This window comes from Glycine soja, chromosome 11 (assembly GCF_004193775.1).
Source record: "Glycine soja cultivar W05 chromosome 11, ASM419377v2, whole genome shotgun sequence".
Taxonomy (NCBI): domain Eukaryota; kingdom Viridiplantae; phylum Streptophyta; class Magnoliopsida; order Fabales; family Fabaceae; genus Glycine; species Glycine soja.
The window spans coordinates 6,090,316-6,146,621 of NC_041012.1; the positions used below are offsets into that span (position 1 = coordinate 6,090,316).

At 32.2% G+C, this 56,306-nt stretch overlaps 6 protein-coding genes and 1 pseudogene across 7 annotated transcripts; 4 read left to right on the top strand and 3 right to left on the bottom strand.

The window, feature by feature from the left end:
- Window positions 1–7,955: 7,955 nt before the first annotated feature.
- On the top strand, window positions 7,956–15,521 carry LOC114372894 (aconitate hydratase 1-like). Its single transcript, XM_028330457.1, has 20 exons — window positions 7,956–8,116; window positions 8,240–8,347; window positions 8,555–8,715; window positions 8,825–8,917; window positions 9,019–9,204; window positions 9,380–9,541; window positions 9,762–9,906; window positions 10,008–10,150; window positions 10,216–10,272; window positions 10,346–10,425; window positions 10,924–10,999; window positions 11,597–11,782; window positions 12,236–12,303; window positions 12,408–12,526; window positions 12,617–12,738; window positions 12,826–12,924; window positions 13,663–14,142; window positions 14,550–14,648; window positions 14,742–14,984; window positions 15,099–15,521. Exons 1-20 carry the CDS (start codon window positions 8,113–8,115, stop codon window positions 15,171–15,173), a joined length of 2,706 nt encoding a protein of 901 aa, XP_028186258.1. The 5' UTR covers window positions 7,956–8,112; the 3' UTR covers window positions 15,174–15,521.
- A 1,537-nt stretch (window positions 15,522–17,058) lies between these two features.
- On the bottom strand, window positions 17,059–20,241 carry LOC114377607 (probable prolyl 4-hydroxylase 10). The gene is made up of 8 exons (XM_028336204.1): window positions 19,947–20,241; window positions 19,781–19,865; window positions 19,046–19,143; window positions 18,846–18,943; window positions 18,370–18,499; window positions 18,044–18,231; window positions 17,852–17,941; window positions 17,059–17,353 (listed from the first exon to the last, which is right to left on the bottom strand). Exons 1-7 carry the CDS (start codon window positions 20,144–20,146, stop codon window positions 17,868–17,870), a joined length of 873 nt encoding a protein of 290 aa, XP_028192005.1. The 5' UTR covers window positions 20,147–20,241; the 3' UTR covers window positions 17,059–17,353; window positions 17,852–17,867.
- Window positions 20,242–28,410: 8,169 nt separating this feature from the next.
- On the bottom strand, window positions 28,411–30,540 carry LOC114377274 (annotated as a pseudogene). Its single transcript, XR_003659057.1, has 3 exons — window positions 30,039–30,540; window positions 29,603–29,757; window positions 28,411–28,844 (listed from the first exon to the last, which is right to left on the bottom strand). The product of XR_003659057.1 is annotated as an uncharacterized LOC114377274 (transcript).
- A 1,698-nt stretch (window positions 30,541–32,238) lies between these two features.
- On the top strand, window positions 32,239–35,656 carry LOC114374032 (L-ascorbate peroxidase 5, peroxisomal-like). The gene is made up of 9 exons (XM_028331617.1): window positions 32,239–32,399; window positions 32,916–33,046; window positions 33,175–33,234; window positions 33,371–33,432; window positions 33,770–33,821; window positions 34,632–34,738; window positions 34,825–34,907; window positions 34,989–35,086; window positions 35,319–35,656. Exons 1-9 carry the CDS (start codon window positions 32,284–32,286, stop codon window positions 35,528–35,530), a joined length of 921 nt encoding a protein of 306 aa, XP_028187418.1. The 5' UTR covers window positions 32,239–32,283; the 3' UTR covers window positions 35,531–35,656.
- Window positions 35,657–36,845: 1,189 nt separating this feature from the next.
- LOC114374033 (peptide methionine sulfoxide reductase MsrB) lies at window positions 36,846–37,552 on the bottom strand. The gene has a single exon (XM_028331618.1). The coding sequence runs from the start codon at window positions 37,444–37,446 to the stop codon at window positions 37,069–37,071; it is 378 nt and encodes a 125-aa protein (XP_028187419.1). The 5' UTR covers window positions 37,447–37,552; the 3' UTR covers window positions 36,846–37,068.
- A 5,789-nt stretch (window positions 37,553–43,341) lies between these two features.
- Window positions 43,342–51,968, top strand: LOC114374109 (DNA-directed RNA polymerase II subunit 1). The gene is made up of 15 exons (XM_028331711.1): window positions 43,342–43,635; window positions 43,785–44,048; window positions 44,305–44,604; window positions 44,699–44,857; window positions 45,002–45,163; window positions 45,288–45,508; window positions 45,593–45,734; window positions 45,818–46,153; window positions 46,254–46,540; window positions 47,027–47,285; window positions 47,377–50,417; window positions 50,682–50,753; window positions 50,922–50,975; window positions 51,077–51,180; window positions 51,602–51,968. Exons 1-14 carry the CDS (start codon window positions 43,552–43,554, stop codon window positions 51,177–51,179), a joined length of 5,484 nt encoding a protein of 1,827 aa, XP_028187512.1. The 5' UTR covers window positions 43,342–43,551; the 3' UTR covers window position 51,180; window positions 51,602–51,968.
- Window positions 51,969–53,300: 1,332 nt separating this feature from the next.
- Window positions 53,301–54,030, top strand: LOC114375575 (uncharacterized protein At1g76070-like). The gene has a single exon (XM_028333400.1). It carries the CDS (start codon window positions 53,437–53,439, stop codon window positions 53,893–53,895), a length of 459 nt encoding a protein of 152 aa, XP_028189201.1. The 5' UTR covers window positions 53,301–53,436; the 3' UTR covers window positions 53,896–54,030.
- The last annotated feature ends 2,276 nt before the right edge of the window (window positions 54,031–56,306 follow it).

Sequence of the window (56,306 nt, forward strand, 5' to 3'; positions counted from 1 at the left end):
AAATTTCAAGTAACTGTTGGATTCCTTGGAATAAAACTTAGCTTATAGTATGATTTTTAGCGAGTCAAACAACATTTGTAAACCTATATACTAACAAATGCAGGGACGATTCTGGGGGTGACAATCTCTCTCTCTTGTTGTTAACAATGGATATGCAAACTTTATTTCTCTGGCTATTTTTATATAAATAAATATACAATTTTAAAATTATTAATATAAATTATATATGTTAAAATTTATTTATTTTTGTCTCTTACAAATTGACATGTCCTGATAAATGATAAAATTTATTATTATTACATTGTTGTTATTGTTGTCTATTATCAAATTAGGACAAGTTTAGTTAATTAATCGTTTAAAAGAATTTTTGGATGTTAAATATATTTTTAGAATGTTAGTTTAATTTGGTTATTTTAAAAGTATATTTGTATGTTAAAATTTTGGCTGAAAATGCAATTTAATATACATTAGACTTGAATATCACTTTTATAAACTGAAGTTTTCTCAAACTTAATTTTACAATTTTTAATCTAGATATACACTTAGATTCACCTTGATTTCACTGTTTCAGTACATTGCTAATGGTAATTAATTAATTAAAGTGGTTTATACCGTGTAAACATAATTTTACACTCTCATCCAATTATAAATTATAATTTAAATTATTTTAAGATAATTATTTTAAAAATCAATAATCATTTTGCACAATAAATTATGATTGAATGAATATGTAAAATTTTGTAGACAATGTATAACTTTTTTTTTCTTTAAATTTTCCTTTAACTATAAAAATGTTACATTATATTTATTTTATTTCTGATTTCTATGATTTGTGTAAAAAATAGTTTTTTCTATTATTTTTAATATTTTATATTCAAATATTTGAAAAGAAAAAATTGTGTGACATCCCCCATAATTAAATAAATGAAAAAATATTTTTCTAAGAAAAATGAGTGCTTACAGTACTTATCAGTTGTGATGTCAGATTGTCAGTGCTGTGTTGTTAAGTTTCAAATGTGAATGAAACTTGGATGCAACCGCCACATAAAAACAAATAAATAAAGTACAAATTATATAAGTAAAAAGGACTTGTAAATCTGATGTTGAAATATTTTGATTTAGTATATAATATTAAATTCATTGTCTTTTTCATTTACCTTCATACTTCTTCTGTTTCAAAATATAAGTAGTTTAAAATTGTAATATAGGTATTAAAAAAATAATTAATTTATTAAATTTCATAAAATAATATAAATAATTTTTTTAATATATCATTTTATCTCTAATTAAATAGTATTCTTACTCATTTATTCTCACTACAACGCATAATTCTAATTAATAATAACAAATTCATATATATATAAACTTGATGGATCAAAATCTTTTCACTTCACCCAACTCTATTGTATCATTTGTTACTTGCCGAAAAAAATAAGAGATTTTTAGAATTAATCAATAATATAAATACATAAATAAATATTAGTGATTTAGGAAAAATAGTTCATGAGAATTAAAAAAAATTATATTAATGCATAAAATATTGATTGAGAATAATTTTAAAAAATATTTAATATAATATTGATTTTGTAAAACGACTTGTATTTTAGAATAATTTTTTTAAAAAAATGACTTATATTTTAAAACGGATGGAGTATGACTTTGCATTTTGCATTTTGCATCACACCTGACTAAAACATAACTCTTCTCTTATTTAGAAGAAAAAAAGAGTCAAGATTTCAGCAACATTAATTTCACTGATTAAAACAAGGCAGCTTTTCTAACACATGCAGTTAATTAATTCCTTGGGAGAATCTATCTCCAATTTGCCAAATATCTTGTCATTTAAGCTTGTTGGTTAAGGCATTAAAGTCTAAAACAACTACACCTAATGCTAGATGCGAAGGTTTTCTATATACTAATGCGTTATTTTGATATTTTCCTAAACGAACACGACTAGAATAATGGGAAGTTGCAACGTCAATTTATACACATTGCCTATTCCCGTAAACTTAGGTTGCCAATTTCTATATTTTGACAATAATGTATATGGATGAGATTGCACAAAGCAACAAATACTTTGATTAGTTCGGGAGGCTCCCAGAAGAACATCAATTAGAACTTAGGAAGTAAAATATAAAATTTGTTTTCTCGAGCTAATTGACCAAGCATGCAGGCATATATATCTACTGCTTTCTAGACTGCTGGTGTCATCAAATCTAATGTTTGTCTATGGTGCAATCCTTTTCTTTCCACTGCACATTGACCTTCAAACTCAGTTATTAGATTCTATGGCGCATTAGGTCAACTAAGAGGGCTTCAAGAACAATAACCCAGCTGCAGGGAGTATCTTTTTTGTGACCATCATTTCAACTTTCTCAAGTGTTCTTATAAATTATCTCACATGTAGGGGCACATGATGTTATCAACTTTGCAAATAATGTAAGACGTGTCAAATAAGTATATGAAACTAATCAAAGGCAATGCCAGCTTAACTTAAAGTCCTCGCTTTAATTAGGTCTTAAAATATATTTTATTTACTATTATAATTATAATTATAATTTTTTCAAAACAAATTAAAAAATTGATTTTTATTTGGTAAATAATATTTAAATATTTTTCTTAAGAAAATATCCCTCGTATATAGTACGTACGTACGTAGTATTTGATTCACTTTAATTGAAGCTTCTCTATTAGTTTCTGTTTGAAATAACTTCACAAACGCGAGGACGTTAAAATATATGCTGCAGAAGCAATTGTAGGCGGACTCTTATAAATTTTCTCTAAGCCTGGGATGGAACCGGTTAATTAACTCTCATCATCTCAAATCGTAATTAAATAATTAAGGACGGGTGGGTTTAGGGTAGAAGAAATATTGATGACAAATTTAATTTAAACCTCATTTTCGTTAAGGAGAAAATTAATGTTGTATCGGTTTGAGAAGATACATGCTTGGTTGCTAAATGAAGAATGTGAAGACATGCATTGTGCAATTTGTGCGTATATCATGGCGTCAGGGAGGTAGGGTGGAGGCAATAATTTGGCAAGAGCTGCCAAAGCGAATTAAATAAGCAAAACTAAAAATTGGCCATCTCCAAAAAACACCAAAATTCTGAAAATGATATTAAAAAATCTTATTGAAGCGGAAAAGTTGTTCCACGAGAAAATTATATGTGGGTACAAATGTCAAGTCTCACAAGTCACAATGAAATAAGCCAAATAGAATTATAAGATTAGTATAATGGTAAAAGAAGAAAAGAAAACAAAATTTGTGGATTTTATTTTTTCTACTAATAAAATAATTAACAATTAATAACTAACTTTTTTTTAAAAAAAAAAGCGAAATGCCATTAATCATATATGTAAATGATATGTTTGATAAGGAAGAGGATATCGGGTATATGCTGTTTCTCATTATTTTTCAAAGTTGTTTACTTCATCCAATCCTCAAAATATTGATCATGTATCTAGCCTGGTTAAAGGTCGGATGGCTCGCGTGCTTTAAAAGAGATTATTCTCAATTGGGATTCACAAGAGAGGAGGTTTTCCAATCTCTTAAGCAAATGCATCCTACCAAAACAGGTATTCACGGAACCCCTACTTTATTTTACTAAACATTTTTAGGAAGATGCAGCAGAAGGTGCTAGAAATCCCAAATGAGGATGGTGATCCAACGGCTGTCAATGACAACTTGATTGCCTTTTTTTTATATTATTTGTTTACGTTGAGACTTTGACTGCTTTGATACCCAAAACGAAGAAGCCAACGCATCTAGTGAATTCCGGCTCATTAATTAGTTTATGAAAATGAACTGTGCTCTTCAAATTGGTGACAAAGATGATAGCAAATAAATTGAAGAAATTTCTTCCATATATTGTCAGTGAACAATAGGGTGCTTTTGTCATTACTCACAAGCAAATGACTGACAATGTCTTATGTCATCATAGATCATCCTTGGACTGAAAGATGATTATTGTTGTGTGCAATGGAGTTCTTGTCCTCTCCAAATTCAGTCCTTGGTGTTTGCCGATGCCCTAGTCATTAGTTTTGTTCGTAATTAGTTCTTTTTCCTGGTTTTGTTTTGTAGCTTTTTGACAGATAATAAAAACGATGATTATTATTGTTGGCACTCTAAAATTGGGCCGAATTTTTAGGGGCCTGAATTGGTAGCTGAATTGCTAAATTTGGGCCAGTCACATTCATGGCGTGGCTTGATTATTTCATATGAAAATCAGAATTTAAGAGGGTGGAAAAGTAAAGCCTTTCTAATGGTATTCAGCTAAGGCAGTCAATTAGCTAACAATTATAACTCAAATATGAATCATAGAAACAACTTTTAGTTGCTTTTGATACATCTTGATATGAAAATTTGATCAAACATGAATCATGGATGTCAAGCTAAACATGCACTGAGTTATGTGGAAGGTGTTGGAATTAATTTAAAGTTGAATTATTGTTATCGGCTTAAGATCGAGTAGTGATTCTTTAAAAATAAGAACTAGAGAAAGCGGTAGTGTGCTTTTAAAATTTAAAGAGAATGACAACTATATTGGTTGGCACGAGTGTCTTATAGATAATGAGCGCGGGTCAACCAATGTGTTTAAAGGATGAAACATTGAAGCCACTTAAAATTAGTTGAATATAGATGTTTTAATTAAAAAAATTCATCGAAATCAGTCGAAAAGAGATACACCAACAGGTAGAAGTATGTTTACACTTTATAGGCAGTTATCATAATCTATGTCGATGTATTGAAATATAAAATATGTATTAGGAAACTATAGATAAGATCTTTTGCCAAAATCACAATTTAATTACGTTAGTTTTAGTGTGTTTTATTTCTCATTTCCTTACTGCTTTTGTTTATAGTTTTATGATGTTATTTGCTTTTTAGCAAACTTAATTGTTCCAATTAGGAGTGTTGATAGATTGATTTGATTCGGATTTGAAAAAAAAAATTAAATGATTGAATTTAATTAGTTCAATTTAGTTTGAATTTTATGATTTTTTTGTCTAATTTGAACTAAACCAACATGATATTGATTTGGCCTCATTGACAGTTAAACAGGTGAAGTATTTGAACTTCTATATTAAGTGGGAGGGGGGCTAAAAACCTATGTGAACCTTGATGTGTTGTAATAAGTCAAATAAGACCTATTTTTGAAGGCCAATAATGGCTGGCCAAAAGAAAATTCGTACATAGTCAATGAAGTCATAATCAAAACACCAATTGGTGTTTCTCAAGGAAACCATTGCGTGACATGGTTGTGTCCATTTGGAATATTGGAGTGCGTGGTTGCGGAAACCATAATTTGCATGAATATCGTTGATTGCCCGAGAGTTTGATGTGGTAAAACTTAAGATTTTCATATATTCAAAATTTCCAGCAAATGAAGAAGTCTAAGAAGCCACGGAATTCCCTTTCATGGGCAATGTGAAACAAAATTGATTTTGGACCAATGTACCATCGTCACGGATGAGGATCTAAAAAAGAGGAGGGAGACAGATAAAATAATAGAAACTAGAAAATATGTGTCAATTTATCTTATTGGTATAGATTGTGCCGGTTACTACTACTTTTGAGTAGGGATGAAAATGAGCCAAGCCATTTCTCAAGGGCTTTTGGCTCGGCCTATTTAAGGTTCGGTTCGGTTTGACTTGTTTACTATAGAGGTCAAATGCATGGGGAAAATTTTCAAAAAAAAAAAATTCAAGTTAAAAAGATAATGCAACCAGACTAATACTTCTAAAGAAAAAAATGTTTTGTAAAGACATTTTCAGACAATTTAAATATTTTTATTTGGCTATATGAGTATAAATCATCTCTAACTTTTAAATAGGCTTGTAAGCCAAGCCAGACTTTTATGTAAGTCGAGCCTTTAAGAAAAATCTATAACAGGTAATGGACTAAGCTCAAGCCTTGCATATTCAACTCAAGTCAAGCTCAAACCTAATAAAATTTGACTTGACTTGCTGATTTACGGCCATACTTTTGAGCAAAGGAAAAATTGTGAAACATTTGGTGGACATGCCTTTGCCAAGTGGTTTCAGTTGGGTTTAGTTTTACTGGGAGGAGACTTTGGGCCAAGTCCTGAATCGTTTTTGCTAGTAGGCTTTCGTTTGCATCCACCTTTACAAGGAGGATGTGGCTTTGGGCCGAGAGCTAGTACTCCTTTACCTGGGGTGGAACGAAAGATGGTGGAGGATCGAGTCTTTCATAATCTGTTATGTTAGTTCTTTAGAACCATCTCCTGGATACCTCTTACTCATTTAATGGATTCATTGATAATTTCTAGCAAATTAACAAGCAATGTTATATATATGTATATATAGAGAGAGAGGGAGGGAGGGAGGGAGAGAGATGGGGTAAAAAATAACTTAAAAAAGTAAAATACAAGTAAGCTAAAGAAATGAAAAATGAAAATTCATAGCCATATATACCCAGTGTGGATTAATTAAAGAAATTATTAGGAAATAACTTTGTGTTTTGTGAGTTGCATCAAATGGCATGAGCATTAGAGAAAAACTGGCTGGTTGGATAGAACACGTTACTACCGAGTGGCACCAAAGACCAATTAAATATTTGTTTTTATGAGTTGGTTTAATTTAAGTTTGAGAAAAAAATGAAATTTAGTCTGATTATATTTAATTAATTTGGTTTTAATTTTTCAGACAATTTAATTACATCAGTTTGATTAAATTAAATAAATAGTTTGGTTTAGATCTTTAGATTAAATTTTAAACTATTATATATTTTCAATCCTTTTATCTACATAGATTATGGATTATCTTCTTTTTATAAAGTGTCTTGGATAATTAGGGAAAAACGAAAAAAAAATTACAAGTTTGATTCTCTCCTGCTCCTGTCTCTATAAGTTTTTATCTTTAAGTTTTTAATTGTAATATTACAAACTAAAAGAAGTTTTTAATATTCAATCATTTCAAACAATAAAAAGAGTTTAATTTATATACACGATTTATGTAAAACATTTTTACAAGATATCTAATAAGAACTCACTTTATTATCAGAGCATGTGAATGAATGAGAATATGAGATGACACGGTAAAATAATCAACTTCTATTGAATGCATATGTAAAAAAATTTACACTAATAATTCATATAAATTGAATTCATATTTAAATCAATTATAACGATTGCTATTGTTTTTATTAATATATAACTTGTTTTGATTATAAATTTTTTATAGCCAATTTTTTTTATAACTTTACATGAAATGATGAAAGTATGTTCCGTTCGTCTGTTTGTCTAAAATATGACAAATACTAAACTTCATAGGAGAAATGACGAAAGTATAAGACTACTGAAATACTAAAATCTAAAATGTATAATTTTAAAACTAAAAATTTGATTGGGTGATCAATTTAAAAAGATAAGTTTGAGAACTAATTAATTATAAATAACTTGGTTTGAATTTAAAGTGAAATGAACTAATTAAAAAAACATAATCGCTTAGATTATGCAAATACAAAGTTTAGTGCTAAATTGCTAATAATAAAAGAAAAATATTAGTATTATGCATACTCCAAGGATGGCGTGCGATATTTTTCTTTGTATTCATCTTGTAGGATAATAGCTACTACAACAAAACAAGGAATAAGGCAAAGATATTCGCCAAAACAAAAAGGAACAAGATAAAGATGCTTTCTACAAAGGTTGTTTGAGGATATACACTGAATCATGTGATGTGATTTGATGTGATTTCGATAGCACATGATGAAAATTCAAACGGATATTTCAGAATTCAGACTATTAAGCTAACAAAGGTTGAATAATTGCTAAGAAACCAATCCTTATTTTAAAATGAAGGGATCGATTTTCGGAGTAATATGTAAGTATATTTTAAGTTTATTCTGACTTTAATAACTATAGATTTAACTCATTTAAACTTTTTTTTTTCATAAAAAAAAAAGAATTCAGACTGTTAACAAACAAAAGAAAAAGATATTTGAGACGACTGCATCAAAATGGAGACAATTAAATAATTGGAGAACATCGCAATCCCAGCAACATTTCCACTTTCTCACCCACCTACTCTTCTCCTCTCTCTTCTTCTGCTGCTCGATCGATCGATCTCGTCACTCTCTTAGCTACCATGGGTAACACAACACGATCCTATTTCATTCTCACTTCTTACTCTTTTTTTCCTCGGTCAAACACGATTCGATTATCTGTTTTTTTTTTCGTATTTGGTTTTTGAAATGTTTGTTTTGCTGCTGCAGCGACTGAGAATCCTTTCAATAGCATTTTGACGACGCTCGAAAAGCCCGGTGGTGCTGGCGAGTTTGGAAAGTACTTTAGCTTGCCTGCTCTCAACGATCCTAGAATCGGTGAGTCACTGATTTTGGTGTGTGTGTTATTGATTGGTGTTATTTTTCTTTTGTATTTTGCTTGTGTCTGGTGTGATCTGTTGCTGTTATTTCATTGCTATTTTTTCGGGGAATGTAATGTAGCAATTTCAGTGATGATTGATGAGTTAAATTTGAATCTGGGGAGGTTAAGAATTGATGGTGACATTCGTGTGTTTGGCAATACAGATAGACTTCCTTACTCTGTGAGGATACTTTTGGAATCTGCAATCCGGAACTGTGATGAGTTTCAAGTTAAGAGTAACGACGTTGAAAAAATTATTGATTGGGAGAATACCTCTCCGAAGCTGGTGGAGATTCCATTCAAGCCAGCTAGAGTGCTTCTCCAGGTGAGTAACATGAAGATGTTGATGCCTAGCGGTATTGCTTTTGTGAAGTTCTTTGAGTGTTTGCTGTATTTTGTGGTGTTCACTGAGGTTTTTTGAATGTTAATATCAGGATTTTACTGGCGTGCCTGCTGTTGTCGATCTTGCTTGCATGCGAGATGCCATGAACAAACTTGGTGGTGATTCTAATAAAATTAATCCCTTGGTAAGCCCCATTCTTGTGAACATTAATGACTTTGGATTAACATTGATTTTTTTTTTTTTACATTGGGTATGTGTGATGATTTTAAAATTGGTTTCCTTCAGGTACCAGTTGATCTTGTCATTGATCACTCTGTTCAAGTTGATGTGGCAAGATCAGAAAATGCTGTCCAGGCAAATATGGAACTTGAATTCCAAAGAAACAAGGAAAGATTTGGTTTCCTCAAATGGGGTTCTAATGCATTCAATAATATGCTTGTCGTTCCTCCTGGATCAGGGATAGTTCATCAGGTAATTGCATCATTCCATGACCAGTGATACTGAAATGTGTATGCGTGGATATGTAATATTTTATCTAATTCTGTAATATTTAGAATAATTTTATTTTCACATGCAATGAAATTTTTTTTCATCCCGTGATTCAAGTTTGTCTTCTGAATCAAGTTTTGTGATTTTAATTTTGCAGGTTAATTTAGAATACCTTGGTAGAGTTGTGTTCAACACAAATGGTGTGCTTTATCCTGACAGCGTTGTTGGAACTGATTCACACACAACTATGATTGATGGCCTGGGTGTTGCTGGATGGGGAGTTGGTGGAATAGAAGCAGAAGCTGCAATGCTTGGCCAAGTAAAACTAATATGCTAATTTGCATTTGTTATAGAACCCTCTGAGTTACTTTTAAAATTAGAGAATGAAATTAATTTATTCTGAGTATCTCTGAAAAATTCCAATTCTCTCCTTTCTTTTAACAGTATGCGTATTGTTTGTAATAATGTATAGACCTGTGTGGTTTTGACCATTGGAGAAGTTATTGTAAGAAATATTTATTTATCTCATATTTTTGCAGCCCATGAGCATGGTCCTACCGGGTGTCGTTGGGTTCAAATTATTAGGCAAACTACGAGATGGTGTCACAGCTACTGACTTGGTGTTGACTGTTACACAAATGCTAAGAAAGCATGGGGTTGTTGGCAAGTTTGTAGAGTTTTATGGTAAATACTAATTTATGCAAATGATGCAATCATATCTTCTTGTAGCTTCATCTGTCTAGCTGATTAATCTTTACCTGGATAATTGCTTTTTACCAATGCAGGGGAAGGCATGAGTGAACTGTCTTTGGCAGATCGTGCCACCATAGCAAACATGTCTCCTGAGTATGGTGCAACCATGGGCTTCTTTCCTGTGGATCATGTCACTTTGCAATATTTGAGACTGACTGGCAGAAGTGATGAGACTGTAAGTAAACACCTGTGTCATTGTATTTTAGTGTGTCTATATGTGCTGACATGTCTTTCTTACAGGTTTCTATGATAGAATCCTACTTACGAGCAAATAAGATGTTTGTGGATTACAGCGAGGTATGCTATGCATGTATAGTTTTTGGATAGTACTGGAAGGACCTGGTCTGATTGGGATTTTGCTTTTGTACAGCCCCAAGTGGAGAGAGTGTACTCATCGTATTTGGAACTCAATCTTGAGGATGTAGAACCCTGTGTCTCAGGTCCAAAAAGGTAATGAGTTCTTGTGCTTTTAACTTAAAAGCAAGGGTAAACTTTTCTCCCATTCCTTATATTTGGCATTTACTACACATGCCCTCTCTATTAAAAAAATTGTTAGATTACCATTAACTCCTAATTGCTATAAGATCTTACAAATTTGTTGAAAATGTCATTCCTACCCTTATTCTGTGTGTATTCTGACAAAAAAAAAGGAGGGGGGGGGGGGGGACACATTCATTGGCTTGGCAGAATTGATGCTTAAATTTGACTGCATCTGTAAGCTACTCAGTTAACAATTATGTGATGTCTAACAACATTGTGGAGTGTTGTGTTTTTTTTTATTTTAATGAGTTTTTTTTGTTTTTTTTATTTTAAATGAATACAGTGGTGTTTTGTGTAGGGTTTCAAAATGGAGGGTCTATGTAGTAAGCACGAATTAGAAGGGTGGAGGAAATATTTTATTACATTTTCAGTTTTTTAATGCTGTAACCCTTGCTTAAATCTTTTCAGGCCTCATGACCGTGTCCCTTTGAGAGAAATGAAGGTAGACTGGCATGCCTGCCTCAACAATAAAGTTGGATTCAAGGTATGCATATTATTTTTAATGGCTAAATATATAATAGCATAGGTTATCTGTTCCATCTATAGTGTTGAAGTTTTCATATCTCCACTTTTCCAATATGATTTTTCAAAAGGCGTTGCACTCTTAGTAGCAGCATCTGTGTGTGTGTGCACACACATGCCTGCATGTGATTCTAAAGGTCGTAAAATAGTCAGAAAATAAAAATATATGTATGTTATATTTCATTTGAATATTTTATTTTTATAATGAGTGAGCTGCTTATTCAATTAATTCATATGGAAATTAATACAAAATAGTCATATATTTTACTTTTTTATTTTTTAATTTAATAGCTATCTTATGTGAAGTGTGCATGTTTTGGCCCCTTACTTCATGGGTGTTAAAAAAAAAACCTTTAGCGCCTCAAGAATGCCCTTCACCTTTGACTACCTTGGGTGAAATTTGAATTTACATTCCTGCCGATCTTTGACCAGGAAGTCAAATTGTGCGATTGACTATATACTTATACTAGTGATATGCTTTTAGTATTTTGTGGCTTGTGCCATATTACAGCCTTGGTCGTTTTTGTGGTTCAAACTGTATAATATTGCATTGTTACAGGGTTTTGCTGTACCAAAAGAATCTCAGAATAAGGTTGCAGAGTTCACATTCCAAGGGACACCAGCACATCTTAGGCACGGTGATGTTGTTATAGCTGCTATCACCAGTTGTACAAATACTTCAAATCCTAGCGTAATGCTTGGAGCTGCATTGGTTGCAAAGAAAGCATGTGAATTGGGATTGCAGGTCAGTAGATGGCTCTGCATTTTGTACCTTCATCATTATAACTTTATGGTTTTACTCAATTATGATATGCTTGCACAAATTATATGCATAAATCCTACAAGAAGGTTTGCCCCTTGCTATGCTCCAGTGCCATAATTGGGCTATATGATATAGTGTTGACAAGCATGATCTGGGTTTTACATTTGGTGTCTGATTGCATTTATATCTATATAACATTATTGTCTTGGCTAATGTAGCACCTCATACAGCTTTGTATTCTTGTTGCTTTCCCATTTCTGAATAATGTTGAAGTTACACTAGCAATTGTTTTTAGGCTTCCTGTTGTTTTTACAGTCCAGTAGTTAGATACATATTTGATAAAATACATGATGAGATTTATTTTTTTTCCCTTTGCCCAATGTTGTTTGTTGCTAATTGTTTGCAATTGTTTCACAATTTGATATTGAATATTAGGTGAAGCCATGGATTAAAACAAGCCTTGCCCCAGGTTCTGGTGTTGTGACTAAGTATTTGCAGAGGAGGTATTCTTTAGAATATAGTCAAGCGTATAAATCCATAACATGGTGGAATTCATATTTATGTTGCTAAATTGTCTTCATTCCTGAATTGCTCCTGGCGCTTTCAGTGGCTTGCAGAAGTATTTGAATGAGCTAGGGTTTAATATAGTTGGGTATGGATGCACCACATGCATTGGAAATTCAGGGGATATTAATGAAGCTGTTGCATCTGCAATTACTGAAAATGGTACATATCCTTTGGTAAATGGTATTTTTTCTTTGTACTCACTTGTGAATCTCCGAGGTTACCTAAGCATTGGTTTTCTGAATATTCCAGATATAGTAGCTGCAGCTGTACTGTCTGGAAATAGGAACTTTGAGGGCCGAGTTCACCCATTAACAAGAGCTAATTATCTTGCTTCTCCTCCTCTTGTTGTTGCCTATGCCCTTGCTGGCACAGTATGTGATTTGTAAATTGTTTTCAATTTTCTAGTATGCATTTCAAAACTTGCTGTCACCTTCTAATTTGGACACTCTATTCTGTAGGTGGACATTGACTTTGACACTGAACCCATTGGGATAGGGAAGGATGGCACAAAGATCTTCTTCAAGGATATTTGGCCATCCAGTGAAGAAATAGCAAATGTAAGTGGCTCAATGTGTTTAAATATGATTTTTTCATCAACCGTGTATATTAAATTTGAGTCATCACTCTTTAGAGTGTGGACTTCTCTCATTATACTATCCCTTTTAACATGCTACATGACTTCTCCTACATCAATCATCTCATTTTTACCCACTCCAATACTGTTGTTTAAATTTAGTCAATATCAAATTTTCTTGCTGTTAATTTCAAAACTTTCCATATTTGTAGATTTAAAATTTGGCACATCATATCAAATTAATAATTGATTCACACAATTTACTCTTCAATCCTGTATGTCTAGCCTCTTCAAAACTATTCTTATATAACAATAACAATTCCAAAAATGGTATATTTTAATTTAATCCTATATGTTGAGATTTTTCATGATTTATATGGATATTATTCGTGATTTGGGTTTTAACAAGTTAGAATAAGGGATGGGATTCTCCTTGTACAGATTTCTTCTATAAATCAGAGTTGAAAGGGTCAAACAAAAGCAATATTCATACAATTCTGAGTTTCAATTCTATATAACAAAATATCATCTTAACAATGAGGGCATTTCCTATTATATTTTATTCCTTCTTAAGGCATGTAGTTTTATCATTATTTAGTAACAGTGATATTATTCTATAATTTTTACCTAAATTTGAAAATATCTGTGCAATGCCCCAGAAACATTTTAGTTTAAATAAAAATATGTTGCATATAGATTGTTCATATTGTCCAATTTTCAGGTTGTACAATCAAGTGTGCTGCCTGCTATGTTTAGGGACACATATAATGCGATCACCCAAGGGAATCCCATGTGGAATAATTTATCTGTTCCAACTGGCACTCTTTATGCTTGGGACCCTACATCAACTTATATTCATGAGCCACCTTATTTTAGAGATATGAGCATGTCTCCCCCAGGCTCTCATGGAGTGAAAGATGCTTACTGTTTGCTCAACTTTGGAGACAGTATCACAACTGACCACATCTCTCCAGCTGGCAGCATACATAAGGACAGTCCTGCAGCCAGATACCTTATAGAACGTGGGGTTGATAGACGGGACTTCAACTCCTATGGAAGTCGCCGTGGTAATGATGAGGTGATGGCCCGAGGAACTTTTGCCAATATTCGCATTGTCAACAAATTTTTGAATGGAGAAGTTGGACCTAAAACTATTCATATTCCTTCTGGGGAGAAGTTATCAGTCTTTGATGCTGCAGAGGTAATTTTTCTAAACTATGTCATATGTAGGCATATTAGTCAATAGTTTTTGCTTTGCTTCATTTATCTCCTTCACTTACTGTGCAACTGTTTTCTAATTGATTTTCTGGTTGGAAAGATTCTTGATTTTGTGACTGGATCTATAAAAATATGAGCTATATCTGATATTTCATTGTTCAACAGAATCAAATAGGCCAAAATGGAAAAATAGAGAAAAAGTCTCAGTGACTTTGCACACAAATAATTTATGATTCCATATCTTTTTCATCCACCTGTTCCAAAGATTGGTAGTTGGTTTCTTGTCAATCTTGTGTGTTGTCTTATTGTCTGAGGTAGATGGCTAAATGGTCCGTCTGTAAAGCAACTTTCTAATACTTTAACCTTCATTGATTCCTTTTGGTATTGCAGAAATACAAGAGTGAGGGGCATGATATGATTATCTTGGCTGGTGCTGAGTATGGGAGTGGAAGCTCTCGTGATTGGGCTGCAAAGGGGCCAATGCTACTGGTACATTTTATAGGCCATTCTGCTCTGACCTATTTTATTTGTGTATGTTTTGTTGGTTTGTGTAATTCTGGATCCTTTCGTTATTGTTTCTAGGGCGTGAAAGCTGTCATAGCAAAAAGTTTTGAAAGGATTCACCGAAGTAATTTGGTGGGAATGGGTATCATTCCATTGTGTTTTAAGCCCGGGGATGATGCTGATTCTCTTGGATTAACTGGCCAAGAACGTTACACCATTGATCTACCAAGCAATGTGAATGAAATACGACCCGGCCAAGATGTCACAGTGGTGACAGATGCCGGGAAATCATTTGTATCTACACTGAGATTTGATACAGAGGTAATATTTTATCTTCCATCTTTGCTGGTGTTGGTGGTAGTGATGTGTTTGTTGTGCCTTGCTCTTATTCCTTGACATTCTCCTTTTTCCTACTGATCTTTTTGTTCATTACAGGTTGAACTAGCTTACTTCAACCATGGAGGCATCTTACAATATGTCATCAGAAACATGGTCAATGCTAAACATTGAATCAGATATAAACCAAGTTTGCAGGTTGAATTGATAGCACTCACTGGCGCTGATTCTTAACTTTGGTCTTAATAATCTAGTATGGCCTGCTACAAGGAAATCCATTGCTATTCAGCTATTGTATCAATAAACCAAGGAACTAGATGGCTACTACGAGGAAGAGTTATGACTGTCGTTTGTTGAAGAAATGTGATTTTCTTTTTCAAAAATTCTATTGGTCATTGAGGATGAAAATTCCTTGTTACATTTTTACTGGTTTTACAGTTGAGTTTTTAGGAAACATTTACCTTCTATTGCTGCCTCCCGACTCTTGAGAATTAAGGAAATCAGGAACATTTTTTGAAATTATGAGCAATGTGCCGTAAATTTCTTAAGGTAGAAAGAAATGGACGCAGAGAGAAATTTCACCCACTGTTTGTAAGGATGGAAAGAAAATGCGGGAAGAGAAAAATATTTGAAATTTAAATTAAAGAGAATAAAAGGAAAAGTTGAATTTTTATTTTTAAAATTCAAAATTCTCATTTTCCATTTTCTTTAATGAAAAAATAGAAAGTGCTCTTAGTTTGAGTTTGTGAGAGAGAATGGGAGGGAGAGTAAATACGAAATTGGGTCATAAAAAGTTTACTCAATTTAGTCTTAAAAAATACAAATAATCCCTTAAAATTTGTCTTGTTATAACAATAATTTTATATTTATAATCGTGAAATGCTCTTTGGGGATGAAAGTATCTCGAATAATTTATACTTTGGTCTTCTAAAAATGTTGGCGGCTCTTCAAATATTATCATTAGCAGACAAACCTAGATTAAGCTTTTGTAAGGTCTATTTAATTAAGTAGCTACTGCTAGAATAAGATTTGTGTTTTTAAAAAGGTCTATTAGATGACTTATTTATATTTCATATATGCTTAAAATTTTGATACTAATAAAATTTATTAATTATATAAATATTAATTTTATATTTTATATTTAATACAATAATTTCATTAATGGATAAACAGATGTAGAACAGCCATTCCATCGATGGAGTTCGTTCTGTATATACATAATGATAACGATATGTAGTATTCTATATACTTTTAAATTAAAATACAATTGATACAAAGACAGATTACTGAAAAGAAATTAACATTTTAATAATGGTAACAAATGATAAAAAAAAGTTAAAAGTTCTTCCATAAATAAAAAGTCCTAGCATTTTCTTATGTGTCTCCAGTTTTAGGATTGTTTAATTTTAAGTGTATGTCTAATATGCTATTTTTATTTGTTCAATGTTGAAATGTTTTTCTTTGAGCATCATGTACTTTTAACGAATGATCTTTTTGACAAGAAAAAAAATAGTATATGTATTGTTGTGGTAAAAAAATTAAACTATGAACCAATAAAAAAATCATTATCAATATGCGATAATTATTAAGAGAATCAACACATTTACCATTACCATTTATGTCGATTTGTAATAAATAACATTGTAAAAACTAAGATTATGAAAGCAAGCAATTTATTTTTATTCTATAATACAAGTGTGTATTTTCTCCCATACACGAGAGCTTCATAACAAGAGTCAAGAGAGATACACACTCAAAATAATAGATTTATATTTTCCTTAGTACAACACGAAAATAATATTTGTTTGCGATTTTTCATTCAACTTTTGTTTAATGAAATACAAATGCGTGACTTGAGTATTAATTTTTGAGATACATTGTACCAATAATATGGTTATCCAAAAAAAATGCAAGACTTTTGGATTGATTCTTGCGATAACTGTTTCATAATAAATAACACTATTCTTAACTCAATTCTGTAACCAAAATTAAACATTCCACTCAATAATTAATTAAAGACCTCCCTCTCGAATAGGGATTTAGGGGTAACAACACAAGCTCTGAGGAAAAAAAAACTGGTATACTTGTTCCATCTATTGTTTTTCATACATTTTCTTGAACATCCCTATTGTAAATTAACCGGTACATAATTTTTTATTTTTTTTATTATATTCGCTGGTATCATAAATGAAAAGGGTAGGAGAAAAAATGAGTTAGCTTAAAACTGAACATCCAAAATTACAAAATGTCACCGCATGCTGTAAATATTTCCTTCCAGATCTGAAACATTATCACGCAAACTTTTAGCTGAGACTCCAAATGGTACACCCTTGGCATGATGAATTCAGACAAGCCTGATAAAATAAGGCGATCAACAGGAAAGCTTATCAGTGACATTTAGCATATTAAATTTTATCAAAATAAGAGCAAGAACTATTCCAAGCAGGACACACTATCGAGCAGTAAATACAGTTCTGCAATCAATGTAAAATGCACACAGATATCAGTTTCCAATTTTAGCAATCTCAATCCTAAAGAATTGAACAGTTTGCAGAAGATTCTAACAAGCATACGCATATATTTTGGGACTAAAGCTATTATCATAACATCTTAAGCTCCATTGAATTGAATCCAAGGACTTGAGAACTTGGTGAACATGATAGTGCAACACAAATCAACACTAAGGATTACATTTTTATAAAGCTGTATTCGGTGCAAGCAATCTATTAGCTAAGTCTCAGTTAACACAAATGTAAAGCGTTGCCAGATGAGCATGAATGTCTTGCCTTTAACTGTAAAGTGTAAAAGAAAATACTTTTTGACAGCACCACAAGAAAAGGAGAGATACATACCTATAGTAATGTATATTCAAGCTTTGTATTCGCTGACACGCATCCATTTGGTACTTGACCACTTATTACCCTTGATCACTGGACAACCACCTGAAAAATAATCAACAGTTATGTTAATTTTTCTCCTTTACTCTCTACTAAAACTTGTTATGTAGCAGCACCAATATAATAAAAAGATTAAGAGAAACTAGCCATGTAAGCTTGATGGATCTAAAGTTGCATCTGGCTTCATGCTCCAAAAAAGTAGAGCATCTCCCCTCTTCGGCTTAATTGAAAGTCCTTTTTTTCCACACTCAGAAAGCTCATTCCACCATGGCACAGAACTAAAATTCCCTTTGGCAGCTGGGAACACTGTCTCACCCCCTTCTTCAACATCAGTACTGCATAAAATATGAAACAGAGCATGAACTCATATCCAAGAGAATTAGAAAATATGAAAGCAACAGAGCATGAACACCTGTCCTCATATCCAAGAGAATTAGAAGTTAACAACTAAGAGAACACATGATGCTACTTACAGGTACATCAGCACTGTTGCTATACGTTGACCCCCATTCTTAGTGTTAAAATCATCAAGAAAGTAGTCGTAGTGAGGCTCATACTTTTGTCCAACTTCATAGTGCAGAACTTGAAGTCCTTCACCATGCTCTGCATATTGAGACAGTTTATGTAATGCTTTATGAAGTAGATAATGAAAAATATTCTACTATCCTAAAATCAAAGACCAGAAAGCCAGATGGCAAAGGCAACAGAAATTATTCCATTAAAGACACATGCATAACATCATCAACTACTCAAAACTTCTCAATCACAGACAAAATGTTCACCAGAGAAAAGAGATTGTATGTCACACAAATAGAACAGTTAGATACTGTCATCGACTTAAAACCCATAGGTGAAGCAGATAAAAGAAAGAAAGAACCAGCAACAAATCTTTGTTTATTAATAATATTTTAAGTTTGTAGAAACAAGATAAGAGGTGCAAAATACTTACCAACAGGAATAAAACTATAGTGAGCAATTCTTTTCTCAATATCCCTGACAATCTTATCCCGACCTCTGGCCAGAAAAGTTCCAGAGCTTGTACGTACTCTAAATGTTAAAGATTGGAATACATCAAGATAAGATTTACCATTTTGGCAGTTTAAATAACGCAAAACAAATCATTACCAATACCAAAAGACTAGAGAAAACCTGCTGTCTTTACTCTTTCCGGTTTCGCTATCAACAACTGATGACTTATGCATATTTGGCTTTGCTATGTCAATTAGATACTCGCATTCCTCCTTCGTCTAAGCAGATCATTTAGATACACTTTAGTATTTGCAAGGTAGAGACATTATAATAAATCCTAGTATTAAATTATTAAAGCTCCAGAAGAATACGAAGCTTAACCAAGATTTACACATAATGTCATCACATCTCGCTAAAGTCACATTCAAACATTGAAATACACCATTTGAACATTGTGCTAAGCATAATTCAGCTAAGGAAAACTCAGAAAATTATAATGATATCGTAACCTTCAAAATACAAAGATACTGAAAGAAAGTCAACTCATAATCAAGAACTATAAGGAGTTAAAACACCATGAACTTCTGTATCAAGATGAAATCTTAGCACTAAACCCCTATTTCCATTCCTCTTCATGCACAATCGTCTTAAATCTTACCCCAGTTGTCCTTGATCCTTAACATAAGATCCAGCGATATTACCAAACACTTCATACTTTCACAAATTTTTAGTAAGTCGGCAAAATTCCACGTTAGGATGCGATTCCCTTTTAATTTCCCAACATTTTCATAACCCACGAGCTTCGATAAAAGTTGAGAACAGAAATCACACAATCACATAACCACAAAAACCAAGGAAAAATAGTGAATCAAATTTGCAGGCGCGAAGAAGCAATTGCTATAACGCGAAACTAACCAGAAAATTGTGATAGACAAAGGCTCTCGGCTCCCACGACACTACTTCAACCCACTGCTCTCCCCTCACGTCGTCATCGTCGGAACTGAACAAAAGAGAAAACATAAGAAAGCCGAATTAAGCAATAAATAACAGAATAAAATGTATTATGAGGGAGGTGAGGTACGTGTGGATTGTGTTGCGAGCAATGGATGCGAGATCGTTAGGTTTGGGCAAATTTCCACGCGAGGAGCTAGGAATGGAGAGGATGCCGAGAGCCAGGAGAATGAGAACGAGGAAGGTGAAGACCAGGAACAGAGTCAGAATCAGCGTGGAAGACGACGATGACTTGCGAGGTGGAAGACGAGAGTACCTTGGTTTCGCCATTGTTTTGAGCTCAGATCGACGAGATCTGAAATTATTCGATGAGACGTAGATTTGATTTTGATTTTGAACTGTTATTGTTATTTTGATTTTGAACTGTTATTGTTATTATGTCAAAAGTCAATGATGGTATATGTGTGACCATTGAGGAAGGGTTAGAGTCGTAAAAATGGATTCCGGTCCATAGGCTAACCCGGTTCACTGTGTGTTAGAGATGTGTCGAGTTTAATTTAAAAAAGATAGGTATTGATAATTTTTGAGTCCGTCCCACTTGAACCGTAGGTTAGGTGGGCTCAACCACCGTGGATTGGTGGATCAGTCTGTAAACCCACCAAATTTAAATAATATATTATTTTATTTTATTATTATTATAAATTTATAATTGTTAAAAAATTAAACTTTTATTTTGTAACTAGCAACCCAAGTGACAATTCCCATTAAGGCCAAACAATAATAAAGCCCAATTGAATTATCAATGTGTTAATGATCCGCAACGCAATTATGCCTACACCTTTTTTAATTTTTTAAAAAACATAATTTCTTAATATTTTATTGGTATTTAATATTATTTAATATATATATATATATATTAATAAATTTATCTTTTTCTAAATATTTAGTATCATATTAAATATAATTACATTAAAATTGAGTAAAAAAATTAATTATATTTTTAGTTAAGTAGGTATTACCTTCAAACATGTTTAAACCTATTAAAAATTTCCATGATTTGCTGCTTATGTATATAAATTAAAAAGAAAATAGTAAATATAAATTTATAATTATTTAAATTTAAATTCATTAAACTTTTGCATTATAAAATATTTATAAAATAAATTTTTTATTATTTTATAATTTATTATAAATAATTCATTATAAATGAAATTTGTAAGTATTATAAATATCTTTTAAAATTAAACATATTGATGATCAATCTTTTCAATCATAAAATACAATATATCAAATATTATGATTTGTTAAAGTAACTTATTATATATTTTTTTATAACCTGTATATTTCATATTTATTAATATTTAAATAAGTAAAAAGAGTAAAATATAAAATAATTAACTTAACTTTTAAATCATCAAAGATATGAGTATAGTTTTACAACATATAATTATTATTATAATAATTGTTCTTACAATAATCATAACAATAATGTGAGTAAATTTCACATTTATATAATTTCTCATTCACATAATCAATATGAAGTAATGGGTAAAAGCATAACAATAGTTGTTCTTAAAATAATCATAACAATAATGTGTGTTGTTTTATTTATTTGACTTACTAATGATATTGTTTTTTTTGTCTTTGTAGATGAAATTAATGGTGTTGTTCAAAAAGAAGAGGAAGTTGTTATGGATTTCACAGTCCATGTCTCTAATGTTTAATTTCAATAGTTTAGAAGTTTATTTTTGATAATATTTAAATTTCAATTATCTTAATGTTGAATGTTTATTTTGAAGACTTCAATCAGTTTAATATTGAATGTTTGAATTTGATTTAGTTTGATTTTTATATTGGATTTTATTTTAAGTTGTTTGGAATAATTTTATTTTTTTTACAAAAAAAAGTAGAAAAATGAGTCAACCCGCATAACCTATCAATCCGTGATGGACCAGGCCGGGCTGACATTTTGTTAGCCCACACAAAAGTGGGTCAAACTGGACTAATCCACTTTTAGCTCAATCCTTCGCGGGCCAACCCACGTGAATCGGACTTACCCGTTTTGACACAAAGGGAGGAAGAAGATTTGTCTCTTTCTCCGCTTCCTATTTACTGCAGTGCTGCTACCCGTTTTTAATCTACAAAAATATAATATTCATTAATGCGCATTTAATTTTATTTATCGTAAGTAAATTCTAAATTTGGCCTGATATTCAACGTTATTTTCTGTTTCACCTCTCACGTAACACATTTATATATTTTTTCATCCCACGATATGATATTGATACGGACTATGGAATAATTTTTGCCAAGATTGTTCCTATTTGGCACAAGTAATGATCGTGAGTGCAGATAATAAGAATTTCTTTCTCTCAATACAGTTTATTTTGTATTCAAAATTAGGATTTAAATATTGAACTACTAATTAAATGACTCAAGTTGTTAATACTTATGTCAATTATTCGTTTCGTTCTATGTAACAAATTTATATATTGATAGTTGTGAAAAGAAAAAAGTTCACAATTTTATATTCAAAGTTTTACACAAGCCTTTTATTTTTTTTCAATGCAAAATTATTTTCTTATCATTTGTTTCATGGACTAATTAATTATTTTTGAGAATATAAGACAAGAAAAAATTATCCCACTTTTATTATGAGATAATAAACAAATACCTCACTACATATGTATTATCTTAGTAACCATTGTCTCACTGTTCTCTTACTAATCACTACTTCAGTATTCTCTCATAGTTCATTCATGATACATGCTTAATTTTTTTTCAATCCATCAAATTTATTCATGACCAATTAATGTTTCCGCAATTTGATTTACCACCAATTTTATTTACCACCAATTTTATTTCTACATCTTATGATAGTTTTTCATTTTCCTCCTAGGCTCCTCTTTTAATAAAGCTATTGTTGATCACTGGTTTCTAAAAAAGTTATATTTTTTACAACAAAAAGTTTGACACAAGGTGTGGGAAAGGGGGAGGGGGCAAGGAATGTAACATCACTTTTGTAATAAGAATATTTTAGTAATTAATTAATTATAATATATATTTTGATGACAAATTAACTCAACCAAATACATATTTTAATTATTACTGAAAATATAAAAATAATCTCAACCAGTTTTAATAGATAGTTAAACACATTTTTTAATAATACTAGAGAATAACATTCTCATGTTATATTTTTAGGGGGAAAAATATTCTTAAAATGAAAAAAATTATATGTGAAACAAACACCCTTTTAGTTTTATGAATGAGTTTTATGTAATTTTCTTTAAAAAATAAATTAAATATTAGTATGAAATTTATGTAACTTTCATTTATGTTTATATTTGAGAACCCTTAGAACTTTTTTAAGTCGATAAAAAACTCAAGCAACCCTAATGACATCTCTTATGTGTTATTTGACTAGACCTAATAGGGTTATGTCTATTTTATTGAATGTGATTAGACTTAAGGGTTAGAGACATAATCATTTTGAAGAGTCCTCAATTGAATGAATTTTAAGCTCTCAAACTTTGAACCTAAAAGAGTAAGCACTTACTATATTTTGTTAGTTTATCTAGACAATTCATGATTGTAGAAACAAATAACATAGGAAGGGAGTTGAATCGTATTTTTAGAATAATTTTTTTTAAAAAAAAAAAGCATGTTTACCGTCTGATGGAAAAAAACCAAAAACACTTAGAGATTAGACTAAGTCAAACAATGATGATAATAGTTTTCTTTGTGAAACAAAATAGGATATAAAATCAAAATAAATTCTAATTCTTTGTCAGTTAAAGCGAAGGAGAGAAGCACGCAAAAAATTATACTCGTTCGTCTCAAACCCGAGACTATGTCCAATTTTTGACAACCACAAAATCTCTACTAACTTATCAAAGTTACAAGTATTGTTTATTGTCGTTTCTGGTTTTTACACTTGCAAGCTCTATCCTAAGTTTAACTTAAACCTAGTATTTTTTGTGTTGGTTCTAAGAAAATCAACAAGATTTGTTAGAAGTTTGCACACTAACTAAAAATATATGATTGTATTACATATGGATATATCACTCAACAATTTTAATCGTTTCTCTCAATGTATATAAGATATTTTGAGAGTTTTGTATATTTACGAGAGTTTATAGAAAAACTTTATAAGAAAAAATGAAAGAATAAATTCATTAGATTGTTCGTATCTTGTTTCTTTAAAGTTTATTATGTATATATTCTTCATTTTTAGGTATTTGTTGTATTACAACGGTTGGATTTTTCGCTCTAATCTTTGTCTAAAGTCTTGAGTTTATTGGAATATTTAATGTTTGCATTAAATGTATGCCCCTTCTTCATACATGCTAAGAGGATAGTGTGTCTTGTACTTATCAGTAAAGTTACTTGTTTAATCATAACATGCATGCAATAACATAGTGCATCTTTTGATGAGGATCAACGTCTTCTAAATTCTGGACTTTATTTATTCTTCAGAGGACTTTGACAACTTTTAGGAAAATTTTCCTGCATGAAAGAATCTCAAACTCAAAGTATTAATGAAAGTCTTAAATGCACTACTTAAATGGTACATCAAATCATCTTGTAAGTGTTTGCTAAAAACTTCATACTCACACATATCAATTATGATCTAATAGTACATCAAACACAACTTTTATCACTTGTATTTATTTATATTTAATTAAAATAATTAGAAATCTTGATTTGTCTTTAAGACATAAATGCCTTTTGACTTAATAATAATCTCTTAAACAGTTAAGCCTAAAAAGTGTCAATACTTAATGAGTTAGTTTGCTTAAACTTATATGTTAAAAAAACTATTTATTTTAATAAAATAAACAATTTTTTTATTGTGTTTATCTAAACTACTTATGTTTAAAGAATAATAATTTTCTACTTATTTTAAAAAGTAAATCCTATATATTTCTTAAAAAAACACTTGCATAAAAATGCTTATTTTAAAGTTATTTTTAAAAATTTAAATAAACTTCCTCAATTATGTTATTTTATCAAGTGTTGAGCCTAAATGAATAAGTATTTGTTATACTCTGTCGATCTATCCAAACAACTCAATATCTTAAACATGATTTATTACTTTTTCAACGGATTTTCAAACGTTATAGACGAATAAAGTTGATTTTTTCTTCTTCTGAATATCAAGTTGAATTACCAGTAATAGATCGGAGAAGAATAAGTTTTATTTGTTTTACTTTGTTAAAAAGATGTTTTTCTTTAATATTCTACGGAAATATAAATCTTTATTTTTTTAAAATAAAATAATTTTAATGCACGTTACGTTCATAATTGTAATTATTAAAATATTTTCATTTTTCGTAAATAATGTACTTTAATATCCTACTCTTCCGTAAAAAAAAAAATATATCCTTAGAGTCCTTCACTTCTCCTCACGTTCAGAGTAATTAAATAATTTTTAGGTTGACGTTAGCGAGCGCCACTGCAGTCTTTTAAGAACAAAAACAAAAAATCACCACAAAATTAGCTGGCACGGAATCATAAGGTAGACAAGAAAAACAACTTCTCTGACAATTATGCATTTGTGTCAACATATTCTTAAACTTTATGTCTAATTGGATGTGTGTTAATGTTTTCATATTTAAAAAGGCATACAAATTCCACGAATCAAACAAATTGCTTGCATCCAACTCTTGGCTACTTCTAAGAAGCTGACACGGGAACAGAACATTTTGTGATCAATAAAACTTATTAACTTAACCAAAAGTCATATTACAATTTTTGAAGTTCTATGCACTTAGTAGTGTTTCACAATTTCACCTTCGTCACTAAGAACTTGAGACTACTTAGCTCAACCAGAGTTACATGAAAGCGAAGATTTATCTCACCTTCGAAAAACTCTTTCAAATTATGCTAGATAGTTTCCTATTGTTTATTCAGCGTTTGATGAGGGTGTTAATTTTTTTTTCTTCCAAATGAGGGATTAATTCGAATAAGTCTACTCATTTGAGTTTATCTGTTTCTTTTATAATGTATTTTGAGTTGATCTGATGTGGACTGAGTCAAATTTTGATGGATCGCATAACAGATATCGTTGACCCAACTCATTCTTATGCATTAAAAAATATTTTCTATGAATAATTTAAAATGATTGATTACTTTAATTGATAAATGTTGTAAAAAAATAAATAAAAGTCTGATAATTATAGTTAGTGCTTAGAGATGAAAATGGGATGAGGTAAGTTAGAATTTGTACGAGGATCTAAATCTGATTTCTTTTCTAAATTAAACTGTTTATCTAATTTTTTTTTAATACTTAGTCTTACCCTTTTAAATATTTGAATAGTTTTAAAAAGTTCATTTTGTGATAATTTTTAAAATAGATTTATAATTCTTTTAAAATATATTTATAGTCTTAATCTTATATATAAACCATTAACTTCAATTTTTAAATGAGCTAATAATTATATATAATTAAAATTTTGAATAAGCTAATAAATCATGTTTTTTTTTTTGTTGTACAATAACAACAACAAAGTTAGAATTTAGCACCCTTTTTTTATTAGGGAATCTTAGTACCTCGTGTATACTATTGAATGTTGAACCTCTTCACCACTACTAGACCAATCCTATTGAGTTATATAAATTGATACACTTTTTTTTTATAAAAAAAAACTGATTAAAATGAAGCGGATTTTGAGAGATTAAACGTGGACATTTTTATATTTATAATAACTAAAAATATATTTAATCCTAATGGATTTTCTTGTGACTTAAATGTTAAAGTCTGTACTTTTTAATTAATCAACTTTTTAAAACATGAATTTAATTTATTTAATAAATATGATTAACATAAATATAAGATCAGCCATAAAAATCTATTTTCATCCTTAAATATAATGATTCATTGAAGTAATTTTAAGCAAAGGATTTCGTTGAAAGTTAGTATAACTCAGTTTAATTTCGTTGATCTAATCTATATTTTGATGGGTTATTTGAATTAGATTATTAAATTCAATCTATTTTAGCACTTATAATTAATTTTTGGCACTTTGTTCACCCTTTTTAAAAAAAAAGAAAAAACAAAAGTTAATTTCCGGTTGAATCCATGTGAAACTCGAGGGCGATATTCTTACATGTTAAGTGAAAAGATTATTTACTCTACAGTAACTTTATATCAATAAAAACATGCTCACATATTTTTCGTTCCAAAAAAGCCCCACACCTATAAAAATAATATATTTAAGTTTATAATTATTGAATATATTTGTTCATGTCAGAGAACATCACGAAAAAATAATGGAAGACCCTAACTCAGAGTCTTCATTGAAATTTTCTTTTAACTTTGTTTAATCATGAACTTGAGGTTAGTCATGCAACTTGTCACTTATTTATACATGATGTCTCCCAACATCGTTGTCTACGTGTCCTGATTCCATTGACCTTCTTGGACACGCCTTTGTGTGTCCTTAAACTGGTCCCCCTCGTACATAATACAGAACATGTTTGTCGTGCCTCTAACATGTTAGGTTACAGGGGTCATCTGACCTTGTCGTCATGTCTCTGCAATACTTTACTTTACATATCACTTCCTATGTCATTCTTCCCCTTTGGTTGCGGTACTAATCGAGCATTGTGCTACTCTCTTGGTGGTGACCAGAGTCATGACTTAGCTAGCTATCTTGGGTGTCCACGCTTCGGTCGCTTATAAGAGGTAGTCACCCCTATTCCAAAGTTGGCATTTTCGAGACTTTTGTCCGAATAGAGTACAACCCTTTAAGAATTGAACTTAATGACGTAAATGCTTAAGAGTGTGTCATTTCTTAACCATGTATTGACATTTTTGTGACTTGTTAGAATTAATGTCTCATGTAAGAGACATGAAAATTATGTAGGGACTAATAAATAAATAAATAATAATTAAGGACTAAATTGTAATTGGATTAAATAAGAATTTTTTTTAGAGATAACTTCTACTTGATGAGAGTAATGATTATAAAAAGATTAATATCCACTAATGTGAAACAAGGTTCTCTTCCTAATACAAAAATGTTCTCTTTAACCCATAGTTATCACGAACGTAGAGAGACAGAAATAACAGTCAAGAAAATATAATCTTATTTCTCTCATCTTCCAATGAATCAAAGTATACCAGACATAAGTCTCACTACGAAAAAAGGTACGCATTGTTTACCTATTATTTGTGAGAATCATATATTTTAAGATCTTATTGATTTCCTATAATTATTAATCTAAAAAATCGTTAAATTTTATATTACTGTGTGTATGGAGTACAACCCTCCAAGGCCCAAGCATGGAGCCTAATGACATAAATACTTAAGAGTGTGTTGTTCTTTAATCACGTGTGGGTTTTTTAAGACTTATGTTTGCATGGAATATAATCCTCAAAGCATTAAACCTAATGAGGTAAATGTTTAAGAGTGTGTCGTTCCTTAACCATATATGGATATTTTCGAGACTTCTATCTGAATGGAGTACAATATTGTTACTGTTTTTTTTACTCGATAATTCATTTATGTTGTTCCAAGTTGTGGTAGCTTGTGTGCATGGAAGGCATTATATTTGTAAACTAAACCTTTTGTAACAAACATGTAACAAGTTTAATGTTCAGTACTTCAGTAATCCTTTCACTGATAAATAACCTGGAAACGGAACAATAGAATGACACATACAAATTACAAAATACTCGCATGTTATTTAGAATGTCCAGCAATACTTATATAAAAGGACATGGACACGCATTTGAATGACAAATGAAACATTGGACAACCCTCCCCCACAAAAAGAAAAAAAAATGACGAATGAAATGAAAACGTAGGTGAAAACTAGCAGGAATTCAAGTAATTATTAGTAATTAACAAGCAGCAATGGAATGCCTCCTGTGGCTTAAAAGACACCAATAGCAGAAGGATACAAAGGCTTGGGCTGGTAAGAAAGAAAGTTGGGAACATACGTAGTGGTTCGTTTCTTAGGAGGATCCATGGAATCTATGGCTGGTTGATTCAAATACGCATATTTGCTTTTTGTCCACCTGCACATGTCACAATCGATGATGATATTATTTTCCACAACATTAAATAATAATATAAAAAAGATTCCTATGATAAAATTATTTATAAAATGGAAAATAGAAGAAAAAACTTTAAATTTCTATAAATTAAAAAATTTCTATAAATTTAAAACATGATATGTTTTAGAATTAAAGTTATCGTATGCGCATCATTGTTGCTTTTATTTAGAGGAATTTTACCTAAAATGCTATTAATTGTCCGAGTGTATAAAATGACATCAGAAAAGCTTTTTTTAGGGAGGTGTCCCACCAGAGCAAATCCAAGGCGTGAAGCAATTTTTCTAGTCTAGATACATTGTTATTTGTTAGGATTCGTCCCATCTTTCAATTTCCGATTTTGTTTATTTCTTTTCCTCCAATCAGCCATAAATTAGATATGCTAAAATATGCATGAGTTCAAAGTATTAGAAATAGAAGTCAATAAAAAAGATGCCTAGAATTCAATAAAATGCTCAATTATGACTGTGCTTTATTTTTATTTTTTTCATCATAACCCCACACTCCCACATCAGCCACCGAATAAAAATAGCAACTTGCTGCATCTATCTAGAATGGCAATAACCTTCTTGCAGAATAAATAATTTGTTTTACTATAAATATTTTTTATCAACTAGTTTTTTTTTTATATATATATTTCGTGTATTTATACAACTGTAGACTATAGACTATAGATAATAGAGCAGATATTTGGTGCAAGAAAGGAGTAGTAATTTACTAACCAATCCTTGATTCCGATGCGCACTTCTTGGTCCTTAGCAACTGTTTTGCAATAAGCATTTGTCCCTACGATCCACTTCACCGTTTCTTTCTCGGTTTCATCGTAGTCATTATTATCGGTCTTCAGAGACAACTCGAACCTCTCGTACTCTTGCTCCTGTAACACATCAACTTGCCAACTTACTAACAAATAATAATGTACACAGGGTAAACAACTTAATAATCGTGAAAAAACATACATTAACTACGTGATGCAATTCACTGATCAAATAAATAAGCATCATATATGAGGAGCTTAATTAAATACTTTTAATAACGAAAATCTTTATTATGCGAATTATTGAAGTGAAGTTTCAATTTGAATCAGAGAACAAGGTCAAAGGTATTTATTAAAGAGTTGCATCAAAATTTTGTGAGTATTTATGAAACCTAAATTACCGTGAGAGTGCGTGCACGGAGTCTAGCCACAGCCTTGATAGCAGCAAGGAGGTGGTCCTCCTCCACGATCCTCTTTTGCCTCCAAAACTTGGCGATTTCTCGGTTTGTGACACTCTCTTCTGCTCTTGGTCTTGAGAAGACCCTGAATTTTGGAAGTGGAGGAGGTGGTGGTGGTGGTGGTGGTGCTAGTGACCTTGGAACCACTTCTTGCTTCATTATTGTGACTCTGATGAAACTCGATCTGAGCTTTATTCACTTATTGTGACCAGCGTCTTCAGTTTGATCTGTTATATCAAAAAAAGTGGCGATTAATTCCAAGAGCAAGCTAACTCACAATCCAACCTACCTTTCTCCCCACACTACACCGATAGATATAGACTTATTGATTGTGGAATTTCTGAGTCAGACAGAATATTCAATATGCATAGCCCCTCCTATTTGTTGCGTGTGGATAGTGAGAATGGTAGTTGCATCTTATCTTATTATTCTAAATGGACTGACTTAATTGTTTTAAAGTCTTAATTCCTAAGAATAATAATTATAGTACTTACCCTCTTCTCCTCCATGGATTGAATTTCACAGACCTTTCTTTTAATTGTAAAATTGTATAAAAGAATTTCATTTAAAAAAATATTTCTGCGTTGGTAATTAAATAGTAAATACTACTACCTATTTAAGATTTTATATGATAAAAAAGATGTTTTAAAAACAATCCTACTTTTGACTATGGAATTTCGTTAATTTTTTTTGTTTTTTAAGTCTTGAAATATATAGTTAAAGTTAGCTCATATATTTTTTTTCTTTTAATAAAACCGTGTTAGATATGCTCTTATGCATATAAATTCGAGAATTAACCTTTAAATGATCAGTTACACTCGCTACGCACACAAAAACTTATCTTTGGCCAAACAACATGTGCACCGTCTTCCCGATAAATAGTGATTTACAAAGCCTAATTCATGGAAAGGGGGCCGAGCAGGACGCCCCTCATTTTTTTTTTATTAATAACGAATCACGTACGTAAAATATTTTTGTCAACTGTTAATTTAACATTTCAAGTATTTTGTAATTTTTTTAATTATTATATTTACTATTGTTCTTCAACAATAGCATTATAATAAAAGAAATTAAATGAATTGTGTATTATCTCTTATATATATATATATATATATATATATTAAATGAATTGTCTCTATTACATTATTAATTTATTACAAATTTTAGAATAATCTTCGTTACGTCCGTGTTTAACGGAATAGTGAGTCATGACTTCTAATTTTATTTTTTTTTAAGAAACTTCTAATTCTTTTAATCAGTGATAATGATACGTTAATTAAGTAATATAGTCTTAGTCTCAGTTCAGTTGTTTGTATCAACCCTTGAAAAAAAAAAATTGTACCAAACCGCTACCCCACGTCCTCGTGGCCCTTCTCCAAAGCAAAAGGCCGAAATCATAGTATTGTCAAATATTTCAACCACAAAACAACTTGTGGCATTAGACCAAAAAAAAAATCACCGACAAAAACAACTTAATTGTGGCAGTTACGATTGATTTAAGAAGATTAGCTAGGTAGATATATCATATTTCAATATGAATATATTATAAATACATCGCACCGTATAGTATATAGGACTACGAGAAATATTTTATCGGCATACAAAGGATTATTGAATCAATTGCACTCTAGCAGTAAATACAACTTATATAAGTTTAAATATATTTTTTTGTCTGTGTAAATTTTTTTCTTATAATTTTTTTCATTTTAATTCTTACAAAATGTATTATTAGTTCTTGTAAAATATACTTATTTTATTTTTTATTCTTAAAACACTTTAATATAATTTTTTTCACTATTTAAAATACTTTTTATTGTTTAAAACACTTTAAAAAGACAAAACAAACAAATTTATAAGAATTGAAACTATATATATATTCTCATAATAACGCCCCCCTAGTAATTGAAAATCGTAACCGCTGGTCTAGTTAATTTGAAGTGAATCTATCTTCTCCCTCGGATGGAAACACTCGGCAGTAAATAAACAATTAATTCTTTTCCCTTTACGTGCACCAAAGCAATGCAATTAATCCTTTACTTGCAACAGCATCGTTTTATATGTTTCTGGTTTATTTTTATATATATTTCACGGGCATGCAAAAATACGCTCTTAATTGCTCTCCCACACAACACAACCTCAAATTAAACAATTTAAAGTGTTGCATTGCATCATCAAAGTAACTTTGACAATGGTGGAACCTATTGTAGTTGACGAGGAGTATCGCAAGGAAATAGAAATGGCTCGACGAGAACTTGGCGTTTTCATCACCAACAATAAATGCGCCCCTCTCATGCTTCAATTTGCGTACCTCACACTACTTAATTACTGCTTTCATGTCTTTCTAGCTAATTCTCTCCATTGTCTCCGGTGATTCGCATAATTTTAGCGTGTTTGAATGAAATTTCATAGAATTGATTTTTGATTTAAGTGTATGTTTAATTGGACGTTAGGTTATTTAAAATTGTATTGTTTACCTAAATAAACTTTTACATGTTTGATTCTACACAATTTTATTTAAAATCAATTTTACTTACACTTATATTCAAACACACTAATATTGATTTTAAAGTGAAATGGTTTATGGTTGAATGTTTTTATCATTAAAGTAAGTTAATAGAAAAATTCTGTATAAATATTTTTATCTTACATAAAAATGACCTAAAGTTACGTTAAGCCGTCAACTTATCGATCTTAAACCAAGAACCAATTGTGTTGCATACAAATATACAATAAAAAAACATATGAAAAAATTACTTCAAATCTCATCAACTAATATTTTAACGTGAAATCAATCACACAATTAATTAAATTGTGGTACAGGTGGAATGATGCTGCAACCTACGATGCCAAGAGCAGAAGAGGAGGCCCCAACGGTTCTATCAGATTAAGGATTGGACAAGAGTTGAAACACGAAGCAAACAAGGGATTGGAAAATGCAGTTCAATACTGTGGTCAATTTAATTTCTTCTTTTTCCTTTGACTGATCAAATGATCAATATGTACGTTTTTCAGTCTGTTTATTTATTACTTTTTTTTTCTTCGTTTTTATTTTAATGTAATTGGTTTCTTTCCCAAACAGAAATAGTGAAGACCAAACTTAAGCTTAAAAAAGTTTCATATGCGGACCTTTACCAGGTTATTTTAGTTTCTGATCCGCAACTGGTTATATATATATATATAGTGATAATTAAACCACTTAATTAGACAACAGGGGATCCAATCAAATTAAGTTTGATGATATTAACTTGTATACGGTTGGATTTGCATTTCAGCTTGTGGTGCTGTTGCAGTAGAGGTCACTAAGGGTCCAACTATTGACTTTGTTCCCGGCAGAAAGGTGAAACAAAAAGAGATAAAAATAAATAAACAAAAAACAAAAAGGAAGAGAGAAAATAAAGTGTGATGAATAACATGATATGAGATAGGAACAAAAAATGAAATAAAAGAAAGAAAGAGTTACTATTCAGATATGGATATCATTGAAAATATTTATATATGGGGTTGTGTAATTTATATAGAGAGAATTGTACTGATAATTTATCATAAGATTGTTTAACTTTCTTTTACTTTAACAACCCCTTTACATATATTTGTTTGGTTTAGAGCCTCTTAATCACGGTTTTCGGTTTTGATATGTTGCTAATTTACATATACTCTATTATTTTCTTTATTAGGATTCAAATGAGTCTCCACGAACTGAAGGGCGCTTTATAGATGGTGAAGAAGGTAATAAATGTGTTGTGTAGTTGAGTTTCCTGTTTTCTTTAGGTTGGCTTCGCTGTTCAAATGTTATTACCATTTTTTACAACAATTTAATTTAGATTTTGCTAAAAAAATTTAACAATATTAATAAACCATAGCAAATATTAAAAGTACATGTACTAGTTTTTTCAATATTTTTTTATATATAATAAACATTTTTTAATAAATTTTTATTTTTGCATCTTTAAACAGTAAGCAATGGCTAAAAAAATCAATTAAATTCTCCCTACAACTTAATTATAGCATACAATGTAATTTCATTACCTTAAACGTTGTTAACTATTCGTTCCGTTTATGTTTATAGCATACAAAAAGGTGAACAGCACCAATAGGTTGTGATTGTAATTTCTTCTTGGTAAAATGCGTAGTTCATTCCTGCCTTATAATCTTGCTCCTTTGAGACACATTCTTGTAGAATTTCCTTAATTTTTCTAATATAAAGTTTAGAAATCTTTTGTAGAAACCTAGATACTTCACGTTATTTAAGTTAGATTTTGCCTCTCATTTCATAATTTATCGACTTTTCCATATAATTGTCGTGTTATATATCTTATGAATGATGAATGATAATAATTTACTTTGCCCATGCATGCATGCTAAAAGTGTTTGGTTGCGCTCCTCTGTTTATTTGTAATTTGGATTTAGTTTTTAAAAACATTTAATAGACATGGTTTTCTTTCTAACCATTACGTATTCTGTCTGAGATCATATCCAAAGTATTTGTAATCTTGACTTACAATTGTTATGAAATTCTTTCACATGGAAAAAATTCAGATGCCAGGAATTTAAGAAAAATCTTCTCTCGTATGGGTCTGAGTGACGAGCAAGACATTGTGGCTCTATGTGGTGGCCACACTTTGATAAGAACGATGTATCCAAAAGTCCCCATGGTAAGAACGATAAATATATATTTATTATCCTAAAAAAACGATATATAATTTCATATCTATTCACTTTATTTGATAAGGGTGAGACACATAAAGATCGCTCTAAGTTTGAAGAAGGAAAATCGACAAATAAACCTTTGAAGTTTGATAACTCCTATTTTAAGTAAGTTGTTTAATCACACGGTGACAATTGTTTGTTTATTTTAGAAGTATAAAAATTGAAATTTCCCATAACACTAAACAGGGAACTATTGAGTAAGGACGCATCCTTTTCGAGGCTTCCTATGGACTACGCTTTAGTAGAGGATCCAAAATTCCATCACTGTGTTGAACGGTATGCAAGGTAACGACCATCCTATATAGAAGTTTAATGTAGTTAAAATTGATACATTTGGTAAAATTAGTAAATTACATTCATTAGACAAAATCAAAACAGTTCAAATTTCAATCTCGTACATGAATTCAAATTCTGAATCGTTTAACTTTTATTCAATGATTATGATATCTTAACCTGCATCAACTGTGCTCATTTTTCTACAGTATTTAAGTCTCGATCTTAATTTTCAATTGTGATAGGATGAGGAAATTTTTTTCAAAGAATATGCAATCTCACATGGGAAACTCTCTGAGCTAGGCTTCAATCTCAATAATCTAGATCAGCCCAAGGGACCATATGCGAAGCTAAATCAGCACAAAGGACTCATAGGAATAGGTATAGCATCAGTTGTGGTGACCGTCATATTAGGTTATTTACTGAAGAGGAAGAAAAACCAATTGAAAAATTGATCCAAAACTGAACTTGGGGCTTATTTTCTTCACCTTTTAAAAAATGTAGTATATCTAATTTGTAAACTTCAGAAGTTTGCAAATGCTACTTGAGTTTAATGTACATTCTATTCAACTCTCTGTTTTACTCTGTTTTACTTCTGCCATATTCATGCATTCATCCACCAAGCAGCTTTGGATTTGGTAACTTGTGCAAGCAGAGAAGTTTGGTTTAATTATAGTGGTCAATTGAAATAGCTCGTAGTTCAATAACCAATAGAAAAGAATAAGTTAGTAACCAACAAATTTATTGTTGTTTTAGTGTGGCACTGTGGCTAATTAGCTGACTGAACCAAAACAAATTCCAATAAGACATCAAGATGGCTCGGTTTTCTGGAAAATACAAAGGTGCTCTTACTGTAATGCTAAAAATTGGTTCAGTTTTATTCATATGGAGTACTATAATCTGCCAGTACTCTTACTAGAAAACTGATGCAAATAAAGCTCGACATAAAAGAGTTTCACACCTTCAGCCAGAAACACCACAACAGCAGATAGTTCTAAAGATAAATATGAAATATAACTTCCATAGTCAATTTTATCTCAATAAAAGATGAGAATGATCAAAGTCCTACCCACCACACCCTCCCCATATTATCCACGTTCATCTTTTCCTTCCCGGTTATAGTAACACAATGCCAAGCTGTCAGAGCAAACAATTTTGAGAGCACCAACAAACATGAAGGAGGCTGACAAATATATATATATATATATATATATATATATATATAAAATTGTTATAAGAGGACAAGAACGATGAATTGTTATGATTTTTCTCGAGACCAGAAAATCTCACCTCATCTCACATGATTACTGATCCAATCAGTCACTCACAACCCCTCAATCTATACGAAGCAGAACTTGGTATAGAAATTTTCTTTTAAAATTACAATGTTTTTGTGTATTTTATGCTAGTTATCAAACCAAAAATTCAACTTACTAACAATATACACCATTGGCCTTATAATTATTCTTTCTGAAGGGTAAAGACCTATCCGGCCGCACTAAAACACCTGCCTCATCCAATTTGCCATTTGATCAGTAACCGAGTATATACAGAATTGTATTCCAATCATAAATGTCTTCAAGGCCAAAGCCCCCACTTGTCCACAATCATGGCAAGTCTTTTTCATTTTTCAATCTAAGTTCCAAATGCAAAACAATCAAGGGAACCATGACAAAAGAAGCACCTACATCTAATCCACCGAGTTACCAAATGATCTCAGATTGTAACCACTAATTTGCAGAGAGAGTATTCTAATTCTAAACACACAAATATCAATCAAGAGCGTAAATTATGTATAAGGAAGGACAGTAAAAACAGTACAATTTCACTCATAAAGCACTTTATTTTAAAGAGAAGAGTGAAATATTACACAAACTACGATGGTCTGTACAATAACATGCGTATGACTATAAAAGATTCTAAAAAGATATTGAAAGAAGCCTTCTAATAACAGTTAGCTTCTAAAAATGACATCGAAAAAACCAAATACGCGTTAAGTTGAAGTGATTCTGAGGGTTTTGGTCTTGAACCTATATCTTGGCGCTCTGGGGATAACTTGGCTAGGACCCATGTGAAATTGACCGGGACTATCGGTAAGAGGTGGACCATCGTCATAGACGTAGCCAAGGAGACAGTCACAGGTGTTGCACTTGATCTTGGTCCTCTTCCTCTGGATTCCCCAGTAGTTGACGGTTTCGAAGAAGGGGCGAAGCTTGTCCTCCTTCTCGAACTTGAACTTGGTGGGGTCCGCGACGGAGAAGGAGACGGAGCCCTTGTTGCCGGCTTCGAAGTAGAAGTCTGGAGGGTAGGCATGAGCGGAGTTAAGATTCAGGTTGGATCCGCACTCCGTACAGCTGTACACGGAGGCCATGGTTCCGTTGGTGGGAATGTGAATTGTGAAGCTTCTTTCTCTGCTGTGAGGGGAATTACTAAATAGACGACGGGTTTTGTAGGTGTGAGAAGAGGCAGCGATTTCTGAAAAGTCCAAAACGCGTCGTCGTGGGCCTTGATTGCTTCATCTAGATTGTAGCGTAAACAGAGGGCGCCCCCGTTTCCCTCGCCACGTGACACGTGTTTACTTATGGAAGGATAACACAAATCCTTATTATATAAATAAATAAATAAATAATAAATTTATATAAAAGAGTAGTCCGTCAAAAAGTCCTTTCTCCGACGCTGAACACTTGGTATAAACAGGAACATTTATGATATTTTCACAGCCACTCTTTAGTGTTCAAAAATTGACATGTGGCTTAATATTTTGCTTCTGCTTCATCTCCTATCCTTCTACAATTCCTTCTTCACACACTTCCTCATTACTCTACCCATCACATGCTTATAATCTCAAGCAGTGCATTCTTTTGATTTTGTTTTTCTGATTTAGCTCATGGTTTGTTATACTATTTCTCTTTCAGGAGGGGAAAGCCAACCCCACCAATAGAAGATTCTACCTCAGTAGAGCACAAGATGCAATGAACAAAGCTAAACATTTGATGAAAAGCATCAATTGACTACCAATGCATCTGCAAATGTCATTTCTTTTGACAAGAGAGTTGGACTGACAGAGAAATTGACAGTAGGCACTACTGCAATGAACCAGAAAGTCAAGTCTGTGGATCAGAGGTTTCAGGTTTCAGATTAAACGATGGCAACAACAATTACGGCTGAGAGGAAGATAAATGACACTGGATCAACTGTCAAAACAAGCAGGTATGGTTGAATACAATACATGATCTCCATTTCTGCACTTAATCCATGAAATTGTTATGATTTTGTGGTAAGATCCAACCACAAGGAAATACAAAGTCTATTACCTGGATTAATTACGTGTTGGGGAGAATTAAATATGCATGATGATCCTTATGACTTAATTGGACCCTAAGTTTGTATGTTATTTTTCATTCCTAACAAGTTGCAGTGCAAAAATTGCCGCTATAAAAAACAAATTGAAATCCTTAGAGGATGAGAGTTCTAGGACCAAGACAATATTTTTTTAGTCAATTGTGTAAGTATATAATATGCAGAATAAAGGGATAATCCAATGGTGTATGAATTGAAATGTGGTGCGATTGTTTGTGCCCATTAAATTGGAATTCACATATTTAGTTAAGCTTTATATATATATATATATATATATATAGGCCATTAGCTAGAATTGTAACTGCAGAAGCATACTGGGGTTTTCTCATAGTTGAATTTCTGCTTTACTTTGAGATCATGTATGCTTTCGCTCCTTAATTTTTTTTTAAAATAGCATTTCTAGAATCCCATGCGGTTTTGATTTAGTTTGTGAAGAATTGTTTTAAGTTCCTTAAGTTTACCATTTTATCATCAGAATAGCAAGATTATGCTCTCAGTTTCAGTTTGAAATTGTGATCGAAAATTAGTGCATGGTATTTATCATGTTAATTCATCATGGTAGTTTGATTGTTTGAGAAATGATACTAAATATATCCTGCTATACAACAAGCTATTATTGCAAAAATGGGTGAATACAATCAATTATCACTAAGAATCTCATCCTTAGACCAAAAACAGGCAAAAGGTGGAATACCGAAAAAGAAAGCATATCCACTAAAAAAGAAGTTTTTGTAATGGGTACATGTTTTGTTAAACTGCCCATAAGAATCATATTTTGACTTTTAGCTGGAGAATATCCGACAAAAACTTCCATTGAATGAATAATGGATCCGGATCCTAAAAACAACAATGCTTTTGAATAAGCATGAGTAATCAAATGAAATAAAACAACTCGATAAGATCCCATACTGAGCGCTAACATCATATAACCCAATTGAGACTTTGTGAAATAAGCCAAATTTTTCTTAATATCTTGTTGAGCAATAGCTAAGGTAGCTCCTAATACTATTCTTATTATACCTATAAAAGCTACTTCGTTCATTATTGCAATTAGAACTATGAAAAGAGGAAGAAGTCGAGCTACAAGAAAAATTCCCACGGCTACCATAATAGCAGCATGTATAAGGGCGGAAATTGGAGATAGTGGTTTATCAGCTCTGCAGCGACATTTGGGATCAAGTTGCTAGCATTTTATTTTCTTCCTCACCTTTTGTTTGCAGGGAGAAGATATAATAACTGTGATACCATGGGAAGAATGGTGGGACTTTGAAGTGGATAAAGATGATTCCAATCCCCATATTGCTATGCTTCCATTGCACCCTACTTTGCGTGTCAGGTTTAATGAGATTGTTGCATGGGAGTATGCACTGAGCATGACAGGAAAACCATATGGTTACCATAACATGATCTTCAGTTGGATAGACACTTTAAATGAAAACTATCCACCCCCTTGGATGTTCACGTGGTATATTAATTTAATAAATTGTTTTGCTTGAATTTCAATACATCTTTATTGACATATTAATTCCCTATCAAGAAAGGATTCTGAAAATTATTTATACAATAATTGTTATAATATTTTTTTTCAATACATCTCTATTTATGCCACTTAGAATATGTCATGGTAGACGGATAGAATAAATAGTAGTTGGGATTAGTTAAATATAACTGCTTTTATATTATTTATATAATAATTGTTATAATATTTTTTTTTCTTTATCTCTATCTCCATTATAACATACTTTAATTTTATTTCTGTTCTTCTTATTCTTTCCATGACAGTAGAAAAATATAAATTATTGTATATAATTTTATATTTTTGTTTACTGAGGTTCTTACTAATTTTCTTAAATAATATTTTTAATATATACATAAATTTTTATAAAAATTAATATTGAGGCTTTTATTTATATTGCAATTATTATAAAAATTATTTTTAATAGTGGGCCAAAAAAAATGAAACTTTTATTTATATTTTTAAGATACTTATTGATTAATTTCAGGAAGAAACCTAGAATTCTTAAATTATTCTTGATGAAGGAAAATGTTTTTCTTTTTAGGAGGAAATTTTTTTTTGAGATATTTATGTTTTTCTTATAAAAAAAAACAAAATATAATGGAGTGTAACCGAGCTACTAGTGTGCATGCACGATTCAAAAATAGTTTTATTATTAAAAGTTAATTAAAGACCACTTGTTACTCCATACCGCTACCCATTCTAATTATCATGCTATGTTTATTTTAAACAGACAAAACAAATCTAATAAATAAATTAAAGAGAATAATAATTTTATAAAAATAATTTTATTATTATTAATTTTTTTTTTTAGTCCATATCATTAATATGAGTAAAAAAATATATTTAATTTTATATTAAAACTTTAAAATAATAATTATTTCGTGATAATTTTTTTATAGGATAAATATTATGAGACCTAAGGAGTATTAAAGATTAAAGACTAGGGAAAAGGTCCGTGCCTCTTATGATTTTTGAAAAATAAAATTAATGAAAAATATACTAATAGAAGTTATATAATAATAGAGGACTTGGGGCTGCCATTGAGTTGTCTTGCTACATTGATTAATCGAGTGTTCGTATTTGTATTTGATCTTTCCAGTTACAAATTGGGAGTTTCCAAGTACATGTCTAAGTATGTATTACTTATTGAGTTGTAATTACTTGGTTTCACTCATTCTAATTATTCGAAATTATTAATGAAATGTTATGATATATTTTCAGTAAAAAAAGAAGAAGATAGTTTATCGAATATAAGTGAAATGTGGATTGATTGAATAGAGTTGAGTAGTTATAGAGATAAAATAAATGAATAAAAAAATATGGAATATATACACCAAAGTATCACTTATTTTTATATATAGTTATACATAAAAATTATAACAATAAATTTACAAATTTAAAATGTAATAAAATCATGTTACTTCTTAAACTTTGAATGACACGTGTCATGATATTTCTTAACTTTTTAATTCACCATATTACAGTATTTTAAAGTCTCCAGGGTCACTGTTCATAAAAAATAACTTATATAAAGAGTCAGCTACACATTGACCTCTCCCCTTTTTGTATGTACCAAAAGAAATAGTATCAGTATATCTCAGCATGGCTCTACAATCCTGCAAAAAAGTATCTAGAGATATGTACAATTCTGGTTACTTCTCTTAGACCAGTTGATCTGCAACTCCAGGCAATCGTCTCAAAACAAACACTTTGTAGCAATAGTTGTTGCGACACCTTTTGGTATTTTGCTTATCTCTTGGTTCTAAAACTTTGATTTTATATGCGTTACTCACATACATATTTTTACCGTCTCAACATTCAAATTCAATGCCACAGGTGTTTCATTTAGTCTCTATCCCGTTAGAAGTAAGGCATGCCATTGTAGCGGAGTGCCCTCGTGGCTCTGTCTAGCACATTGGCCTTGCAAGCTTCAGGTCAATAGGATAAATTGCAATGGAATAATCAGTTGTAGAATAAATGGTTTCTTTACTTAAAAATAACTTTGCAAGGCGCAATTCTAAAATTTTATTTGCTCTTGAGAAACAATCTCAAATGTAATTTGGTTCAAATTAGCGAGTTATTTGTCCAAGATAGTTTGTAGGTCCCGTTTCTATTTCTTTGCTTGTTGGGTAAGCTTCTATTCATTCATCTTGTCTTCATAAATATATATCATGTCATTGTTAATTCTTGATACTACTACATACTAATCTTGAAGAAAAAACAAACACAAAGTGTGAATGAAAATTTGATAAACTACATTAAATAATCTTATCTTCTTAAACTACATAGATCAAATAAATAATTTCATCTTCTTAGATGTTACTTTTTATTATTAACATCATAGACACATAAGATACTTAATTGAAGAGAATAAAACACATGTCAAATCTTTTTATTTAGGACTCTTTTATTAACCTCTATGACAAACATTTTTTTCCTTTTGTGGGCCAGAACAATGTCAATTAAAGTTGATGCTTAGGCAAGTAAAATGTTAAACCATGAGATAAGAGGGCATTTTTCTATAATCTCAAACTCAAATAGTAAGTATGATTTTTTATCTCTTAATTATTGAGTTTAATTCACGTTTAAAGAAAATCAACATGAACCATTAGACGAAAAGAATTAAATCATTATAAAAACATTACACAAAACCCCGTTCCTGGAAGTTCTTCTATTGATTTCCCCCAATTTAAATACTTACTTTTATTTGAACTTGAAAGTCAACTATTTTAAATCTAATTTTTTTTATCCAATTAAACATTTATTGTTGAAATTCAATTTAAATTATGATAAATTATTAATTTAAACACATAATCCCATTGGATATGATTTTTTTCATATTTTTATTACTTCATAACGAATTTACACTTATAATTATTCCAACACTTATAATTATTCCGTATCGATCATTTAAATCTTTTAGATAAAATTGTTAAGAACTTAACACAAACAAATAGATATTCAAGGATATAGTCTTGTTTTAATTAGACAATTAAAATTAATATCTTATAACTCAAGATGCAAAACCTCTTCTTTAAAAAAAAAAAAGACGAAAACATTGAATTGCATGTGTAAGTAGGGTTTAATATTTTATTTAAAACCAAAATTTTAAAAAAGTATATGTTTTAGAACGCAATTAAGATCAAAAGTAACATAAATAACAATTTATAATTTAATATTACAAAATAAAAACATGAATGATTGTTTAAATTTGGGAGAATAAATTAGAAGAATATAGGGAAAAATACACGGAAATTTTATAGTTTGGCTCGTCTTAAAAAAAAAACAATAGTCTGGCTAAAGTTTGCACGCAGTGCACGGTAGCATATCTGCGCACGATACGAGGGCTCTCCGTCTATAAATAAAGCACTAGGGCACTTTCTTCTCCTCTTGTTTCGCGAGGAGAAATCCTGTGACAAGAGAGAAGGTCCTTTGCAGCCGATCTCTTCTAACACTAGTCATACCACTCCAGATTTAACCGAGAAAATTTGACAAACAGAACAGCTACTTATCTCTTTAAACTTAATTTAAAAATTTTCCCTCGTAATATCTTTCCCTCCGAAACCCTAGAATTTCGTCACCACCACCACCACCACCATGGATATCCGATTCCCTTTCTCTCCGGCGGAGGTCGCCAAAGTCCGCATGGTCCAGTTCGGAATACTCAGTCCTGACGAGATCGTAATTTCCCCTACTCTACTATCCGATTCCTTCACTTTAAAAATTCTCAATTAGAAAATGGGAATGGGATCGAGTGTTTCTTTTTTTATTTTTATTCTTTGTTGTTCGTGAAGTTGATTGATTGGTTTGTTTGTGTGCTTGCTTTTCAGAGGCAAATGTCTGTGGTGCAAATCGAGCACGGGGAGACTACGGAGAGAGGGAAGCCGAAGGTTGGAGGATTGAGTGACCCTCGGCTTGGAACCATTGACAGAAAGTTGAAGTGTGAAACTTGCACGGCGAGTATGGCTGAGTGCCCTGGCCATTTTGGGCACTTGGAGCTTGCTAAGCCAATGTTCCATATTGGTTTTTTGAAGACCGTCTTAACTATAATGCGTTGTGTTTGCTTCAACTGCTCTAAAATTCTTGCTGATGAGGTACTATGCGAGCGAGCAAGCTTTACATAATACCGACTTTATTAGCTGTTTGTGTCTTTGTGGAAATGATAGTACGAGAATCCGAGTTCCATTCGTTGTGATTAGTGGTCAATTGGATTTTGAACTGTTTTGAGTTGGTTAAATAGAAGGGAGGAGAGTGGAATTTGTTATCTGAATTCTTGCTTAAATTTGTATGTTGTAAGTTTAGGAGAGTGATATGAAATTGTTTTTCTTTAATTGGTTGCGTTCTGTGCAGAATGATCACAAGTTTAAGCAAGCTTTGAGAATCAGGAATCCCAAAAACAGGCTAAAAAAGATTCTGGATGCTTGCAAAAACAAAAGCAAGTGTGAAGGGGGAGATGAGATTGATATTCCCGGTCAAGATACTGATGAGCCTGTTAAAAAGAGTCGTGGTGGCTGTGGTGCTCAGCAGCCGAAGATTACTATTGAGGGGATGAAAATGATTGCAGAGTATAAAGCACAAAGGAAGAAAAGTGATGACCAAGAACAGCTTCCTGAACCTGTGGAAAGGAAACAGACTCTTTCTGCAGAAAGGGTGATTGATCTAAATTCTGAGTTATAGTGTGATCACTTTTATGTTCACTGTTATAGAATCTGATGTAGTTGGTGACTTGTTATATCTGTTAAAGGTTCTTGGTGTTCTGAAAAGGATAAGTGATGAGGACTGTCAGTTGTTGGGCTTGAATCCTAAGTATGCCCGCCCTGACTGGATGATTTTACAAGTTCTTCCAATTCCTCCTCCACCTGTGAGACCTTCTGTAATGATGGACACATCCTCCAGGAGTGAGGCAAGTGCTTTATGGCACTGTTTTATGTGTTTTTGGTTATTACAAGTTTTGCAAGTCTTTTTATTTAATTACAATTTGCTTTCATCATATTGACTGATATCTTTGTGTTATATGCTGACTTTTTTTTGTCTCTGTTGCTTGTAGGATGATTTAACTCATCAACTGGCCATGATCATCAGGCACAATGAGAATCTGAAGAGACAGGAGAGGAATGGATCTCCTGCGCATATTATTTCCGAGTTTGCTCAGTTATTGCAGTTCCACATAGCAACATATTTTGATAATGAGTTGCCTGGATTGCCAAGGGTATTAATTGCATTTAGACTCTAGCATTTAATACTGATATATACGATGCTTCCTTTAACCTTCATTGAATTTTTAGTTTTTGATAGTGCATAGAGTAATTGCTATTTATTTGTTTATTTTACAGGCTACTCAAAGATCCGGAAGGCCTATCAAATCAATATGTAGCAGGCTCAAGGCAAAGGAAGGCCGGATTAGAGGTAACTTGATGGGTAAAAGAGTTGATTTTTCTGCTCGAACAGTCATTACACCTGATCCAACGATCAACATTGATCAATTGGGAGTACCGTGGAGTATCGCATTGAACCTAACATATCCTGAGACTGTGACTCCATATAACATTGAAAGGTTGTATTTGGATATGCATTTCCTATTGCTATTGGTGCATTCTCCAAATTTTTTTAACAGAAAATATTTGAAATGAGAAAACAGGTTGAAGGAACTTGTTGAGTATGGACCCCATCCACCACCTGGAAAAACTGGTGCCAAGTATATCATTCGTGATGACGGACAAAGACTTGATCTCAGATATTTAAAGAAAAGTAGTGATCACCATTTGGAGCTTGGCTACAAGGTACTGTTTTTAAACAATGATAATATTGTTCTTTTTGGTTTTCTCTTAATTCCTTCTAATAGTTCTTAATGTTGTGGTTTTAGGTTGAGCGTCATTTGAATGATGGAGACTTTGTTCTCTTCAATCGTCAGCCCAGTCTTCATAAAATGTCTATCATGGGGCATAGAATCAAAATCATGCCTTATTCTACTTTCCGGCTTAACTTGTCTGTAACTTCACCATATAATGCTGATTTTGATGGGGACGAAATGAATATGCATGTTCCTCAGTCTTTTGAAACCAGAGCTGAGGTTTTGGAGCTGATGATGGTGCCTAAATGCATTGTGTCACCACAGTCAAACAGGCCAGTGATGGGAATTGTCCAAGATACACTTTTAGGATGCAGAAAAATCACTAAGAGAGATACTTTCATCACAAAGGTTATATTTAGTGAATTTTTCTATTGCTGCAGTTTAGTTCAGCCTCATGGTTCTTGTACAAGCTGTTTAGATCTCTGATAAAAACTTCTTTTTTAACCAGGATGTTTTTATGAACATATTGATGTGGTGGGAAGATTTTGATGGGAAAGTTCCTGCTCCTGCAATATTAAAGCCAGAACCATTGTGGACAGGGAAACAAGTTTTCAATCTCATCATTCCTAAACAAATAAATCTAATTAGATATTCTAGCTGGCACAGTGAGAGTGAAAGGGGATCCATAACCCCTGGGGATACCATGGTCAGAATTGAAAAGGGGGAGCTACTTACTGGAACACTTTGCAAAAAGACGCTTGGAACATCTACTGGAAGTCTCATTCATGTGATTTGGTATGCAGCTTCAGTATATAATGGGCTACTTGGTGCTATAACTATCACATGGTCTAGGGAAGGGTTGGACCCATTACAGGTCTATTGTAGGCTGACTTACCTTTCATTTGCAAGAGGTTGATTCCACAATTAAAACATGTGACATCTTAGTCACATGGAAACAACTCTAACAGTTGCACCAATGCTTTCCTTCAGCTTCAGTATATAGTATAATAAAAATTATATAAATATTTCTACCTGAAATTACTAGATGAATTGGATCATGTAATGGTCAATCTACCTTTACAGCTCAGCCTCTTCCCAAGGAGAGGGGTTGTTTTCTATTGATCCAAACTTCAACTGTCAAGTAACCTTGTTAAATAATTTTATATTTTAATGTTATGGAGTGCTATCTGATAATAGTTGTGAAACTTTGTGGCTCTGGAAACTGTTTCAATCAGTTCCTTTCTTCTTCGTTTACGTCACTGAAAGTCTACTTGAATACAGGGAAGAGGTTGGCCCTGATGCTGCTCGGAAATTTCTTGGTCATACTCAGTGGCTTGTAAACTACTGGCTTTTGCAGAATGCTTTTAGCATTGGAATTGGTGATACAATTGCTGATGCTTCCACTATGGAAACCATAAATCAGACTATTTCAGCAGCTAAGGAGAAAGTGAAACAACTTATTAGGGAAGCTCAAGAGAAGAAGTTGGAGGCTGAACCTGGTCGGACAATGATGGATTCATTTGAAAATAGAGTGAACCAGGTATTTCATTTGGATTGCTTGTCACATTGTTATATTTATTAAAGTTTTCTTTTGGGTAAATCTGACGAATTTTCATATTTGACAATTTTAGACTCTCAATAGAGCTCGTGATGATGCTGGAAATAGTGCTCAAAAAAGTTTATCTGAGAGCAACAATCTGAAAGCAATGGTGACAGCTGGTTCCAAAGGAAGTTTTATCAACATTTCTCAAATGACTGCTTGTGTGGGCCAACAAAACGTTGAGGGTAAGCGAATTCCATATGGGTTCATAGACCGTACATTGCCTCACTTCACAAAAGATGATTATGGGCCTGAAAGTCGTGGCTTTGTGGAGAACTCATATCTACGTGGACTTACCCCTCAAGAGTTCTTTTTCCATGCCATGGGTGGTAGGGAAGGTCTTATTGATACTGCAGTGAAGACCTCTGAAACTGGGTACATCCAGAGACGACTTGTGAAGGCTATGGAGGACATCATGGTTAAATATGATGGGACAGTTAGAAACTCTTTGGGAGATGTCATACAATTTCTCTACGGAGAAGATGGTATGGATGCTGTTTGGATTGAAACACAGAAGCTGGATTCCCTTAAAATGAAAAAAACAGAGTTTGACAGGGTGTTTAGGTATGAATTCGATGATGAAAACTGGAAGCCTACTTACATGCTTGAGGAGCCCGTAGAAGACTTAAAAACCATCAGAGAGTTTCGCAATGTGTTTGAGGCTGAAGTTCAAAAGCTTGAAGCTGATAGATATCAACTTGCAACCGAGATAGCCACTACTGGTGACAGTTCTCTGCCACTACCTGTTAACCTGAAGAGACTTATCTGGAATGCTCAGAAGACATTTAAGGTTGACTTCCGAAGGCCATCTGATATGCATCCAATGGAGATTGTGGAAGCCATTGATAAGCTCCAGGAGCGGCTTAAGGTTGTTCCGGGTGAAGATCTCTTGAGTCAAGAAGCTCAGAAGAATGCTACTCTCCTGTTCAATATTCTGCTCCGCAGCACTTTTGCCAGTAAAAGGGTCTTGGAGGAATACCGGCTTTCTCGTGAGGCATTTGAGTGGGTAGTGGGAGAAATAGAATCAAGGTTCTTGCAGTCCCTTGTAGCCTCTGGAGAAATGATTGGTTGTGTGGCAGCACAATCAATTGGTGAACCTGCCACTCAGATGACTCTCAACACTTTCCACTATGCTGGTGTCAGTGCAAAGAATGTTACTCTTGGTGTTCCTAGGTTAAGGGAAATCATTAATGTGGCAAAGAGAATTAAAACGCCTTCTCTGTCTGTGTACTTGAGATCAGATGTTGGTAAGACTAAAGAGAGAGCCAAGAGTGTGCAGTGTGCTTTAGAATATACCACTCTCAGGAGTGTGACTCAAGCTACAGAGGTGTGGTATGATCCAGATCCGATGAGTACAATAATTGAAGAGGACGCTGATTTTGTGAAGTCCTACTATGAAATGCCTGATGAAGAAGTTGCTCTTGAAAAAATTTCACCTTGGTTGCTTCGCATAGAGCTGAATCGTGAAATGATGGTGGATAAGAAGTTGAGTATGGCTGACATTGCAGAGAAGATTAACCTTGAATTTGATGATGATTTGACTTGTATATTTAATGATGACAATGCTGAAAAACTTATTCTTCGTATCCGTATTATGAATGATGAAGCACCCAAGGGTGAGATTCAGGATGAGTCTGCTGAAGATGATGTTTTCTTAAAGAAAATAGAAAGCAACATGCTGACTGAAATGACCTTACGAGGTATCCCAGACATCAATAAGGTTTTCATAAAAAATACTAAAGTTCAGAAGTTTGATGAGAATCAAGGTTTTAAGCCTAATGAGGAATGGATGCTTGATACCGAAGGTGTCAACCTTCTAGCTGTGATGTGCCATGAAGATGTTGATGCGACCAGGACCACAAGCAACCACTTGATTGAAGTCATTGAAGTTCTTGGTATTGAGGCAGTTCGGCGAGCTCTTCTGGATGAATTGCGTGTTGTCATTTCTTTTGATGGTTCTTATGTCAATTACAGACATTTGGCTATTCTTTGTGATACCATGACTTATCGAGGGCATTTGATGGCAATTACACGTCATGGTATCAACCGAAATGATACTGGGCCAATGATGAGATGCTCATTTGAAGAAACAGTTGATATTCTGCTTGATGCCGCAGTATATGCTGAGACTGATTACTTGAGGGGAGTCACTGAAAACATAATGTTAGGTCAACTTGCCCCCATTGGCACTGGCGAATGTGCCTTGTATCTTAATGATGAAATGCTGAAAAATGCCATTGAGCTCCAATTGCCTAGTTATATGGATGGTCTTGATTTTGGTATGACTCCTGCCCGTTCCCCAATATCTGGAACTCCATATCATGAAGGCTTGATGTCTCCCAGTTATTTGTTGAGCCCAAATTTACGGCTCTCTCCAACTAGCGATGCACAGTTTTCACCTTATGTTGGTGGGATGGCATTTTCTCCTACTTCATCTCCTGGTTACAGCCCATCATCCCCAGGCTATAGTCCCTCATCACCCGGGTACAGTCCCACTTCACCCGGATACAGCCCCACGTCACCCGGGTACAGTCCCACGTCACCTGGGTACAGTCCCACCTCTCCGACTTATAGTCCTAGCTCTCCGGGATATAGTCCTACAAGTCCAGCTTATTCGCCTACCAGTCCATCCTACTCTCCCACATCACCCAGCTACAGTCCTACATCACCCAGCTACAGCCCTACATCACCCAGCTACAGCCCCACCTCTCCCAGCTACAGCCCCACTTCACCAGCTTACAGCCCCACTTCACCAGCTTACAGCCCCACATCTCCTTCCTATAGTCCGACTTCTCCTTCTTATAGTCCAACTTCACCTTCCTACAGCCCTACATCACCCTCTTACAGTCCAACGTCTCCATCATATAGTCCTACATCACCTGCTTACAGCCCCACATCGCCTGGATACAGCCCAACCTCACCCTCATATAGCCCAACCTCGCCATCGTATAGCCCTACTTCCCCTAGTTACAATCCACAGTCAGCAAAGTATAGTCCTTCGTTAGCATATTCTCCAAGCAGTCCGAGATTGTCTCCATCAAGTCCATATAGTCCCACATCACCAAACTATAGGTGAGTAATTCTCTGGATTTTTTAATATTTATTTTCGGTACTGAATGTGATATACAGAACCTTCAAACACTGGGCTATGCCAAAACAATGAATCTCTTCTTTCCCATTATTTTTAAGTCAAGAACTTGGGTTTTTGGAGGAACCTCAACCTTTTGCAATAGGAGTTATTTTACTTTGTACATTCCATATTTGCTCAAGTCCTGTGTTTTTCGTTTCTCAATTGCATATTTACTCCTAGCATATGTCTAATTTGTTATTTTCCAGCCCAACGTCGCCATCATATTCCCCAACATCTCCATCTTATTCTCCATCAAGCCCAACATACAGTCCCAGCAGGTAAATTAACTTCATTTACTGTCCTGCCTGTCCTTTGAACAGTTTATCTCATGTCTGTGACAAGAATAGTAGTAGAATTGTAGACTTTTTTATTCTCTTTTCTTTTTATTTGTTAAAATTTAAGAGTTTTTAATATGTGACTTATTCATTTTTTCCCCTTTTATCTAGCCCTTATAATTCTGGTGTGAGCCCAGACTATAGCCCAAGTTCGCCCCAATTTAGGTATATGCATATATACACCTCATTCTTTTAACATAATTGTATAGATGGAAGGTATATTGCTGAGCACGGTCTGTGTTATTTGTCTGTTTGATCATTTGCAGTCCCAGTACGGGTTACTCACCAAGTCAACCTGGTTACTCACCATCTTCAACCAGCCAGTACACTCCACAAACTAGTGACAAGGATGATGGAGGCACTCGCTGAGGTAAACTAACAGCTCTGCTGAAGCGCAAATTTATGACTAAAAGTTTTTATCTTATTAGGTGGAGCATTTATGATCTAAATAGTTCAGAAATTCTTCACTGGAGAAATGTTGACTGAAAAAAATTCCTGATTCTCCTCCATCTTCTCCTATTGGTTCAAAATTGTGAAATGAGGGTCTATTTGGCCAAAGTTCTGGTAGTGGCCGGAAACTATCAGATTTCTAGAAATCCCCATATTTTAATGAAAATTTGCTGTTAATTTTGGAGGGGGGGAAATATGATTTAGATTTTGGACTAGAAAACTTGGGATGGCTGTAAACAAGTGGTATGCATTTGGCATTTTCCTAATGTATTGAGCATGTGAAAAAGTTCTCAGTTTGAATTTTTAATAGAAAAGTACCTAAGTCCGGTGAAAATGTTCAGGACAACTGGAGGCTGGACAGAGGACTTATGCTATGCTGGGATCAGACATTGAGATGTTCGAGGGCTATTAGTTTGCATTGTATTAATCATCTGTATCATTTGAGTCTCTGTTGACAATGTCTTCGGAACAGTTTGTCGAAGTATGAATTCAAATTCTGCTTTGTAGTTGAACATTTTTTGAGGCATGTGTTGTGATTGGTCATCCTCTTAAATACATTTATTCAACATGTGCATGTAAAGTTTTGAGGATGATATTGATCACTATAAAAATATACATTTGTAATATGTTACATCGGTTCGAATGTTGAACATAAACGATATCCGGACCTACTTTTAATATAAGGGGTATAATCTGGTTCATCTTAAATTTGTTCTTTAAATATGCGGCTCTTATGTTATGTAAGGTCATTACATAGGAATTCGGATTCGTTTATGGCTAGGAGCAAATGAGTAAAATGACGCCATTGAACATGCAAGTTAATTATCTCTGCATTTATTCTATAACACTGCTGATAAGGGTTTTCTAGAAATGCAAGAGCCAATTGCGAATAAAGAAATTATGGTTAAAGCAAATTACATCTCAAAGAATATTACTAATAAAAATACATCTCATAAAAATACATAGCAGGATGAGAAACCTTAGATTAGGCATCAATTATAATTAACATAGAACAAATAAAAATCATAAATCGATTTAAAATACAAACCGTAGATTAGAGAGGAAATGCATAGATGAGGAGAGAAAGACTAACCAAAAAGAAACAAGTGAGAGCTCGAGACGATTATTGATCTCTTGTTTATAATAATTTTGTGATCAATTATCATTTAGAATGAATTATAAAAAAATTTATTTCTATCATACTCTATAATGATAATAAGTTTTTAATTTTAATTAATGATTTGTTAAATTATCAATTTAATAAAATAATAAATATGATAATGAAATAAAAAATATTTTTTTTACTAACATTAACATAACGAATTGACTTTTGGCCATACATATCTATAATATTCGTGAATTGTCATAAATTTCAAGTATCTGAATTTAATTATTACTGGAGGAAAAAAAACATTCCATAATATTGAAATATATGATCATTTGTGAAAAAAGAAAAACTATAACCTTGGGTTGGAGGATCGGTATTCTATCAGCACTTTATGCCTCCTCACACTCATTAAAACATTCTATAATATTGAAAGATATGATCATATGTGAAAAGCTACAACCTTCAGTTTATCAGTACTTGTACTTCATACCTTTTCACATTCCTCAATAACGAAAATTGGTACTTAATTTACTCCAACGCGTTATATTCTTGCATTAAAACTGAACAGTACAAACTTCTCAAAAGACAAAAAGAAAGGAAGAAAAAAAGAATCATACTCTAACGAATTCCAAAATGAAGACCTCATAGATAGGTTGTTTTTTGTTCAGGTAATAACCTCATAGATAGTTTGATACTTTAATTATGCCCAAAATTTCACTTCCAAACAAGTGGACAACGTTAGTGTCACAATGACGCATCAATCTATGAAAGCACGACCAATTCCAAGCTTCATAGTTCATAGCATAATTTTATAATGTGCCGGCAACTCAAGCATGCTGCAAAAAACTTTTCTTCCTCTATTAACTCTACTGCAATAGCACGCCACGCCGCACCATATACGATATCGATGTCAACCAAAATATTTTTTTAATTAGCCTCCTTTGTTTTTTTTTTTCCTGGTTAGATTAAATTTTAATCATGAATCACACCTTTCATGTACCCCATATGGTCCTTTATATATCATATGTTGTATACTCTAGCATCGCCCTTGTTAATTAGTGTCTCAAGATGGAAAAATTGTTTCAAATTAAACGCAATTTCTTGAAGTTTCTGACAAAACAACCTGCGGCGGCTTTAGTAGTGGCCTTTCAGAACCCAACTAGGATGAGTCCATGTCGATCACCCGCACGTATGGTTTCGATAATTCCGAAGGAAGCGCGAAGGAAGCACAAGGGCGAAAGCTTCAGCGCCAGAGAGCCCACATCGCCCAAAGTATCGTGCATGGGCCAAGTTCAGGGCAAGAAGAAGAAAAAGGCCCGGAAACAGAAAAGGGCCCTGGCCCATAAGGATTCCATTGGTGAAAAGAAGAAGATTTTGCTTTGGATTCAGAAGGGAAGTGATGAGGGGCGAAAGCATAGGGTGTTGGAAGAGAAGGCAGTGGAAGCCCCGTCATTGAATACGATGAAGAAATTTGCTAGTGGGAGAGGATCTTTGTATGATTTCGATGTTAAAATTGCAGAAAGATGAATGAATGTCTTTCACTTTCATTGGCTGTAAGCAAAAATAATAATACAGTACATGTTTTTTTTTTCTATCAATAAACTTGTAAATTATGTTTGAATTTTTAAAGATGAAATGAAAACTCACTTATTGAATTGGAAATATTTAATAAAGTTAATTGTTGAAAGTAGTTCGTAAATGTAAAATTTTGATACAATTATATAAATTTTATATATTTAGTGAAAAAATATGTTTTTAGGTAAATATAATTTTAAATATATTTTTAAGCAATTATAATTCATTATTTTATTAATTTTGAACTATTATTGAGTTTTTAATAGGAAAAATGAGTTACACGCTTTTAATTTAGTATAATACAATTAAACAACTTCTAAGTTAGAGCAACAAATTTGTATATCAAACAAGTTTGCAAATTGATTAAATAAATTAGAAATGACTTCGAAGTGGGGCTTGGGCCAAAATCAATACAATAAACCCAACCCAAAGCACCTTGACGTACATGATCTGACATTTATCTGGGGACAATTTACACAACAGTCAAATTATTGATACACTCAGCATGGACAATTTCAATATTATTTTTATGTAAAATTGATATAGGTTCGTAAGGCCAAAATTTTAAATAATATATTTTAATCTTATTATAATTAATTTTGATCTACTAATATATTTTTTTACGTATATAAATTTTAAATAAAAATCATAGGTTTCATAAAAATTTATATATGTAAACAAATTAATTATTAGATCAAAATTATTTGTCACAAAATTTATTATGTAAATTTACATGTGCATTAACTATACATTAGAAATTTTAGTGTTATATATAACGACATTAATTTTATAACATAATTGACCTATTAACTTAGTTGGTTTGAGCATCGTGCTAATACCTGAAAGTCACATACTCAAATCCATATGTTTATGTAAACTTACCGATTACGAATCCATAAGCTTACTCTCACATATTATGAATGTGTGTCAGCTTTATGAAATGACAATATTAAAATTGCACGTCTTGTGTCTAAGTATACTAGCATTTTGACTGGTGCATAAAACAATTGCCTTATCTAGGTTAACATGGAAATGATGCCATCTCGCTAAACACTTTGTGAGTTGTTAAGCACACCAGAACCTAACTTATTCTGAATCGAAGCCAACACCTTGTGTCTAGCCCTCATAGTATCTATTAAACCTTCGATGAACATGCAGCATAAAATTGTCCAATCGCATTTTGAGATGTAATGTTTCATTAGAAGATTCCATGCACTCCGCTCATCGTGTCAACTATGACTTATCACACCAAGTATTTAGAGAAGATTGTAAAACAATTATTGAACGTTAATTTTGGATGAAGCAACAAACATCCTATGGATCCCTGCATTTTTATGTCAAGATGTGACTGCTAATAACCACCAGCCATGATGATTGGAGCAATAAACATCTTGTACAAGACCAAATGTATAATTTGACCTAAATTATGTTAATTATGAGTGCAAAAATAATTCTAGACTCGTAAGTATTGTTTTTAAATAATTTGTGACTATCATTAGGTTAAGATTATTAAAAACGTCAATTTTAAACTGATAAAAAGATTAAATTGATTAAAAAAAAAAGAGACTAAATTGATTATAATTTAAAACAAAAAGGATTAAATTATTATTTTTTAAATGATAAGGGATCAAATTGAATATAAAAAAAATAAGACAAAAAATCAAATGTGTTGTTTAGCCTAAATTATATTATTCATATATTATTATTTTTTATATTAATTTTATTTCTATTGACAAAGGAAGCAACATTAAGTGCATTTATATTTTTTTAATAAAATAAAATAAAATGGGAAGAGAGAGAGAGAGAGAGAGAGAGAGAGAGAGAGGAGGTTAAATGTAAGTAACTGGTATGAGATGTTCAAAGTTGAAAATGAAAAATGAAATAGTTTGTAGAATGAGTTGAGAGGCAAAAAAAAGTCTAAATGAATATGAAGACCAAGCTAAAGTGCCACCTTTGTTAATAGTTATATATTATGGATTATATTATTATTTTATCTCATATTTTTATTTCATAAATTCTTTAAACACATTTCTATTAATAATTAAATTTATTAAAAAACATAAAAAAATTCTAAATTTCATTTTCTATTTTGCATATTGTCACTTATGATTATGATTTTATAGTTTTTAATTTTTTTTTCAAAGGCAAAGAAATTTTATTGATAATCACAATTCCAAGCACAAGTTGTACCAGAACTATAGAATTCCCAGAATACAAAACTGAGACATGATATGTCAATAAGCCTAAAAAAACAGATACAAAACCAAACATGTAACAGCCTATAAATGCTTCCTGATATGCAGAAACCGTAGCAGCATATTCCTACTTGCCATCCTTCTGCATTTTATAGTTTTTAACTAATT

Bases quoted from the DNA above. Each gene is read 5' to 3' on its own strand.
- LOC114374033 (XM_028331618.1), bottom strand. From the start codon at position 37,446: ATGGCCTCCGTGTACAGCTGTACGGAGTGCGGATCCAACCTGAATCTT.
- LOC114374109 (XM_028331711.1), top strand. From the start codon at position 43,552: ATGGATATCCGATTCCCTTTCTCTCCGGCGGAGGTCGCCAAAGTCCGC. The intron at 45,509-45,592 runs GTTGTATTTGGA...ATGAGAAAACAG, and splicing joins ACTCCATATAACATTGAAAG to GTTGAAGGAACTTGTTGAGT. The intron at 50,976-51,076 runs GTATATGCATAT...GATCATTTGCAG, and splicing joins CCAAGTTCGCCCCAATTTAG to TCCCAGTACGGGTTACTCAC.
- LOC114375575 (XM_028333400.1), top strand. From the start codon at position 53,437: ATGGAAAAATTGTTTCAAATTAAACGCAATTTCTTGAAGTTTCTGACA.
- LOC114377607 (XM_028336204.1), bottom strand. From the start codon at position 20,146: ATGGCGAAACCAAGGTACTCTCGTCTTCCACCTCGCAAGTCATCGTCG. The intron at 18,500-18,845 runs GTAAGTATTTTG...CTCAATATGCAG, and splicing joins CTATAGTTTTATTCCTGTTG to AGCATGGTGAAGGACTTCAA. The intron at 17,942-18,043 runs GCTAGTTTCTCT...ATTATTTTTCAG, and splicing joins AGATCCATCAAGCTTACATG to GTGGTTGTCCAGTGATCAAG.
- LOC114374032 (XM_028331617.1), top strand. From the start codon at position 32,284: ATGGTGGAACCTATTGTAGTTGACGAGGAGTATCGCAAGGAAATAGAA. The intron at 33,235-33,370 runs TTTTAGTTTCTG...GCATTTCAGCTT, and splicing joins TGCGGACCTTTACCAGGTTA to GTGGTGCTGTTGCAGTAGAG. The intron at 34,739-34,824 runs GTCCCCATGGTA...TTATTTGATAAG, and splicing joins TAAGAACGATGTATCCAAAA to GGTGAGACACATAAAGATCG.
- LOC114372894 (XM_028330457.1), top strand. The intron at 10,151-10,215 runs GTAAGTAAACAC...TCTTTCTTACAG, and splicing joins CTGGCAGAAGTGATGAGACT to GTTTCTATGATAGAATCCTA. The intron at 12,925-13,662 runs GTAAGTGGCTCA...TCCAATTTTCAG, and splicing joins CCAGTGAAGAAATAGCAAAT to GTTGTACAATCAAGTGTGCT.